The sequence below is a fragment of the Meleagris gallopavo genome, chromosome 1 (assembly GCF_905368555.1).
Source record: "Meleagris gallopavo chromosome 1, MGAL_WU_HG_1.1, whole genome shotgun sequence".
NCBI classification, from domain to species: Eukaryota; Metazoa; Chordata; class Aves; order Galliformes; family Phasianidae; genus Meleagris; species Meleagris gallopavo.
Window position 1 is genome coordinate 18,456,012 of NC_139404.1, and position 72,089 is coordinate 18,528,100.

General features: G+C 39.3%; 2 protein-coding genes across 6 annotated transcripts; one reads left to right on the forward strand and one right to left on the reverse strand.

Moving 5' to 3' along the window:
* Window positions 1-240: 240 nt before the first annotated feature.
* ALG12 (ALG12 alpha-1,6-mannosyltransferase) lies at window positions 241-20,434 on the reverse strand. Of its 5 annotated transcripts, XM_085217908.1 has the most exons (12): window positions 20,279-20,420; window positions 19,561-19,656; window positions 12,222-12,266; window positions 10,985-11,177; window positions 10,705-10,837; window positions 10,047-10,220; window positions 8,486-8,680; window positions 7,122-7,225; window positions 6,430-6,653; window positions 5,507-5,676; window positions 5,263-5,338; window positions 241-1,355 (listed from the first exon to the last, which is right to left on the reverse strand). In XM_085217908.1, the coding sequence occupies exons 4-12, from the start codon at window positions 11,147-11,149 to the stop codon at window positions 1,124-1,126; spliced, it is 1,473 nt and encodes a 490-aa protein (XP_085074034.1). In that variant the 5' UTR covers window positions 11,150-11,177; window positions 12,222-12,266; window positions 19,561-19,656; window positions 20,279-20,420; the 3' UTR covers window positions 241-1,123. The 5 variants fall into 5 exon arrangements, with proteins under 5 accessions (XP_085074034.1, XP_010727311.1, XP_019467604.1 ...); XM_010729009.3 differs by lacking the exon at window positions 12,222-12,266; XM_019612059.3 differs by lacking the exons at window positions 12,222-12,266; window positions 20,279-20,420 and adding an exon at window positions 20,148-20,276.
* A 256-nt stretch (window positions 20,435-20,690) lies between these two features.
* CRELD2 (CRELD disulfide isomerase 2) lies at window positions 20,691-31,670 on the forward strand. The gene is made up of 10 exons (XM_010729019.4): window positions 20,691-21,046; window positions 21,451-21,533; window positions 22,399-22,509; window positions 25,151-25,242; window positions 26,035-26,211; window positions 27,208-27,306; window positions 28,469-28,546; window positions 28,851-28,946; window positions 29,819-29,959; window positions 31,099-31,670. Exons 1-10 carry the CDS (start codon window positions 20,744-20,746, stop codon window positions 31,155-31,157), a joined length of 1,239 nt encoding a protein of 412 aa, XP_010727321.3. The 5' UTR covers window positions 20,691-20,743; the 3' UTR covers window positions 31,158-31,670.
* The last annotated feature ends 40,419 nt before the right edge of the window (window positions 31,671-72,089 follow it).

A 72,089-nucleotide genomic window follows, 5' to 3' on the forward strand; every position in this document is an offset into this window, starting at 1 on the left:
AAATTGAAGCACATGCAGGTAAACAGTTTCTGAATGAAACACTTTAAGAATAAAAAAAAAAAAAAAGCTCCATTTTTTTTACTTGAGTTTTCAGTCAACGAGGAACAGCTTTCTGCCCATGCTTATTTCACCAGTTCTGAATTTTTACACTGAAAATTTTCCTTTTTGTTTATCCCTAAGTTTCTTCCATTCAGCAGTCCAGGCAGACATCCTTAACAAAAGCATCTAATAAAGAAGAAATTACAGAGCATACTATTTTATTCTAATTTATACAATTCTAACACATGGTTCTTTATTCTTTTCCAAGGGGACTACTTAACACAGAAATAAAACAGCACCTATCTTCAAGTGTATTCAAGTAAATATTTTTGTAGGTAAACTTTTGCACTGCAAATTAAGATACAATTGCAGAAGAAAAGGGAAAATAGTTTTAAAATACTATTTTCTGCGAAATCCAAGTCGCAGTGCTCGTTCATGATCTACTGAAATAAAGATAACCATTCTTTAATACTGTTTAATACTGTTACAAAACAGTGTTGCCAAGAGGTCCAAATGCTTTTTAAGTGAACCTTTCACTTTAATTAGTTTAATAGCCCACAGGGCACAATTATGTATTGTGATGAAGCTACAATGAATATGGCTTTCCTATGCTGATAACATCATTCAAGTTTCACACAGGCAATCTGACAACTAAGCGGGTTACAGTCCTGCAGATATATCGAGTAATACATCTTTGCACACACAGATTACATATAAAGTTATTGCCAAAGTAAGATCTCGTTCCATTATGTATCTTATATAGGACAATTGGGACATACCTGTGCTGCATTATGAAATAGCTACCCAAATCAAGTAGACATTTCGCGTAATAGCACTAAACTTGTAAGCAGCCTCTCTCAAACACATCTAATAATATCTAACTCAGATTTGACTTTATATTGACTAGAAGTGCGTTATAGTATTCATATAATAAACAGGATGAAGCTAAATACTGATCAATACAAAGATTTTCTGTACCTTTTCACAGAAGCTGAACTGCAGTGCTGGAATGATAATCTGCTGTTGTCATAGATCATTCAGTCATCAGCAAAATTACATCAAAAGACTTACATAAAATTCACAGTCAAGATGATAGAGGAAGTTTTTCCAACAGTACTAATTTTGGTTTTAAGTTTAAAGTAAAAGGAGGTAGTGCAGTAAGGTTCAACCCAATTTTACTGATGCCAGGTATATTTGCCAGAGGCCTGTGAGTTGTCTTGTAATGTGATATCTGAAGAGGGTTTGTTTCCATCAGTATGTGTGTGTAAGAAAACATCAGCTGGTCCCCCGGTTTAACATCTTCTCTTTTGTCATACCTGTAGAGAATACAGAAGCTTTAGCTACATTCCTCTTTATGTATACAAGGCAGATACCTTCCAAGATGAAACAAAACAAACAAATACAAAACATTCTCAGTTATATGCCTGTTTTAAAATTATTTGGAGAATAAAACATTATTTTTTGAAGAGGCTAGAGAGCTAGTCATTCCATGCAAATCTTTCTGCTATTACTATCATCTAATTTAGGACTTGTAGAAAATTTCTTATCTAGTCCTCACAGTTCTGTGGAAAAAGCAGCAAAGCCAATGACTATAGAAAATGATTGTCAGTCTAAGCGTTATCTACAAAAATTTATGTTTGGATAACAGTCTTGCCTTTTCCTTTTGAAATTAAGAAAATCTGTTATGAAGCATTTCATCAGAAATCTTTCTTTTCTGGTAGTGAAATGTTGAAGTATGAGCCCCAGAAAAAGCAGGAAAAACACTGCTCTGAACACCACAGGAAAGAAAGAACAGCCTGGAAATTGAAGTGTTAACCTGGCACTTGTTCAATTTCCTGATAACGTCATTCAAGTTTCACACAGGCAATCTGACAACTAAAGCGGGTTACAGTCCTGCAGATATATCGAGTAACACATCTTTGCACACACAGATTACATGTAAAATTATTGCCAAAGTAAGAACTCCTGCATGTTTGGGCAGCTGACTTTAGATCAGCTTTTATAAACCTGTTAAAGAACACTAAATACACGTTATTATCTCTATATAATACATATATAAAAGGCAACTAAGTTTCAGAAGTACTTGACATGTCCACTTACAGTTATTTGCTAAGAAGGCTTACGTTCAATCTAGCTGCAGAGGGAATTTAAGAGATGAGAAACCAAATGGCTGAAGTATTTGACAGGGATATTGAAGATTTAGGTGTACGTTCTCTGTCTGATCTGAGCCCAGAACTGAGCACTTGAGTTCAGTTCATCCCTCACATGTCACAGAGATGCATAAACCTAATTTTCTAGACTCTGAGGTATCTCTCTTAGTGTCTCATAAAGACACTGTCTTCACTGAAGAGAAGAAGGTGAACTTTGTAGCCCAAGGGTTAGGACGCTCATATTGGATGTGACAGCCTAATTTAGTCCCTCAATCCAACAACTTCAGAAGGGGAAGGACAAGTTGAGTTCAGCCCTCAATATTCCATAGAACACTGTTTTCTGTATTTCTGAAAGGGGGAGACCTGGCTTCAATTCTTTGTTCTATATTCCAGAAAAATATCCCACACTTACTAATGATGGAAAACAGTACAGAAGATAGAGGTTAAAAGCAAAGTTACTTACCTTTAGTTTGTTTAGGACAGAACAATCGTAAGTATCTAACCATAACAAGAGTGTTAAAAAAAATAATCTGTAAACCAACTGAAGAGTGATGCAGCTCTTCACTTTTTCTTGCACCTCTTCTGCAAGCTATCCTCCACCAGCTTTTGTAACTTAGGCACCTGATTCCTCCCACACATTTCACAATTAACTTACTCAAGTGTGTGGCTGTTAATTACTTAAGTGGACACTGGTACTGAAGTTGTGCAATCCCAAGCCTGTAACTACTCTTGCATGTACCTATGAACATCCTTTACCATGTGTAGCTTTGCAGACCTGGCTTCTCATCTCCCTGAATTCTCTGTGGAAAACTGGAAGCAGTAATCTCATGTATTTCTAACAAAGTCACTAACATTTAAGATATGTGAAGCAATGGATACTCTAAGCAAACTAAAGGATTTGTGTGTATGGTTAACCAAATACAGAACCAGATCTTGCATAACAAGTACTTTCTAAAACAAAACAACAAAAAAAAGCACACTTTAATTTCATCTGCTATTTCCAGAAAGATCACTTAGGATGCCACATAGGATGATAGATGTGTTAAAGCTGGCAGAAAGAATGATATACTCTGTAATAGGCTTTACCAACTACTATTTTTGCATTTTCTTCATCAGCAAATAAAAGGCCTTTCATCTGGCTGCAAGCATTTCTGAATTTTATTATTTTTAAATACTTGAAGCTTACACAGCATATTTATTCCTGGTTCAAAGAGACTACACTAATTGAAGACAAGACTGTAACACCTGTCTTGTGTAAGAATCTGCACCAAGCTTCTTTCAGTCAACCTTTGAAGAAAAATAATGGATCACCTGCATTTTTCTTGAGGCACATAGATTTAATCTAAGCACACCACTGAAAGCAGTTAACTTCTAAGAGACTTTTATTTGTAGACTTCAGTTGTAGACTGAAGAATCATCAGTCCTTACAGCTGCTCCATCCATAAATCTATGAAGATGGTAGGTTGGTTTTCACCCATCTGAAACTGTCACATTCTTAAATAAAGAGAAAACGGACAGCTGATGTCTGACAGCACAATAGTGCAAAGTTTAGTGGCAGCATGGTAGCCCTTTGTATGTGAAACTTTATGATGAATCAGCCCTCCCTTAAGACATTTTATGATGAGGAAAGATAAAAGTGATAGAGACAAGCTACCCTACAGCTCCAACACTACGAACCATCCATCAGTGACAGGGATATTTTTCATTGACTTTCCAATCCCACTGCACTACCTCAAAAAAACCTCAATCAAATAACAAGAAATATCCAAACAAACTCTAACCCATCTAAAAAAGCCCAACAAACTTAAGCACTGTATTTGGAAAGTCTTGTTTATAGAATTTTTATAGAAAAAAAATTTAAGAGTAGTTTAAATAAGTATTTATATACCTTCAAAAAACAAAGACTGGAGCATTTCAGCTATCATGCACGTTCTATCACTCGTACTCTAATAGAATAATGTCTCCCCCTAACTATTCATGTATTAAAACCCTCTCTAGATAGAAGATGCAAGAAAATAATTCTGAACAAACACTGGATTGCTAAATATGACAGGAATTCTGCCTTTAACTGTCAATACCATTATGATACTACAGAAGAGCACAGAAATAAATAAATAAATAAATAAATAAATAAATAAATAAATAAATAAGGCAATACAGTGATTCCTGTAACTTGCCCTAGAAGCATACCATTCCCTTCTTTCTCTCTATTCCAAAATTCTTCCTCAAACAATGCCAATAAATTCATTATGTTTCTTCACCTTATCCTGAACAGCTCAAGTTAGGAAAAACAATTCTACATTCAGACTTAAACTAAAACCAAAACCTGTTTGGGATAAAGTAAGGTTTTTCATTAAGATTACATTTCAAATTAGAAATCCTGACTTCAGTTGACAAGGTAGGCCTTGAATCATAAAGACGCCCTTTTTTTGCATCATCCTGAAAAGCAAGAAACGGCATCCCATGAATGTGCTCTACTATTTGTTTAGATATTATGATCCTTAATACACTGTGTATCTCTTCTGCTCATGGTAACAAAGCTTTCAACTGTTATCTACCACAGAGAATAAATATGACTAACAGTCTATGTGACAGCAGCTTTAATAACATCTATCTGAAGGATGTTTCGCATAAAAATAGACTTTGAATATTAATATATAGATAAGCTTCACTTTGCAACACAGTATTTAAAAACACATAAAATGAGATTCCCCCCTAATTATATTACTATTAATTTATTAATAATTGTATTATTTTATGTTCTACCAAGAACAGAAAAATGTCCATCTACAACTATGTCTTATAAAAACTAGTGAAATAGCAAGTGTAGCTCTTTTAAGGATACCACTGCCTTAGCAAAATAACTTCTGCGCTGTCCTTTTTTCTCTTATGTATTTAAAGATTATATGGCATTTAAGCAAAACAGAACTTACCAAAACAGTGTTCTGTTTCTAAATTGGCAGCACTGCACATACCCAAATTCCCTGAAGATTCATATATGCATGTAAAAAAATTAAATCAGGTGCTTATTTAAAGATTATATAAATATATTCCTTTTAAAATCTGAACATACCTCCAATCTGAATTGATTTCTAGAAACCGAGAGACTCCTGTTTGTGCTGCAGCTACATCAATATGAACAGAGACCTCTACAGAAACAAAGAAAGTTCCAAAATTACTATAAGGTCACCGATAGTAACTGAAAATATTCACATAAACAATGCGAAGAGGCAATATTCAATACATGTAAAAATGTACTAATACCAAAAAATTACAACTGAGTTGGACAAACATACCTCAAAACTAGCTTGACATACCTGCTGTTGAAGGTACCAACTCATGCAACTTCTGAATTGCTACTCCTCCAGGATAATTGAAATGTGAAACATACAGAGAAGTTCCAGAATAAGCAGCATTAACTAGAAGATGCATTACAACAAAAAAAGATCCAAGTTTGTACAGCCAAGATTTCCGGTAGTTATTCAGTCTATTGAGAGGGGAAAAAAAAAAAAGCAAGACTAAACTGTTATATTTGTTTCATAATAGTCATTGATTACTGTGATCTTTCACAAAAAAAAAAATCCCAGTTAGATAATAAAGGACAGTGCAAACTTTATTACAATCATGTAAGGACTGCATTCATTATTACTAGGAGACTAAACTATAGCAACAAAGATTTGAATTTGAATATCCTTATTAAGAAAATTGACTAAGATCTATCATTGCAGCTAAGTATTTCTGCGTTCATAACTCTTAGCAATGGATATGCTCTCCTTCAGATAAGTTCAGAATTCAACGTATATTTATTTACTCAAGATACTCAAGTGTAGTCATTTAATACAAACTCCAAATTGCACGAGTATATATGGTAATATACGGTTCCACCTGTGTATTAAACAATTTCCTGAGGAGACTTATGTTAACAACACAGTAGAAACTACTTCTCTTGTGGATAAACTGAACTGCAATAGCATGATGCTACTGCAATTCAGAACTCTAGATCAGAACTCCATTTTTGCCTCTGCCACAGACTTATCAAATTATTGCTTCATATCCTATCACTTTTGTCTCCATTTCTCTCACTAGTAGAACAGGCATAATGATATATTCTTTCTAGAGCTTCTCTAGATCTTAATATAATCACAATTCCAAGAGAGAAAAAAAGTGTATAAGAACAGTAATAAGTTCTCCTTCCTCTTACATTAAAAAAAAAAAAAAAAAAAAGCAATTTCAAACTTACATTCGTGAGCACACTTTAGCAGCTACTATGTTGAAGACGGGGAAAGTGTATATGATAAAGCGCAACTCTTTGTGTGGAAGAAATGAATACAAGAAAATAAAGCCCAGTGCTGGCAAAAGTAATATCCGAGTTCTCTTTTCTGCTGCACCTAAAGGTACAAATATAATGCTGCATCCCAAAGCACGAGGCAGAGCTGAATAGAAATACCAAAAGAAGGGGGATGTCTTCAAGGTGAAAAGGAGAGTTAAGGATGGTTTTACTGCTAATGAGTAATTATTCTTTACAGTAGCAGACAAAATTTGCAAATATGCAGTAGTATTTTGTATATTACATTATTCCAAGGATTTGGTTTTCTGCCTTACTCTTTCGAAAAACAAGAGCAGTTGCTTAACTGCTTTCAAATCATCCAATAAAGGTATATCAAATGATGTTAATGATGAGGAAAATCACAGGGAACGAACCTGGATTTATACTGGGGCACCACGAAGAAGAAAAAAAGAAAAAAGAAAAATCTGCAGAGGAAAGTTAAAATCTTAAGGAAAGATCTAAGATACAGACATCGCCTTATAACTTCACATACATTCTGCCTTTCATCAAGTATTTCAGTAACACGAAAACTGAGTCTCAGGAATAGGTCTTCACTTCAGCTGACAATGTTACAGCTCTTTTTCCCTGGATGTTTGAAAGGATACTCCCCAGTTGGAACTTTTGTTTAAAATTGTGTTATACCAGAGTACTTTCCCTTCAGGCCACACAAGTTGCCTCCAAAACAGAGAGTCCACAGCCACTGTTAGCCCTGAAAGAATTAAATACACATCTAGATGAATTAAAAACTAAGGTAAACCAAACAAGCACATCCACTCTGCACATTTACTGATGACAGCAACACCAACTTGAATACGCACTGTGAGTCTGACCTAAAGCCACAGAAAAGGCTGAATCTATCTATCTATAATGCAAGGGAAATGCAGAAGGGGAGGCACTTTATATTATGAAGTGACATAATATATGTCACATAATATGCCTCTTTGTTGAAGCATGCCACCTAGGAATCTAACTTGAGACTTGCTTAACTCCAACCCCAGGTGTGAAAGACAATGGCTTAAAATACAGTGGTTTAATTAAACTTTGTTTTAAAAAGAATAGTAGAGCACCAAACATAATGAATGGTAAGAAATACGTTTTTAACTTCAAGCAGCACTAGATTTTTATTGTGTAGCTGGTAAGATGTTTGTTACTATTTACTAGGTAAATAGTGCTCTGTTTTTTATGAAGTTTGCCAGTGAGGGAATGAGAGTGATCAGTGAAATTCCTGTTGGACCTCTGGACTCTTTCAGAATGAGGTGCTTCCAAATGCACATGCAATGATCCTTCACTGTTTCTGCTGTCCACACTGCAGAAAATTAACCACGCTACCAGAGCTCATCACTGGTCACCTGATGATAGCATTTTTATCAGTCAGGTTGGCAGAAAAGCGTAGAGTGTTTAAATGCATGTGCATGAGCTGCCCATGAATAAGTAGAAACAAAATTTTTCAGCCTCTCTAATGTGGAAAATCATAGCTGTCCAAATTAATGTAATAAAGAGACACAAAGGAGAATTTTCTTAAACCTCAAGCATCTACAAAGCAGAACTGTGACCCTCCACAATCCTCTTGTTCAGTATTCCTGTCTGTCACTTTCATTTTATCCTCAGTTTCAGCTTGTCATCATGGCAATAGATAATACAGTTGATAATGTACCTGGAACTACAGCCTGGTATTAATTATACTGAATTAACTTGTACATCTAAGATTTTTCAAGACCAGGACATCATACAGGACATCTAAAGGCAGAGGTCATAGTATCTTCCTGGAGTTCTGTGCATACTTACTTCCTTGCACACAAAAATTCAAAGAAATGAACATGCTTGTGGTATTACTGGTAAACAGAATGAGACAAAACCAAACCCTAAGGGCCAGGACACCAGAAAAAAAGAAAAAAAAAAAAAAGCAAATCTCTGATATTTCTGCTGAATTTAATATGTGGCTTCCCCCCCAACCCCAGCAAATACTTACCCAACCAAAAAAATCCAGCAGGAACAGCATGGGAAAGTATCTTTAAAATGGAGATCCTTTTGGTTAAAAATGTCACAAGAAGCATGAGACCTAAGAATATGGCGAGCTCTGATCTGAAGACTATAATTGCCAAAGATGAGAACCAAATGAATGGCCTCTGCTTTTGCTGTATCCAAAATGTCAACGCCAACAGCACTGTAAAGATAAAATACACTGTCTCATCTATTTGTTTTCTACAGGGAACACTTTTATTAAGAAAAGGACCCTGTTACTCTAACTTCCCAACCGATCCCATCTCAGTCTTCCTAGGAGTTTTAATCCAGAAATCCTTCTTCTATCACAGAAACAGAGTTTGGAAAATCATACAGCATACTATCACTGATGCTTAAGTAATCAGGAAAAGCATACCACAAAAAGAACATGTGGCAGAGCTTCTGAACAGTGCATTTGATAGATTGACCCCCACCCCCTTCAAATTTAAATACTAACTGCCTTTCAAACTAGGACTCATAATTATTGTTTCCCACCATCTCCTGAAAAGCTTTTTTTTCCTTAGATGAGTATATCTTGTATTACTGATGACAGCACCCCATTTCAAATATGAAATATAGACTACGGACTATAGGTGAGGGAGAAGGATCTACAAAATCCATCTATAACGTTAGCTAGAGATAAACTATATCTCCACAAAGTTATCTCTACTATTACAGAGTTCAAATCACAACATAACACTGACTACATTGTAAAGTGGTCTGGATCCTAAGTAAAATGCAAAAGAACAATACCAACTGATTACATGTGAAATACTAAGAGTAGAAACACTTAAAACAATTTGTATTTTTAACACCCACAGAAATGATCTGGAGAGTTTACTACTACACAGTGTTTGATGACTCACTTCTCTCTGTTTTGTTTTTCAGTTCCGATCTATGCAGGTTCTTACATCAACCTTGTTTTTTAATAACCAAACAAATTCCACTGAAGCATTAAGTGACTATGCTAATATTTATCACATGTGGTTAATTGTTCCTCTCATCATCTCTGGGGAAAAATCGTGTACGTAGGGTATGATTTTGACACTGATTTTGTTTTTTCCCCCAGTTCTGTACTGCTACATTTATAGATGATTCCAGAAAAGTAAGTGGAGAGCTTGCTGTGATAGTTAGTTCCACAGCCTCATGAGAAAATTGTTTCCTCTGTAGAGAAAGTGGGTTGCTTTTTTTTGTTTTGTTTTTTTAACAAAAAGTATGCCTACTGCCTTTCCAATACCTCCGTGTTTTATGTATTAGATAAGTGTACTCAAATCTCTGACAAACTCCAACTCATTGTGTATTCAGATGTTGCATTAGATTTAACAGTCACTGTAAGCATTTCTGTGAGAAAAAAAAAAACAAAAAAAAAACAAAACACTCAAAACCCCTTAAGTTTTCTCATCTTGTTATCACAGCACAACCAAGCATAAATATTAACTTGGGCTGACTATATTTTTTCTATAATTTAATTATCCACATATTTTAACAGAATTTTTACATTTTGAAATTATCCATATGCAAATACTTACCAAAAGGAAGTGCAAATACATTGGGAAGGGTTCGTGTACAGTAAAACATCAAGTGAAACTGAGTAACAGTTATGAGACAGAAGACTGTTGACGTAGTTGCTCCAAACTGCTTTCTAACTTCTTTTTGCAACTTCCATAGCGTGTAAATCACACTGAGCCCCAGGCTTCCTCGGACTATTAGAAGAATAAAAGCACAAAATAAGAATAGTATCAGACTGATCACCAATGAACGTGTAAACACACAAAGGGAAGAAATTATTAAGAACACTACTGAAGAGCTTATAATGCAAGCCACTTAACAGAAAAGAACCAAACCCTTTCCACATTAGTTTGTTTTAACTCATCTTTAACTTGATACTTTTGCACAGAGGTCAGTGATTCTGTGCCCAAATCAAGCAATATTTTACAAAGTGTAAATGGAAGTATACAATGGAATATATCCTCTGAATACACTTTCTCTAGGTTTTTGCTAAGAAACACTTCCTCTGTGTTCTTAATTACACCCCCCAAAAAAAGAAGTGGAATTGCCATGCTGGCTCCACGTAACTACAGTTTGTAAAATCCCTCATTAGCAAAAAAAAAATAACATTTTAACCACTGACTCAAACACTGAACATTACATTACATTAAACCAAGTCTGAATGTAAAGTTCACGTACCAATCAGCTGGGAGTAGAACTTGGACATTTTTAACAGGGAAAGTATGTATATAGCTGGGCTGGAAAGAGCAGCAATAAAGATCGGTCCAAGAAACGTTCTTGGGACAACTCCAGGAAATTCATGGTGATCATACTGCAAAAAGGAAAATTTAAGGTAGGCAAATCAGAAACAAAAGAAAATCAAGATAAATTATACTCACATTGCATATTTTCTACTCATATAGAAAGTAATAGCAAGCTTTAACAGTATCCAAAGAAAGAACACCTATTTTGAATTTACCTTATCCAAGTCCAGTTGGTGGTATACAACATCATGGATAGCCTGTAGGTTAAAGCTTTCCTCCACTTTTGTAAATGGGCAGACAGTCAAATGAACAAAGGCCACAACAATAATCAACAACAATAATGGGAATGACCGCCCACTTGAGCTCCTCTTCTGAGCCATCTTGTGTTCAAAATTCACATATATTCACCTATCAAGACCAGAAGTTAAAAGAACATACATTAATAACATGATACGAGGTATAGAAACAGAAAAAGAGAGAAATTGGTCAAGGTGATTCTTACAGAAAGAAAAGGTACTACAATACTGAACAAAGAAAAATAAACTGAATAATCTGCAGCTTTGGAGTAAATAGACAAAATCATATTCAGACTACATTTCAGGATTTGTGCCATCTCCTGCAAGTACAGAGACTTTTATTTTCAATCGATAACATTTCAGTTAACACAGACCCTACTTCAGATGCTTCCCTTTGTGCCCCATACTGTCTCTACTGGCAAGAGCACCATCTCAATGATGCCTGTGTTTATGGAAGAAAGCTCTGTAATTTATTCTCACTTTAATCTCACACTGGATTTACACATGATCTTCAGAACTCTCTTTTGTCTGGGACTCTGAAGCTCGTGGGAGAGGAAGCCAGAAGATGATTAATTGTTCAGAACAGAGTACTTTGAACTTCTGAGTTTGCTAGCTTGCCAGTGGCTAGGTATGGTCTTGGCAAGCAAGAAAGGAATTTCCCTTGGCACCCACACCACACATCATTACTGGGTGAGCACTGTCAAAATCCAAACCTTCACACTCTTGCGTAGAAGGAAAGGCCATCTGTCCACAGTGCTTTGTTTCACAACACTGTGCTGACCCATGGTATTATCTGCAAAGTATTTCAGCTGATATCAAGGGCATAAAAAACACAGGTATTTTAATGCTAATCTTTAGTAATTTAAAATCATAAACTAGTTAAAAAAAGTTAACTTCCATTATCATTTCCAGCAGAAAACATGGTGGTCTAGTTCTATTATTTTAATTTAAGCTTCCCACTTTTCTAGGTTAAATTTCATAAACGTCAAGGTATTTTGTTTATTGTTATTCTTGCCCTGTTCTCACGGACATGAAACTTGAAAAATGGCACTTTTTAGGTACAATTAGGTTTTTGGTTGGAAATATTTTCTCCCATGTTTTGGTCTAAATCTGTCCATCAGACGGATGTCAGACAAGATTTATTAGGATCACTCACCAACTGCCTCATAGAGTCACCTTTTCCTCAATTGATTTGTCCCTCCTAACATTAAAGAGAAACAAATATAATATTTATGACTCTTTATTTCCAAACTAACGTCAATTAATCCAGAAAACTATACAATTCCTGGAAATGGCACGCATTTATATCGTGCTATATACACAGACTGCTCTGAAAGTAAAGCTTCTTATTGCCATGAAAACTACAACAGACACAAGGAACACAATAACACAAACTGACAAGCAAATTCTAAGCTACAAAACTATCTTTTTTAACATTAACCGCATTTTTGACAGCAACGAACAAGAGCCTACATGCTACGGTTGTAGAAATCTGCACCAGCAGAGCTGCCACTGCCACCACTGCTGAAACTCACCACCCACTGCTTCAATGTGCTCATATCCACTGCTTGGTCCCCATGAACATTCAGCAAGTCTCAATGCATGTCAATGGGTGCCACTTTTTTACACGTGAAGGAATTCAATGACACACCTTTGCTTCATATGCATTTCCATGTCAGACACCATTTTGTCAGACTGCCCCTCTGCTGCCATCTGTCACCGGCAACAGGATGTAACAGAATCTTGATGCAAAGGTTCAACCTCTACTGCCATACCACCAACATCCACGCCTGATGTTGTAGACCAATATAATAAATAAGAGGCAGTATGTCCAGAGCAGCCCTCATATATACTCACACATCTTTACTGATGACCTGGATGAGGGCATTGAGTGCACCCTCAGTAAGTTACCAGATGACACCAAGTTGGCTGGAAGTGTCTATCTGTCTGGGGGTAGCAGGCTCTACAGATGGATCTGGACAGGTTGGATAGCTCGGCTGCAGCCAATGGGATGAGGTTCAACAAGACCAAATGCCGGGTCCTGCACTTTGGCCACAACAACCCCAGGCAATGCTACAGGCTTGGGGCGGAATGGCTGGAAGACTGTGTAGACCTGGGGGTATTGATTGATGCTCGGCTGAACATGAGCCAGCAGTACGCCCAGGTGGCTAACAAGGCCAATGGCATCTTGGCTTGCATCAGGAACGGTGTTGCCAGCAGGAACAAGGAAGCGATTCTCCCCCTGTACTCAGTTCTGGTGAGGCCACACTTCACGTACTGTGTCCAGTTTTGGGCCCCTCGCTGCAAGAAAGACATTCACAGAATCACAGAATTGTAGGGGTTGGAAGGGACCTCTAGAGATCATCGAGACCAACCCCCCTGCCAAAGCAGGTTCCCTACACCAGGTCGCACAGGTAGGCGTCCAGGTGAGACTTGAATATCTCCAGAGAAGGAGACTCCACAACCTCCCTGGGCAGCCTGTTCCAGTGCTCCGTCACCCTCACGTGAAGAAGTTTTTACGCACATTCGTGCGAAACTTCCTGTGCTGCAGCTGATGTCCGTTTCCCCTCGTCCTGTCTCCACGTACCACTGAAAAGAGACTGGCCTCACCACTATGGCCGCCACACCTCAGATATTTATAGACCTGGATCAGGTCCCCTCTCAGTCGTCTGTTCTCAAGGCTAAACAGACCCAGTTCACTTAGCCTTTCTTCATAGGGGAGATGCCCCAGGCCCCTCACCATCTTTGTGGCCCTCCGCTGGACTCTTTCCAAGAGATCCCTGTCTTTTTTGTACTGGGGAGCCCAGAACTGGACACAGTACTCCAGATGAGGCCTTACCAGGGCAGAGTAGAGGGGGAGGATCACCTCCCTCAACCTGCTGGACACGCTCTTCTTAATGCACCCCAGAATGCCATTGGCCTTTTTGGCCACGAGGGCGCACTGCTGGCACATGGCCAACCTGTCGTCCACCAGGAAGCCTAGGTCCCTCTCTGCAGAGCTCCTCTCCAGCAGCTCATCCCCCAGCCTGTATTGGTGCATGCAATTCTTCCTCCCTAGGTGTAAGACCCTACACTTGCTTTTGTTGAACCTCATCCGGTTTCTTACTGCCCAGCTCTCCAGCCTGTCCAGGTCTCGCTGAATGGCAGCACAGCCTTCAGGCGTGTCAGTCAATCCTCCCAACTTCGTATCATCAGCAAACTTGCTGAGGGTGGCCACTATCCCCTCATCAAGGTCATTGATGAAGATGTTGAACAAGACCGGACCCAGCACAGACCCCTGGGGGACACCACTGGTTACAGGTCTCCAGCCAGACTCTGCACCACCAACGACGACCCTCTGCGCTCTGCCAGTCAGCCAGTTCTCAACCCACCTCACTGTCCACTCGTCTATCCCACACTTCCTCAGCTTTGTTATAAGGATGTCGTGGGAGACAGTATCAAATGCCTTTCTAAAAACAAGGTAGATTACATCTACCGCTCTTCCGCCATCCACCCAGCATGTGACAGCATCATAGAAGGCCACCAAGTTGGTTGGAGCACGATCTCCCCTTGGTGAACCCATGCTGACTACTCCTGATAACCTCCTTTTCTCCCAGTTGTCTGGAGATGGTATCCAGCACAAGCTGTTCCATCACCTTTCCAGGGACGGAGGTGAGGCTGACAGGCCTATAATTACCCGGATCTTCCTTCTTGCCCTTTTTGAAGACCGGAGTGACATTGGCTATCCTCCAGTCTTCAGGGACCTCCCCTGTTGTCCAAGACCTCTCAAAAATGATGGAGAGCGGTTCGGCAATGACCTCCGCCAGCTCCCTCAGCACACGTGGATGCACCCCATCAGGTCCCATGGACTTGTGGACCTTAGTACTGCCTAGGCGCTCACGCACGTCCTCTTTCCTGACTAAAGGGAAGTCTCCCATTCCCCAGACCCTCTCACTAACCTCCAGGGTGTGGGATTCCTGCGGGAGAGCCTTTTCACTGAAGATGGAAGTAAAGAAGGCATTCAGTATCTCTGCCTTCTCAGCATCCCCCATTACCAGAACCCGCCTCCCTCACTTAGAAAGGGGCCCACATTCTCTCTAGTTTTCCTTTTGCTGTTAACATACTTGAAGAAGCCTTTTTTATTATCCTTTATCACTTTAGCCAGATTCAATTCCAGACGGGCTTTAGCCTTCCTCGATGCATCCCTGCAGGCCCTGACTACATTCCTATATTCTTCCCAAGTGGTCAGACCCTTTTTCCACATTTCATGGACCTTCTTCTTTCCTTTGAGCTTGCGCATGAGCTCCTTGCTCATCCACACAGGTCTCCTGCCACCTTTTCCCGATTTCTTGCTCACAGGGACGCACCGATCCTGAGCTTGGAAAAAGAGCTGTTTAAATGCTGACCAGCTCTCAGAGGCCCCCTTACCTTCTAACACCCGAGCCCACGGCATAGCTCCCAGTAGGTCCCGGAAGAGATCAAAGTTAGCTCTCCTAAAGTCCAGGGTAGCAATCCTACTTATTGCTTTGCTTCTTCCACTCAGGATCTTGAACTCTACCATCTCATGATCACTACAACCCAAACTGCCCCCAACCTTTACTTCCTTAACAAGTCCATCCCTGTTGGTGAGAATAAGGTCCAGTAACACCCCTCCCCGCATCGGTTCCTCCACCACCTGCATCAGAAAGTTGTCTTCAATGCACTGCAAGAACCGTCTGGACCGTGCGTGCCTGGCCATGTTGGTCGTCCAGCAAATATCTGGATAATTGAAGTCCCCCATAAGCACCAGTGCCTGGGAACGTGACGCTACATCCAGTTGCTTATGGAAGGCCTCATCAGCCTCCTCATCCCGATCAGGGGGCCTGTAGTACACACCCACAACAGTGTCACCCTTACCAGCCTGCCCCTTGATTCTCACCCATAAGCTCTCCACTGCTACATCACTCTCCCCCAAGTGAAGTTCAATACATTCTAGCTGCTCTCTCACATAAAGAGCAACTCCACCACCCCGCCTAGCCAGCCGATCTTTCCTAAAAAGCACATAGCCCTCCATGACAACATTCCAGTCATGCGAGCTGTCCCACCACGTCTCCGTGATCGCGATGAGATCATGACCTCGCGACCGCACGCAGAACTCCAGCTCTTCCTGTTTATTCCCCATGCTACGCGCATTAGTATACAGGCACTTAAGAGAAGCAGCATCCCCCCAACCCTCTCCAAGCCTTTGAACTCCACTGTCTCCACCCATCAAGTTTTGAAACATTGAGGCCCTGGAGCGGGTTCAAAGAAGGACGACAAAGCTGGTGAGGGGTCTGGAGCACAGGCCTTATGAGGAGCGGCTGAAGGAGCTGGGATTGTTCAGTGTGGAGAAGAGGAGGCTCAAGGGAGACCTTTATTGCTCTCTATAACTAAGTGAAGGGAGGTTGTAGTGACCTGGGGGTCGGCCTCTTCTCTTGTGTAACTGGTGAAAGGACTAGAAGGAATGACTTCAAGCTGTGCCAAGGGAGATTTAGGCTGGATATTAGAAAATACTACTTCTCTGAAAGAGTGGTCAGGCACTGGAATGGGCTGCCCAGGGAGGTGGTGGAGTCACTGACCCTGGAGGTGTTCAAGGAAGGTTTGGACATTGTGTTGAGGGACATGATTTAGTGAGAGCTATTGGTGACTGGTTGGACCAGGTAATCCCGTGGGTCTTTTCCAACCCTGGTGATTCTATGATTCTATCCATATATACATGTACATATATATTCCTACACATAACAGGAAAAATTACTAGAAAATAGTTCTAGAAATTTTCTATTTTGTGTAATTCCTACTATTACAGACTCTAATAAAAGCTCTCATCTGGGGCTCAAAGGAAGAGTTCTGTGGTAGGTCTTTACAATTTTTGCCTTGTTTTACAATGTAAATAGCCTAAGTAAACACATCCACGAAATGGAAAGTGTTTTTAAGCCATGCCTAGTACTACTTCTTTACACAGATGGATAAAAATGAGTTCTGTCACAGCATAATCCTTTTTCCACAGCAGTAGTAAATGAGGTATTGGACTACCACTTCAAGAACTGCTGGCTAGGAATTAACTATCTGAACAGTGCAGTCTATCTTGTATAAACCCTTGCCTCTAGAAAGCTCCCTTGCTGAATTCCTCCATTAAATACAGAGATATCTCACATTTCTGAAAAATCTACCCACAAAAAAATGGACACTGAAGAATCAGGCCATATAGCAGCACAGATGTTTGAACAACTTGTATATGACATGGAGCAACATGTATCCCAGCAGCAAACTGAAATCCTCTCATTCACAAACTTCAGCTATTACAGCAGTCGATCAATCCTTGTAAAAGGACTCAAGTGCCAAACAGCTTTATCAACCTCCAACTTCATAATCTGAGTGACACAAAAGCTACATATCCCATACACTGTTTATCACAAAGCTTTCTTTATTCGTTCTTTTCTAAGATCTTGTAGACTCCAATCTTAGTGTATGCCTGAAGAAAGGAAGCTTTTGCCAGGACACTGAGATTTTGAAGATAAATGTATGCATTATACAACTTGAATTTCCCTGAAGGGAAACAAGCTAGGAGATTAAAAACAAAGCATGAAGACAATACCTAGTCTTCTGAGATCAAGTTTAATAAATTTAGTGATCTTGTCAAGTTTCTAGATAACCCGCTCTGTTGAAAATTGATGTTGGCAAGCCTCAAAATTCAAGTGCCATTTATCACAACAGGTAGGCAGGTAGACACTGAATTTGATGTTTAAAATGAATTTGCTAAATAAATGCAAGAATACATGCGATTTACAGTTTTTATTTTTTAGTGCCAAAAACGGGTTTCAATTAAAAAAACCCACTACTTTTTAATAATAAAGGTTAGAGGAATATATTAACCAAATGCAGTCTTATTCATCACCAACATTCCCGCAACTTTTGAAGAATCTTCAAAGCGACGTGACATAACATACTCCCTCACAGAAATTGAACCACAGAGAGATTTTCAACAGGAGTTCATCCCTTCCTGGAATTCAACAGTGTGAAAATAATGTTTAAAAAACCATCTGAAATAAATAAAAGTCTCAAACACTTCTTTCCTTAATACTTCTTCTGTGAAAGCATCAGAAGTTTTAAGAATTAACTTTTCAGTCTTCCCTGCTTGGCTCAGTTGTGCTTTTTAGACACTTTTCAGGATAAATATATGAAGAGTTTTGCAGCCAATCTGCATGCTGAATCACAGAATCACTAAGGTTAGAAAAGACCATTAAGATTAACTAGTCCAACAATGAACCCATTATCACCATGCCCACTAAACTGTATCCCCAAGTATCACATCTACATGCTTCCTGAACACCTCCAGAGACAGTGACTCCACCACTTCTATAGGCAGCCTGCTCCAATGCTTCACCACTCTAAGATTTTTTTTCCTAATATCCAACCTAAACCTCCCCCAGCACAACTTAGGGCCACTGACTCTCATTCTATCACTACACAAAAGAGGCTGACCCCCACCTTGCTAGGATCTCCTTTCAAGCAGGACAGGAGAGCAATAAGGTCTCTCCTAAGCCTCCTCTTGGCCAGCCTCAACAATCCCAGTTCCCTTTGCTGTTCCCTGCAAGACTTGTTCTCCATTCACAGCTTTGTTGCCCTTCTTTGGCACACTCCAGGGCCTCAGCATCTTTCTCAGTGAGTGACCAAATTGAACACAGCACTCAAGGTGCAGTCTCACCAGCACTGAGTACAAAAGGATGACCACCTCCCTGCTCCTGCTGACTGCACTATTTTTGAAGCAAGCCAGGATGTCACTGGCCTTCTTGGTCACCTGGGCACACTGCTGGCAGATACTTAGCCAGCTGTCAACAACATCCCTAGACCCATTTCTTTGCTGCAGCTTGCCAGCCACTCTGCCCAGGCCTGCAGCAATGCACTGGATTGTGCCCAAATCTCTCCAGAGATGGCATTTCACCCCCTCACACACTGTCTGCAAGCATCCAAGTAGAGCCATCAAGAGCATGCCAACATAGCATCCTCCCTTGTTGGCTACTGTTTTTGGTACGTTTTAATACCTTGTCCAACTCTATTCTAGAGATGACCTCTGAGGTCAGATTTAAGCACTAGAGGTGTTTGGGTTTTTTTTTATCCATCAGCATTTATAAGAATGAATGTGATAGTTGCTATTTTAAGCTGTATCTCCTCATTAGCTTGGGAACTTATGAAAGTAGGAAAAAAAAGCAACAGGAAATAGAAATCTGAACCAGGAAACAAGGTCTGGGACAGTACCAGCTACAAAGGGACTATACAGCTACGTAGAATACGCCTACTGAGGAGTGAAAAAGCACTTTCTCCCCTTCATACAACACACTTAGAGACGAGACACACGGGACGCTCCCGGCCAACCAATCCTCCCCTTAACCACACACCGCCACCCTGGGCTGGTCAACCGGCCCTTAAGGACCAATGGACTCCGCTCCGCGCAGGCACAGCGCCCTCTGGCGGTCGCTTCACGCGGGGCCGCCACCTACCTGGGCAGCGCCGCCAACCGGGCACGGGTCGGGGACCCGAAGCCGCTCCGCTCCTCCGGGTACTCCTCCTTGTTCCCGACGTCAGCTATAGGGTCACTGCCAAATGAATCAAGTACGTGACCGCACCTTACGTGCTGTACCCCACCGGGTATCGTAGGAGATAAGGTAACACTGCACCTCCATAAGTGAGGAATTGAGGAATTACAACAGCTTAACGCCAGGTTATAGGGCCAGCTTTTAGGAGCGCGCTGACCTGTATACTGACGTACGCGCACTTCCCTGATTGCTACAGAGCTATTTCAGGATAAAGAGCCATCGCCGCAGAGGCGAGCAGCTTCACGTCGTGGTGCCGAGCCCGACGGAGCGGGGTGACCCCAACCCGAGGGAACGCACCCGAAAAGCCGCTCCTCCCCATTCCCCCACCCCCCGCCAGGCCACGGCAGCGCTCCATGGAACCAGAAAGCGCCGAGGGGAAACAGAACCCGGGCGTAGCGGCTGCGCTAGCGACAGCGCTCACACATAACAGCCATCCCTGGCGGTGATTTCAGCCGCACAGCGCCAGCTCCTGCCCGGCCGCCGCTCCGCACCGAAGGGCCGATGGCCGCAGGGGCAGGATCTCTCGGGGAAGCCGGGCAGCAGCAGCTCCCCGCGCCCTCTCTGTCCCCGTTGCCTCCCGCTTCATCCCTCAAGGAGCCACCATCGCGCGCCTCTGTCTCACCTCTACCCCAGGCGCCGCGCCCTGTCGCGCTTTGTCCCGTCCCGCCCCGCGCTCACCCCCCGGATCTCCACGTGGCCGCCCCCCAGAGGGCGCCGGCGGGATGGGGCGAGCGGCGGGAGGAGTAGGAAGAATAGCGCCAAGCTCACGTGACCGCCTCCTCGCCGGCCATGTTAGGTGAGGGCAGAGCTCGCCGCCAGCCACCCTGAGCTTCGAGACGACCGTCAATAGAAATGGCGGCCAGCTCTGAGCCAGGCACGACTGCCCACACTCACGATGGCGGCAGAACCCGGGGTTACTGTCACCACAACTCTCCATCCCGCCCCGCCCGGCTCTCTGTGCATGCGGGGGGCTCCGATTGGCCCGGAGCGTGGCGGCCGCTGATTGGACCACGTTCCTCCTCTCCCTCCGCCTCTACCAATGGCCGCTGGCAGCCGGAGCGTGCGTGGGGCTGACGCGGAAATCTGAATGGGGCTCGCGGGCCGGTGTCTCCCTGGTTGCTACGGGGGCCGGGGCGGGGCGAGGCGGTGCTGCGGGGCCGCGCTGCGGCGGGCTGGGAGCGCGGCCGGGCCGCCTCGCGCCTTATCCTTATCCTTTTGCGCTGCGCTCGCCATGGGGCCCAGCCTCGCGCCTCGCTCGCTGTTGCCCGCGCTGTACGCCGTGCTGCTCCTCCTCTTGCTGCTGCTGCCGCCTTCTCCTGCTATGGGCGCCGGCGAGCGGCGGCGTCTGGCGTGCACCACCTGCCGGGGCATCGTGGACAGGTTCAACCAGGTGGGCGGCGGGGATGCAGGGTGCGGGCGGTACCGCCCGCGGAGCCCCTCGTCAGCCCCCGCGGCGATCGGATTGCCGCGCGGCAGCGGCTCTTTACGCGCTCAGGAGCCGCTGTAGGCGCCAGGTCGGGGCCTGGCCGGGCTCGGGCTCCGCTGCCGGAGCTCAGCCGATGCTGTAGTGCCGGTGGGTGTCCGCAGGGTCTGACGGGTGGGTGGGAAGCACCGCCCCCGTATCGCCTGTGCTCCTTCACTTGTTGTTGCTTGTCGTTTTTATGCTTATCGATTTGATCAGCAGCTTCAGAGCTTTGCTGAAGTGTCTGTAACATCATATAAGCAGTTACTGCTGCCCTAAACTTTTGGAAGTTGGAAAGGGGGATTGCTGCTCAGATTCTGTTAATTTGCCAGGGGTTAGCAGATACAGCAAAGAAGAATTTTGGTGGTGGAAACACTGCTTGGGAGGAGAAGACGCTGTCAAAGTACGAGTCCAGGTGAGCGCCTTGGTACTCCTTTGGTTGGGTTTTCTATCCCTGTGTGTGACTGCTAATCTGACACTTAAATATCAGAACTAAAGCCTCATGTGTCCAAATCATGAATCTGTACTGGCTGAAATACAGCAGGTTACAGTGGTGTGTCTGCACTTCACCATAAAGACTGTCATCCCTTATTTGTAAGTGACTGACAGTGCTTACTTTTATCTCTTTTGAAAACAGAAAAGGTAATACTGTTTTTGGTCATGGTATTGGTATTTTTTTATGTTTACCCATCGGAGTCCCAAAACAATCGTTTTAAATAATGGTCAGTAGTTAATTGATTGTCCTAAACAGCATGGACTTCATTTTGGTGTAGAGCCAGTCTTGTTTTACAGTTAAAGCAGTAACTGCTCCCTAGAATTCGCTGTTTGCTATTTCAGTACCAAATGGCAAACTGGAAGTGGCAGGTTTACTGCACTGCTTTGTGTACGTGTTTGATTGCGGGGCGAAGCGATCTAGCATCTTTCTTCCAAATTTCAAACTGAGTTTTTAATCTTAATTGGAAAACTGATGTGCAAGGGTAGATTGTCTAAACTTTGAGCTTGTGTCAGATATTAGCAATATCTGAAAATTACTGTTGAATTTGGTAGAAAAATCTGGTAAACATACAGTCTGCAAACATAATAAATGCAATCTTCATAGTTACAGTACGTGAACTAGGTCTTTATTCTAATATTTACTGTGTCTTCGAGCTAGTTCAGAACACACTTTCAACTGATAAAATATTCTAGGTCGCAGTCTAGCTTCTACATTTTGAGTGGTGCTGAATTAAACTGAAATTAAACAGTAGAATAAACTTACGACTTTCCTTCTCTTCTTGTAGTGAAATTCGTCTTGTAGAGATCACAGAGAATCTCTGTGACAGCAGTAACTTTGAATGTAACAACATGGTAGAAGAGCATGAGGAACATATAGAGAAATGGTGGTTCAAACTGTAAGTATCTTATTTTTGAGTATAGATCTTTGTGCTAATAAATATCTAAGAGGACAAAATACTAATGCTATATTCTGTGCCTAATCAGTAGGACTTTGTTAGTTGTAGCACAGAGATGGAAAGTGTGTAAGTACACTTAATTCTCCTGACAGTTGGGAAATGTAGTTAGCTATGGAGATTCCAAGAGCTATCATGAGGTGACACTGAACTATATGTTCTAAATTAAATTTATTCAGGGCTCCTAATTGCAGCCACTTCTGAATAGAAGTAGGGTTTTGCTGTACAGCAGCAAGAAGAGGAGAAAGCATCCAATTACAATTTGGATGAAAAGAAAACTTAATGGGATTTTTTTTTTTTTACTTAACAATTAATATTCATTCTTCTATTCAGTGATTATAAATTCATGAAGTTAGTGTTGTTTTTATTATCTTGAATTAGCAAGATGCTGGACCAGGATTTTTCCAGTCCCCAAGTTGTTTTTATCCTTCCATTTAGTATAGGAATACATGTATGTCAGGAAGCAATACCGAATGAATTGTGGAGGGGATCACCCTGCGTGGATTAAGGAGCTGGGCATTCATGTTAGAAAGTAACTCATCTACTTCTATTTCCCATTTGCAGGCAAACTGGGTCAGATCAAGTGAAATTCAATAGGGTGAACTGCTGTTACACCACTTTATCTGGATAATAATTTTTGATGGTCCATTTTGTTCTTAATGATTCTTTTATTGCTTCATATTTCTACTGTGCAGGGTTGAGTAGACTTTAAACATGCAGACTGGAGGAAAGCTTTTCAGGGTCTGCACCTTGGAGTAGATACAATCAGATGTAATAGTTTATAAGATGCTTTATATGCCTCAGGAGTAGCTGAAGGCTTATTTCCTGGCAGACTGCAGAATTTCTAGGCATTTTGTAGGGCTTTCATTAATTACAGTTTTTGAAACTTCAGTATCTGCATGATACTGAGATCTTTGAATTTTCATTTAAGGTGGATTGAGAACTGGCTGAGTAGGAGAGCTCAAATGGTTGTGATCAGCAGCACAGAGGCTTGTTGGAGAACTTGTAACTAGTGGTGTTACCCAGGGGTTGGTACTGTGTCTGGTCTCTTTCAACATCTTCATCAGTGACCTGATGGGTGAAGGGATGGAGTGCACCCTCAGCAAGTTTGCTAATGATCCAAAGCTAGGAGGAGTGACTGACACACCAGCAGGATGTGCTGCCATGCAGTGAGACCTGAATGGACTGGAGAGTTGTGTGGAGAGAGACCAGATGAGTTTTAACAAGTGCAAGTGTAGAATCCTCCACATAGGAGGAATAATCATGTGCATCTGTAAGGTTAGGGGCTATCTGCTGGAAAGGAGCTCTGAACAGAAGGACCCAGGTGTCCTGGTGGACAACAGGTTGACCATGAGCCTGCATTGTGCCCTTGTGGCCAAGAAGGCCAATGATATCCTAGGGTGCATTAAAAAGAGTGTAGCCAACAGGTCAGTGGAAGTGATCGTCCCCCTCTACTCTGCCCTGGTGAGGCCACATCTGGAGTACTGTGTCCAGTTCTAGGCTCCGCAGTTCAGGAAAGACAGGGAACTATTGGAGAGAGGAGAACCGTGAAGATGATGAGGGGCCTGGAGAAGAGAAGACTGAGAGGGGATCTTATCAGTGTGTATAAATATCGAAGGCCAGGTATCAGTCGTGAATAGAAGGCCCCATCGGCATGGGGCCAAGTTCTTTTTGGTGATGTTCGGTGGCAGGACAAAGGACAGTGGGCACAGGAAATTGAACATAAGAAAAAACTTCTTTATGTGAGCATGATAGAGCTGCCCAGGGAGGTTGAGGAGTCGTCTTCTGTAGGGATATTCAAGACCAGTCTGGATACTTTCCTTTGCAACCTACTGAGGGATCCCATTTTAGCAGAGGAGTTGGTCTAGGTGGTCTCCAGAGGTCACTTTTAACCTCTACACTGTTGTGAGTCGGAAGTGTAAGTGTAGCAGCTGTTGTGCCTGCTTGTAAAATAATATTTAGGGTTTATATTGTTTATTGAGGGTATATTCTAGTGCTGAAGTAACACATAACTTTTACTTCTTAATACAAAGAAAATCCTTCTGAAATATTCCTTGATTCATGGCAAAAAAATGAGGAATTTTAATGTGCATCTTATCGAGAAGTCAGGTTCACAGTAATTTGAGCAAATGCTTATATCAGTTTGGGGTTCTCTTCTTTCTGAGGTAAATACAATAGTTGTCTTTAAGGCAGCTGTTGTATTTAAGAGAAGTATGTAAATGTGACTGAATTTTATGTAAACTTTTACAGAAAAAATAAGTAAGTAAGTGGAAGAAGATATCAAGACTACACTGAAGTCATTTTGTTGATCACTCTTATCCCACTTTTTTGTAAATAAAAACATTGTGTGGAATTAGCTAACAGTATTGCAGTTTAGAAAGTTATTTTTCTTAACAGTGCCTGAAGTTGGAAGATTTCTAGGAATTGATTCCTGAAGTAAGGTAGTTGTCATTTCAGCAGAGAAGTCTCTATCTTGTGTCATGTGCATTAGATTTTGGTTGACAGTGTGGATGTTCAGTTGTGTGAGTTAACAGTTAAAAGTCTTTGTTCCATTTATTGATAAATTACTGTCTTTCATATACAGAAAGAAGAAATATCCTGATTTGTTTAAGTGGTTTTGCATAGAAACATTAGAAGTTTGTTGCCCACCTGGAACTTACGGACCAGATTGCCTCGGTAATTTTTCTTTTGAAGCATATAGTCACAAATGTTTTCTTTTTCACTTGTTTGTTTCAGTATTTAGTAATATGGACATATGAAGTATGATATTTGGCTGCTGAATAGCAGCTGCTGAGTAGTAAGTCTGTTGCTTAGGTACCATTTCAGAAGGTTTGTAGGGAGCAGTCCTCGACTGAGTTCAAGACAAATCAGCCAAAACAGTACTGGGGTTTAAATGAAAAAAATCATAAATAAGGATAAGTTAAAAAGGGTGTGGCAGAAATAGGTAGGAACATGATTGGATAAAAGTGAGGTCTATTATACAAGAGAAAGAAAGTGTTTTGGCCACTGAAATTTGTATGGTTTATAAATCTGTAAAACTTTCATTGTTGCTGGAGGTCAGCTTTGGCCTCTTATTTGGCAATTGCTAATAAAGTAGTGCTAATTTCTGATGTTAATCTAAGAGATCATTGGTAGGTTCTTCCAACTGCAGTATGAGCATTCTTCGATATCTGAATAAATAAAGACACCAACTTTATCCTGCAAGTTAGAAAAATAGATAACATTCTAAGTCATGAAATGTATAGCTGAATTTCCCTGAAGACTGTTTTGAGTTCCTCTGTATACTCAGATTTCTTAGTATTTTGGTTGCTCTCAAGGGAAAAACATTTGGAAATTGCATACTGTTATAGGTTTGTATTTTTATGTTGTACTGTCTATGCAGAAGGAGGCACTTGGGGAGATTGTGGCTAAGAATAGGAAGTTACTTCCTTTTACATCTGATTTCAAAAATATTTTGATCCTTTTGAGCTTGTCGTGGCGGATCAGAAAGACCTTGTCATGGAAATGGCCGCTGTGATGGTGATGGTACCCGAGGTGGAGATGGCACATGTAGCTGCAACAAGGAATACACGGGAGAATTTTGTTTGGACTGTTCTAATGGTTACTACAGTAGCTTGAGAAATGACACACATTCAGTTTGTACAGGTAACAAAATTTTTGGCATCTGCGAAGATCTTTGTCTTCCATCTTCTCGTTTTTCTTTTTTTTTTTTTTTTTTGCAAGCACGGTAGAAACAATTTAAACAGATAAGTGTAATAACTTAAAGTAGTTGTAGGAAAATAGTCTTTGATTACTCCGCTTCAACCATGGAGGTCTTGTCAGTCATTTTTATGGAATTCTGAAAATTTTGTAAGTCACTTTCATAGACTGATCTCCATTTTTCCCCTGTATGCTATTCCTCCTTCCTCTCCTTTTTTTTTTTTTTTAATTATTATTATTATTTTTAAGAAGCAGAATTCATTTCTATTGTGAGAGAAGAGAGGCAAGAGTCAATTCTGTGCTTTTTCTTTAATCTCTTAAGGTACTGTACAAAAATCTTGAACTGAAGGGGCAGTGTAGTGAACTATTTCAAAGGCTGGTTTCACCTCATGTCTCAAATACACGTAGCTGGAGTAAACAGGCATGGAAATACACATCTGTACTATAGAATATGTTGATTCCAACTAAATATGTCTAAGCTAAATTATAAAACAATCCATCAGGGTGTACAAATAATATGTTTCTTTTTTTTCAGCTATTTTTATGTTTTGAATAAGATTCTGTATTAACTAAATCCTGATAGTGAGATTTAATTTTTTTTTTTCCTAATATTATTTTTTTCATCTATCTAGTAATTCTTCCATTTAATTTGTTTTATATTACGATACAACATGCAGTCAGTCAGCTGGATTTATGGTGTATTTCCTTGTTTTCTGAAGAGTAGTGTTTGGCTTCCTGTACTTTTGGTAGGACAGAGCTGCACTTTTGTAAGTGATATCTCCACAAAATCAAGTTTTAATCTTGTAAATCCAAGGTTCAGACTACTAAAATAGGATTTTTTTCTAGTAAATCCTAAGTAAGTTTTTCTTTGAGAATGCGTAAGCATTAACTCATATTGGAATCTCTCAGCATAGCTCACATTGTGGTTTTCTGTCATCTCAGCCTGTCACACTGCTTGTAAAACTTGTACTGGTTCAAGTAACAAGGACTGCCAAGACTGTAAAGAAGGCTGGATCAAAAATGAAGAAACAGCTTGTGTGGGTGAGTAATGCTTACTACACTTAAAGCAGGTTTTGCAGCAACATTGGATGATAAAAATAGATTGCATTAAGTTTTATAGTATTTTTTTTGAGCATGTTCTATGAAATCAATTGGTTTAGATTCCTACAGTTGTAGTTTCTCACTTCCAAACTTGTTTCGTGGGGGAGCAAAGTGGTATTTCTTCCCCACTGATCACCAGTTTCTAGCTCAGTATTTCTATCTTGGGAGATATATATGGAAAACTTAAGGAAAAACTGCAGGACTACACTAACGTGAGAGTAACATGTTCCACTCAAATTAAGTAAAAGTCATGAGTATATGAAATATGCCATAGCAAACTCATCAAATCAAACTAGCAGAAGACATTTACAGTGGTGTCTGGAAGCAGTACCTTAGAAGTTATGTGAGCATGGCTTCTTTTGAAAACTGTTAATGTGAATTAAGATTTGAATTACTGCTACTGCAACACCTGCCTAGGCAATGGTAGAACACAGTAAAAGGTTTCTAAGGTGTTCTGGTATTGTCTTCTGTACATCTGTTTTTTTTCCACATTGCAGCTGATAAAGTACAAGCTAATTAATGAGTTAGTAGGAATAATGCTGGCAACAACTATGACTGAAATAGCCCTTCTAGTCCAAATTTTATTGATAATGAATACCATTGTGCTCTTTCCTTGAGTTTATAAGACCAGAATATTTTAACTTTCTGAGTGAAACTGTTTCAACTTGGCTGGTTTGGACCTTAACTTTGTTTTTTTTTTCAGTTTGTTTTTTGTGGAAAACTATGGGCTTTAGTTATATGAATTTGTTGTTGTCTTTTTTTTTTTTTTTTTTTTTTTTAAGTAAATACTTCTAAAAGTTCCATAATTTGGTAAGACAGGATAGAGTAATCAAAGTATTTCAGAAGAGTAGTCTGTCTGTTTTGCCTGCATTTATGCTGTTTATGTAAATAGCATAGCACTGGTTTGAAAATGGCAAGGATTTGCCATTTAACTCCATCTCTTGAATTTCTAATACGTCTTTTGTTGTCATCACAGAATAGCTTCTGCAGATCACAGTTTTCATTTGTTAATATAATCTTATGCTGAACAAAAAGGTAACTAAATTCTGTCTATTTAATCATGACTACCATTTCAGGTAACTTGCTGCTTTTTATATTTCAGATTTAGATGAATGTGCCTCTTCTCCTTGCAAAGATGAGCAGTATTGTTTGAACACAGATGGATCTTTCTCATGCAAAGGTTTCTTTTTAATCTGCTTGTGTAATATATTGTCTAGACTCTTAATGGAATGCTAGAGAAGGCATTTAGTACCATGTGGTACGATTCTGGCTGGGCTTTAGAGCTATCATTTGAGTAAGGTGAGGCATTTCTGGCTCTTTCTTGTCTGAGTAATCTGTCTGATTTCAAGGGTGTTATCTTAAGACTGAGATAGTTTTTGTATTTAAGTGTTTTATCTTAAGCATGGGTAAACTGGCTGACTTTAAAGAGGGTGCATTTTAAAACTAAAGTATATACATTTTTATGCTTAAAATATTTTCTTTAGCATGTGATGCTAGCTGTGTAGGTTGCACAGGAGAAGGTTCTGACAAGTGTAAGACCTGCGCATCCGGATACACGAAGGAAGATGAAAAGTGTACAGGTTGGTAAATTTAACAGGATATGACTGAATGCCAGTCAGCTCACTGTTAGTCACATTAAGGAGCAGTCAAAGCACTTTCACTTCAGTCTGATTCAGTTTTCACGCCTATCAGAATAATCCCAGTTGCTGTGATATTATATAATATATAATATCTGTAATATTTTTTTTTTATTTTGTTAAGCTAATATGCATGATAAAGTTTAAAGCTGAAACTCTCCAACAAAAAGATGAAATTCTTTTATAGCTGATTCCGGAAACAAATATACGAGTACTGTCAGTTATGTATCACTTCACTAGAAGTGTGTGTTTGTAGTCATTTATTTAACAGAAAAGAGAGTATGCAGTCCAGTCCGTCTTTTGGATGCATTAATTCCAAATTCCAGTGATAATAATTTGCAGTGATTGTCACACTTGAATTAAGAGCGAAATCAGAGCTTTTCAGTGTGGGAGAGAATGGGGTATACAATCTTAAATAGCTTTTAACTGTGACAATGAAGTGTTTACAAGATCCCTTCCTTCTTGTTGCACCTTGGTGGCATGGACAGAAAGCGACAGTGGGAAATCTGCAGTAGATTAAGATGAATACTGTAGTCTAATTAATTTCTTGATGTAGGACCTACAGAACATAAAATGCTTCTGTCTGAATAAGTTTGAAACAATCTTAAATATGGCAAACTGTAACAGCTTATTTTAGCAGAAGTCAAATCTGTTGCAGCAGCATTCTGCTCTTCAGTGTTTTTAGTAAGCAATTGTTATTATTGGAAGTGGCCTGAGATGGAATTTTGTTTGAGCGTAATTAAGTTATATAATAAAACTATAGCAATTGACTTTTTTTTTTTTTTTAAATTTCTTTTCCTCTATCCTGTTTCTAGATACAGATGAATGTAACCTTTCAGAAAAGGTATGCACAAAGGAGAATGAAGACTGTGTTAATACTCCAGGTAGTTACAAATGTGTATGTTCAGAAGGGTTTGAAGATAAGGATGGAACATGTGTGCAAACTGTAAAAACAGGCAAGTAACTTTTTAATGACAGATTGTTAAATATATATATATATATTTTTTTTTAAATATATAGATGGAGATGTGTTTCTGTCTAAGGATCTTGCCACTTGAAAATTATTCTGTATAACTTACTGTCTTTCTAAAGCTCTAGTCTGTCTCAGGTTGGCCTTGTATTCTGGCATGCATGTTTTCTTGCTCAAAAATGAGTGTTTTTTAAATGTCAAGTTTCTGTGTTGTATTTTGTGTTTAAACCAAGATTATGTTTGTAAGTCACTAGGTTTCATTAATGTGAACTAGCAGATCACTGCTATCTCAAAAGGAACGCTGTCTTCCTCGTTGCTTTTTTCTTCATTATTAATTATGACTTAGAGGTTTATCTGATTATACGAAGAACACACAGGAATTAGAACTGGTGAATATTGAATTGATAAAGTTGTAAAGATCTGTGCAGTACTATGCAGTATTGCTCATTAGGGTCTTTCAGTTAACTGCATTCAGTACTTACTGTTCTTATTAGTCCTTTTTTAAAAACAAACTAAAAAAACACAAATACATGGTCACTGATCTCATGAGTATTTGCACACACGACAGCCGCATAACTATGATTTTAACATGGCCTGACACTGGTATGAATGGAAAAGCAAAATGAACAGTTTACAGTGTGACCTAACATTTTCTTTAAGTGATCCAATTAACAACACGATAAAACGGCTCTGCTTTTTGAGGTCTGCTTTAACATGTGAACTGGGGAGTCTGCAATATAGAACATAGTTCTGAGTAATTCTTGCTTTTTATGTTCAAATATCTGAATGTCTTACGGGAGGTCACGTGGAAAGGAGAAAATTCCTTGTGAATAGCTGAAAACAGAAGTTTGAAATGGAAATAGCTGTGCTGCTTTTATCTTTCACTACCACTGTGAAATCAGTATATTTGAATCTTTTGTTTGCATCTGGTACAAATTTCATGAGCTTGGACTTGCTGGTGCAAGTAGCCTTTCTATATGACTTTATACCTTGTTTGGTCTTGTAAAATACGTTGATTTGGGGTTTCCCTTTTAAAAATTTCTCATTTAAAAAGCTATGATGTAGTTAATAATACATTAATAATACGTATTCATTTTTGCATTCTAATGATACTTAATTTCACAGGAAAGGAAGTGGAGACTGAAACAACTGAGCCTTCACATACGGAACATGAGGACTTATGATCTGCATTCAGAACCAAAAGACATTCCTATTCTCAAGTTCTAAATTATTGGACTAAGCCTGTGCTAGCTGACATACTGTGGGAATGGTATTAAACATGCAGGCTAACATTAAGTTTTTTTTTTTAATGGTGATAAACTGCTCTTTAAGCTGCATTTCTTTATTCTTTAATGCCACTTTTTATATAGTTCTTTAAGAACAACTGTCTAGATGGGTAAGTATAAAATTTGAATTAACGTAAATTGGTCCCAACAATAGTAAACAAATTGAAGATTTCTCCTTCTACTGCCTATTGGTAATTATCATCTTCTTTTGGAAAGACTTAGTTGCACTTCATAATTCAAGAAAAAATCTAAACTGAATCTTCTTTTTTTGACATGAGAAATATTTCTGTAACTGAAATACAGCATTTAGAAATTGTGAAAGGGGAGATCTGTCTAAGGTGGGGAAAAACACTGTTCCCTTAAAATAGAATGCCTACTACTGCATTCAATAAAAAGTTTATTTTGTTGGAATGTGCCTTAAAATTTTTAAAATGTCACTACCTTGCTGTGTGGTCATGTCTGCTTTTCATTTGGAGAGTGGGAAAGGTTAAAAAAATACAGAACCTAATAAGCACTGTATTTCTGTTGAGCACTGGACACCTTTTTAAGTTTTGCTGGAATGTAGATTTTTGGGGGGAAATGTAATTCTTAGAGGAAAGTAATGTCAAACAGCTTTCCAAAGGCAGGTGGACCTGTCTTTCTTCCAGATACTTGCAGTAAGTGTATAAAGTCATAAAGGGATGAGAAGTAAGCTTGGCTAACACTTGCACTCAGTATTTCAGAGCTGTTATATGAGTGATCTCTGGAAGTGATGAAATCTTAATTTCCACTACCATTTACTGCTGCAAATAATAGTTTTTTCAGAGCAAGCATATTACAATCAATTTATCTTGTTGTCTCTTTTGCCATTTTGGAAATAAAGCTAATAAGAATAGCATAAAATGCATTCCCACATTGTCATTAGGCTTAGAGGCAAGTATTAGAGCTAAAATTATTATACTGTTCTGCAGGACCATCGAAGCTGTAAATAAAGCAAGGACCAGCCTGCTGCAGCATTTAAAGTTCAAATGGAAGTGGGTAAAGTCTGGAGGTGGTAGATACTGGGAGCATGAAGAGATAGTGTAGAATACTGATGAAAAGAACATAATATAGACTTGACAGGGAAGAAGTTATAGTCCAGAAACCATCAACAGTACCCTCAGTTAAGTGGAAGTACAAACATCCTGCCATACAGTGAAACCTAGACAGGCTGGAGGTTTGGGTGGGGGGGAACTTGATGAGGTTTAACAAGAGCAAGTGTAGAGTCTTGCACCTGGGGATAAATAACTGCTAGCATCAGTACAGGTTAGGTGATGACCTGCTGGAGAGGAGCTCTGAGGAGAAGGACCTGAGGATCCTGATGGAAAACAGGTTGGTCGTGAGCCAGCAGTGTGCCCTTGTGGCCATGTTTACTGAGCTACATATTTGATAGACATCTTACAATAAATATGCTGCTGCCTCGTACCATTCTCACTGCTGAGTTTCTTGAGTCAGTCCTTGTTTTGTTCTGTATCCTTGCTTTATTGCTTCAGACTATAATTACACTGCATTTTAAAAATCAGAACTAAAAATTGTTCTGACTGAATATTGTCTTTTTTGGCCCTATGATGTGAATATAATGAGAAGTGGGCTCTTAATTTTTTATTTTTTTTTTTCCCATCCTCCAAATGAGCACTGAAGATGGGAGGTAAGGCAGAATTTAAACTGACTTTAGCAGGAACTGGCAATGAAGGTCAGGTTCTTTGTGTTAAACAAGCTAGTCTTACCAGCTAGGCAGTCTAGATTCCTACTCTGTATTTTTAGGAAAACCTGTTAAAATGGAACAGGAACAGCTCGCTTTTTTCCTTGCATTGCAAGGAGATAGAGTTAGGTAGTACGAAGCTTTAGTCTTATGGTTGCCTGGAACTTAAGTTCTCGTGTCAAACTATGTGAACGTGTTGATTAATATTCCAAAAGTGATCCAGGAAAGAAGATGTGCCTTAATGAAGTTCTGTTATAAACACTACAGGCTAAAATTATTGTTGAGCTCCTAAATTAAAGAATCACAGAATGTCTTGGATTGGAAGAGACCTTAAAAATCATCTTGTTCCAACCTTCCTGCCTTGGGCAGGGTTGGCACCCACCTGATCAGACTGCCCAGGGCCCCATCGAGCCTGGAGCCTTGCCTCCAGGGATGGGGTATGCAGTTTCCCTGGGCAACCTGTTAAAGTGCCTTATGGGCAACCTGTTAAAGGTTTATTTCCTCCTAAGATCTAATCTAATTCTCCCCTCTTAGTTTAAAACTATTTCCACTTGTCCTGCCAGTATCAGATGGTATAAAAAGTCGGTCTTCCTCCTGATTATAAGCCCCTTTTAAGTATTAGAAGGCTGCAGTGAGGTGTCATCAGAACCTAAGCTTCCAGATTCTTGCTTATTATATATGTCATGCTGTGGTATCAGACTAAAAACTATCCTTTTTGCTAGTTTGTCTTGTTACTTCTCTGAGGTTTCTAGACCTAAAACTAAGCACTTTTTGCAATGGGAAGTGTGCTACTCAGTGTCCAAGCACTGTACAGAAAGGTTCTCTGTTAGGTTATAATTGAACCCTACAGAAGATTAATCTTGAACTCAGATGGAGGTTCTTTTCAGGAACAAGAAAACCTATTCTATTTCTTCTATTTCAGTTAAAGCTCTTAAATGGGGTCAGAGAAGTCCTCTATACAGCAAGTATACCATAGTGCTTATGCAGTTTCTAAACTTAGACATCTAAGCATGTGCTGAAATATTTTCATCTGAGCATTTGGAAATAATCTCACTACTGATTTTTTTTATTTTTATTTTTTTGTTTTTCTCTGACATGAGTTCTCAGCATATATATATCATGGACACTGAGTTCTCTGCAAAGTATAATACCATCCATTCATAAATACAATAAAAGCAGTCTGTTTTGATGAATAACTTGCCAATTTAGGTAATTCATTCAGGAAGGTAGAGATCTCATGAAAGGATTCCAATCACTAACTTATTTCTCAGTAGAGATGCCAGAGCCCATTGCTTATAGACAAGGTCAAGATACACATCACGGTAAAATATGAGGGCTGCTCTGAAAGTAATGCCTCCGATTTTATTATGTTGGCTGATCGGAGGTGAGTGTTGGTAGTATGGCAGTAGAGGTTGAATGTTGCAAGAGGGCATCAAGCTCCCTTGTGGGTGTGGCAAAAGAGATGTGGACGCCTTTGTTGGTGCAGAGCAAAGGACCTTTATTGTAGGTGTTCAGAGCCTTTTATACCCGTACAACACAACAGTTTTCCCGCACAGCCAAGACTGGTTACAGGTAAGGGCTAGGTGCCTTGTGGGTGTTCACGTCCAGCTCAAGTTATTGTTGAGCTTTACCACTCATTAGCAATACACTGACCCTCTTTATCCCATAGTTGAACCTTTGCACCAACATTCTGTTATGTTTTGTTGCTGTGCGACAGATGGCAGCAGAGGACTGTTTGACAGTGGTATCTAACGTGGAAGTGCATGTGAAGCAAAGGTGTGTCATTGAATTCCTCCATGCAGAACCTGCAGTGTACCACAAAAATACTGCACATATTACTCAAATTTTGGTCTTCAAAGTATTTCATGTCCGCATACAAGGTTTTTTTTTGTGTCAAGCTGCCTGTCACTCTTAAGAGAAGCATTTAACGGCTGTGAAGTAATGTCATGATTATGAAGGTAACGAGTGCACAGAGCAGTGTACCCAACTCTAGTACCTTTTTTTTTTTTTATAACCTGCTAGTCTTAATGCTTGAAAGATCTTCTTAGTCTTCCCTTTTTGTCTATCAGTCTAGCTATAATAACAGTAATGAAACATTCTCTTATTTATAAATATTTATTTATATTTCTTAGTATAGTCTCCAAAATTGATGTTTTAGCTTGATTGGTGAGATCTAGAAATTCAGAGAGAGAACTATTAGTATGTTGAGAAATCCAAGTATTGTGTAAACCTTAACACTGTTCACAGAACCATGGAATGGGCGCATTAAAAACAACATGGCCAGCAGGTCAAGGAAGGTGATCCTGCTCCTCTGCTCTGCACTGGTGAGGCCACATCTGAACTACTGTGTCCAATTCCAGGCTCCTCAGTTCAAGAAAGACAAGAACTTTAAGGAGTCCAGTGGAAGACCACAAAGATGATGAGGGACCTGGATTATCTCCCTTCTGAGGAAAGGCTGAGAAACCTGGGACTGTTCAGCATGGAGAAGGCTGAGAGGGCTCTTACAATGCTAATAAATATTAGAAGGGCAGGCATTTGGTGAATGGGGCCAGGCTTTTTTTAGTGGAGACCAGCCACTTTGATGCCCAGGACAAGGGGCAACAGGTGCAAACTGGAATTTAGGAAGTCCTACATGAGGAAAAAAATCTTTGAGGGTAACAGAAGCTACCCAGAGAGGTTCTGGAGTCTCCTCTGGAAATATTCAAAGCCTGTCTGGATGCTTTCTTGTGTAGGGAACCTGCTTTAGCAGGGAGATTGGATTCTGTTGTAGTTTCCATGGAGGCATTACTTTTAGAGCAGTCTATATACATGGGATATATATATTGTACAAAGTCAACGCTTGTTTTCCATTTACAGTTGACAAGGATTGATCATACATTATCCTACTGAGTGGGGGAAAGTCAGGCAGTTGTCTTTGCTAACCTTTCAGCTGATATTTGCAAGTTAAAAAGGGACCAAAACTTTTGAAAATCTCCAAAGACATTAAGTACTCAGTGTATACAGCACTATGCAGGTATAATACAATTATCTCTCACAAACATGACGGACCCTTTCCCTTGAAGTTACTTTCAGACCACTTTTAATGCAGACCATTCTAAATTATTTGTACACCTAGTTTTGTTCCATATTAACAAGTGCTAATTGAAAATTATGTGTCAAATAAAAGCTGTGAAACAGCCACCACCAACAGCATGCAGTCCTGGATCCTATTTAGCAGTAACATAAATGACAATACTCTGTAATTATCCTAGCTGGCCTGTTATATCCTTCCTGTTTATTCTTGCCTTCCATCAGCCTGCCATGGATTATTTTCTGCAATTACATCATATGTATTCTGAAAGAAAGCTCCTAGACTTACTAAGAGGAGTCACCTATCCTTTGTACCTTCTTCAGATCAAAATGGAATTCTCCCTATCTCTTTCAGCTACACCATGACTAGCTTTCTTGTTTCAGTTATAATAGTAATGCATAATATGCCTGCAGAGATACTGTTTTTTTGTTGTTTTTTTCTTTCTGATTCTTAGTAGCTAGATGTTAATAGATGCTAGTGTAGTAGCACTGATGTAATATATTTTCTTTATTATTAGAATGTACCTTTGAAGTTGTATTTCCATTATATTAGATCTCTTTTTTTCCTAGTTTTTTTTTTTATTATTATTTGTCTTGACTTTTTACTCTTCTACACCTATCCTAGCTACAGCCAGAATTAGTTCTGTTAGTTGAACAGAATTGAACAACTTTTCCACTGCCAAGAGTGAAAGCCAAATGAGTTTCTGGGATGGCAAAATCACAGAATGGTTGAGGATAGAATATACCTATACAGGATGCTTGTTGAGGATGTCTAGTCCAACAGCCCTGCTCAAAACAAGATCAGTCTACAGCAGGTTCATCGGGACCCTTCTGGCTCACAGTCAACTTGGTATCCTTTGGGACCCTCAGTTTGTTGGAAAAACCATTTTCCAGCCTCAAGTCTGTTCTCAAGTGTTATTCTTCAGGTGCAGGACTTGACATTTCCTTTTGTTGAACATCAGGATGTTCATGTTGACCTGTTTCTTCATTTTGTCAAGCTCCCTCTGAAGGACAGCACAATCAGCTGGTCAATCCACTAATGCTCCTGGTTTTGTTTGTGTGCAAACTTGCGAGGTCATTAATGAAGGTATTAAATAATATGGGCCTCAGTCCCTGGGAAATGCCTCCTTTACCCATAGGTATGTGTTGCATCTTTGATCACAACCCTCTGAGCCAGGCAATTCAGCCAGTTTTCAGACCACATCATTGTCTGTTTATCTAGCTTATATTTGATTTTAACAGCAAAGATGTCAAGGGACAGTGTGACAGGTCTTGCTTAAAGTCAAGGTAAACAACATCCAGTGCTCTACTCATATCCATCAAACTTGTTTTGTTGTAGAATATTGTCAGCTTTCTCAAGCATAATGTAAATTTGTGCTGACCCAAGCTTGGACAACTTAATGCTGCTGATATGTCTGGAAAAGGCTTCCTGGAGAATTTTCTCCAACATTTTCTTAAAGACTGAGGTGAGGCTGACTGCCCTGTCATTCCTCAGACAATCCTTCTCAAAGATAGTATAACATTTGCTTTTGACAAGTAGTAGTTAGGAACCATTTCCAATTATGACTTTTCAAAGATGATCAAGAACGGCTTTGCAATAACATTAGCTAGCCTCGTGTGCATCCCACCATACCCAATGGACCTGTTTGTTTAAATATTTCCTAATCTGATCCTCTTTCAGGTAATCTTCCTTATTCCAGATATTAACATGGGTTTGGGAATCCTGAAAACAAATATTGCCTGTAAAGACCAAAGCAAAGAAGTCATTGATTACTTCAGCCTTTTCTGTGTCCTGTCTCCCAGTACCCAATTGTTCAGCAGCGGGCCATTTTCTGTCACCTTTTACTTTCTGTTTATATATTTGCTGCAGATAGGCCTGTAATAGCCCTTGTTCTTCAAATTCCTTACCTGATTCTACTTCCAAGTAGGCTTTGGCTTTCTTGACCCCATCTCTTCATGTTTAGACAGTACCTCTGTATTCCTCCAGGGTCAACTGCCCTATTTCCACATCTCATGCACTCCTATGTATGTATCATTTTTGCTCAAAGAAGGGGAAAAAAAAAAGGGGGGGGGGAGGAAGGAGGGAACCTTAAACTAAATAGTTTCACAATAACTTTTAGGTATTTTCGAAGACTCCAGTTTGGGTCCTGTTATTCTTGCCTGTTACGTATGGCTGTAAGAGAGAAGTTATTACAAGTTCCATTTTTTTGTTGTTGTTGTTTCTGTTCAACATTTCTAAGTTAAAAAAAAAAATATATATATTTTGAAAGTTTGTGGTAAGATACAAGGAGGAACCCAAACCAAAAAAATAGGATAGCCTGCATGTATTTTTTCTAGAGTAAGAAAGACTGCTCAAAAGAGGATATGTGAATACGCAATTTGATCTACTAACAGAAGAGACCTTATGGGTCATTTTATTTTTGCCCAAATGGGATTGTTGTTTGTGACATCTAAAAACATATCAAATACAAAATTGATGAGGCAGTATCTTTTCAATCATTCCCTAGAGCTTTATGTATTAAAACATATTGTCAGGTACTTACTTTATAATAGTTATTTTTAATGACTGGCAAAATAAAAACCATCCTGCATGCAGCTGTGATTATAGCCTCATTTGTTTAAGATAACATGCAAACATAGCAAGATCTTTGCCTTGCAAACGGTGGAGGAGGAAGTGTTTCAAAGAACTGAGACTGATCTATAATATCTAACATAAATATTAAGGTTTTTTTAGCTTACTTTCCTTCTTTATTTCTTAGTTTTAGGTTCTGGGCTGGGTAATAACACATTTTCATGTTTTCAAGCACTGAAGCGAAGAAGACTAGAAACTATCATTTAGAAAAGAATAACTGAAATTTTAACATAAAACGTTTCCTAAAGGAAATGGCCAACCATAAACCTTGACAGTAATGAAGCATATAGTTTCAGTCCACTTCAGCTTGTGCTTGGAAAATTCATCCAAATTCTTTCTGTACAAGTGTGTTTCCCAGGGTCTTTATGATAGAAAACTTAGCTCTGGCTGCCCAGCTTTGGTAAATAGATCTCACATCAGTAGGGAAAGAGAGAAGTCATCAAGAGTACAAAGCCACTCCCAGACTAGTGTGGCTTAGTATCCACATCAGTGGCAATATTTCAGAACTCTTTAATGCTTCAGCTCAGGAGTATTAAGCCTCAATTTCATTTATGCATCTATTTTTGTGACTATAAATCTAAGTGGTTATGTATTTAAAGAGGTACTGTCATAGGTATATACAGATGTGCCATATAAATTAATAATCACATTTCTGTTGCAGTACTTCATAGCTTTCTTTTGTTATCTTTATACATTATGATATATATAGTTCTCAATTTTTCTTCAGAAATTAACATAAATTCTTCCTACCCGATGTCAAAGTTGCAACAAGAAATTAAATTGCTGTGTGAGCTGGGAAAGTTGGAAAAACTTCCTGTTAGCTCACAAGAGAGACAGATGAGTCATTAGGACACAAGCTGTTCTGTCTTTTAGGACATAATTCTCTTATCAATTCATTACACATTGTTCATGCAAAACAAACAGTGTCCCCAGAATAAGTCTTATTTTATGTTAAAGCTCTTCACGCAGATGGTGTTTGACAGGCTGTTTGACAAGACAGCCATCCTAATGGCATGACAGCTCTGGAATTCCCGTTGCTTGGGAAAGAGAACTCTGTAACAATCACAGTTCGATGTTGCTCCAGGCATTCTCTTTGTAGATGATAAATGTTGCTACACAGCTGTTTGCCCCATGTGGAGATGCACAGCTGTGCTACACCAGGAAAGGAGCCTATCTCTACGGTGCTATTTCAGTAGCTTGTGCTGCACAAGCAACTTCCATATAAAGCCAGCAGAGGGTACTCTTAAGCTTCCAAGAAGATGTTACTTTGCTTCATGAGGCCTTTATGTCAAACTGAGTTATCATACTGAGTGGGAGGGATAGAAATGTCCCTTCTTTAATGGCAATATATGGGCCTGATTACAAATAAGTAAATCTGATGAATAGTTCATATACTTAATACATTTTCTGCACCGTGTTCTTTCCAAAACCACCATCAACTGAGATCTTCTCAACCATGTTAAAATAACATGAACTTATAAATGGGAAACTGCAGCTTGGAAGGGACCTCAGGATGTCTCCTGTCCAACCAGCCATGAGTTATGACCAGCTGTCTCATCTTCTCTTAAAAAATCTCTAAGGATGGAGGTTGCACAAACTTTTTGGCAACTGTCTCCATGACCAAAATGTTTTTCTATATGCTTAGTCTCAGCCAGTATTATTCCAGTTCATGTTTGTCGTCTCTTGCACTGATGCCATACACTGTAGTGAATCCTTGACTCCTGGCTTTGTTCCTGTAAATACAGCCCAGGAGATTGGCAGCCTTTTCTACTGCCAAGATACTGCTGGCTTATGGTCATCTTGCTGCCCACCAGCACTGTCGCGCCCTTTTCCACTGAAGAGCTTCTTCCCAGCCTGCAGTTCCCAGCTTAATTGCAAGGAGTTCCTCCTTACTAAGTGCAGGAATGTACAATGGAAATTTATACATAAATTTACTTTAAACAAAACTGCAAAATTTGATTATGATGTTTTATTTTTTCTTTAAAATATAACACTTGAAGAAAAATTGTCTTTATCTTACATAGCTTACATGTTTCTAGCATGATTTTATAGTCCAAAAGACGTAGGATAAGTGCCCTGTGTGCTATACTGGACAAAATGATACAGACTGGACAATAAGTACAATCTTCATTTTTAAAGGCTCATGATCTTTCTCTGTAAAACATGTAACCATGTCATTACTCACTTATACAAACTGAGTTCATTCAAACGAGAGAACAATTTGCTCTCACTGCTTTTCAGTCTTTTCTTCTGTCAATCAGTTATGTCACCAGTTGTTCAGTTGTCTCTAGCTGAATGTTTTCTGCAGATTAGAGGCAAAGCAATGTGGTATCCAGAAGCATCTGGAAATGCATTAAGACTTTTTGCTGCCATTTCTGGAGCTCCTGGAATCGTCAGAGCACTAAAAGTATTGGGACAACTTTTTTGATCAAGTTGCAACCTGGTGCCACCTGAAACAGATGTGCTTTAATGGAAGCTGGTTACTTATTAACAACAGAATAGCATTATTTTGTCGACCCTTGACTTGACATTACAGCCAGTTAAATTCTTCCTCTTTCTTCTAAAAAATCTTATGGAAATATACTGGGACAGTAAAAGAACGGGTGAATGTTGTTGTTTAGAATACCACCCCTTGTATTTAATTTTTTTATGAGTGGATCATTAGGGGAAAGAAAGAGATAGCAAGAGGGAATTAGGTACTGGAATGTGTATAGACCAGACAGTTAACATTCTTGTTCCTGAAGGAAGGTGAGATCAATCTTTTGCCTTAAAGTTGGTTTAGTTTTCCAGCCATCACCGCTTTAAATAAGCAATGTTAAAACTTTAACTCTTATTTGTCACTGCTGTGATGACCAATAGCATGATAAAAATACTAAAGATAACAATTACCAACATCATTTCAGGTTGGCATGAGGGATATGCATTGCTTCAAACATAAATTCCTTGTGTATGTATTTTATATATGAATACACGCATATGCTTTCTTATCTCACCTGGTTTAGGCACTCTTCAGAAAAAAGTAAATTCATACAAACATATGCATCTATTTTTATACAGGAATGTGTATGGCACAAGTAGAAAGTATTAAATGCCAAACTGAAATACAACTCTTGCCATAACACCTGTAGTATTTAAGCATAAGTTTAACCAATTTGATGAATCATGGATGTGTGCTTGAGGCTCTACGAGTAATAAAGCATCATTTTAAGGCTGTGGATAACCTGTAGTGTGACTAATGCAATTAGAATTTAATAAATAAGAGGATCGGCACTGGCACATAGAATTTAAGTAGCACATTGCAATATTGGACAGAGAGAGATCTACATGATGGTTGAAATGCTTCAGTTTGTAGCAAAGATTGACAACATGGCCAAAGGTGGAAAAGAGATCACTTGAGTTGTACTCATTATAAAGGGTTGGAGCTACTGAGCCCTTCCAAGACGCTTGGAGTCTCCCCTGACTTTTTGACTGCAGAGTTTGGAGGTTTCACACAGAGGTGAAAACAATTGGTTCGTCATTCTTTTCACAGCCATATTTCCTCACTCTGAGCTTCTTCCAGTGCACTTATCTTCTTGTTAGTGAAAAGAGTATTCTGGCACACTGCACTTGAAAAGGTGCTGACCCCTGGTCTACATCTCACACTTCCATGGCAAACATCCATGGCTGTTGAATTTAGCAATATCAGAGCATGTGTTCCAAATCCTGTGAACTTATGGCTGTTAACAGCGATTTAAAAAACTGCCACTTTTCACAGTATTCAATAAACAAGAAAATGTAGTACTTCTGAACAGTTATCTATACAAAAATAGTAAAATATTTACCAGGAAAGCCATCACCAGTTGCAGTACAAATCCCCGTTGGCTTGTATTCTTTATTGTAATAATGTTTGAGCTTCCCATAATATGAAGTAAGTACGCAGTGTGTTCATGAATAAGAATTGCAGTACTGGAAAGAAGCAACAACATGAGTTAATGTTCTCTGAATAGCAGGCAAATAGAATTCCATGGGAAATTTGTTTATTTCAGAACTTTAAAATGGTTCCAAGAAATGTTCATGCTATGACAAAATTTCTTTCCCATTATTTTCTGGGATAGAAGATGGATTTTATCATGGGATCATGACATTTTGAGTTTGTCAGTAAAGGAATAGAAACACTGCTTTTTATCCAAAGTTCATTTGTTTACCAAAAAAAAAAAAAAAAGAAAAAGGAAAAAAAAAATTAGTTATGCAAACTAAGCTTGGCAGTTGTTCTTAAATTCTCTGGAAAGTCTTAAAAACCTTACAATTCCTAGTAGCAGGTTGAAGGAGGAGGTGATTGGGATTCATAAAAATAAGCAGTTTTGTAAAGTGTTGAACCTTGCAATCTTCTAATGCTATTGTCCTCTAAATATACAGTAAATGTAAGATTTTTACCAAAGCATCTAAACTTCAGGTAGATTACACGCCAACATTATTATTTTTAAACCAGTAGGAGGACAAAAAGAAAAGATAGATGTGATAACATGTAGAGCACAACATAGAATCTTAAGAAAACTAGAAAAACTCTACATTTACAAGGAAGACAAAGTCAGTGAAGTAGAATGAGAAGACCCCTGCCACAGAGGCTGTTTCTGTGGCACGCTAACATTTTGCTCTGGTTCTTATGCAGGAGGAGCTCTGAAACATATCCCCAAAGCTTTTTGGTTTGTGCCTGTTTAACAGTCAGCAAGGACACACGACTAATGAATTAAAGTGCAGTGGTAGCACACCAAGGCATAAATCAGCTGCATCCTGCAAGAAAACAAAGATGGCTGTGAGTTTTTCCAGGCACTCCCTTGAGGTTCTTGGAACTGCAGGATGTTCAGATAGTATGCCCGTAGACAAAGCATCATGAAATCGTAGAATGGCTTGGATTGGAAAGGATCTTAAAGCCCATCTAATTCCAACCCCCAGGCATGGGCAGGTTGCCATCCACCAGATCAGACTTCCCCAGGGCCGCATCCAACCTGGCCTTAACTACCTCCAGGGATGGGGTTTCTAAGTAGAAAAATCCGTGGACTAGGATAATCTTGCAGGGTGCTGTCAGGAAGATTTCTATGTTCAGTACTGCTGTAAATTACACCTGTGATTCTGGGATCCTTTACTTCATTACTATGTCTTTATTCTTGGGGCTGTCTTATACTTGATAGGCTCAGTAGCCTGGAAGACTTGGGGAGTGTTATCCTCACATAAGGAAGGAAGGTATTTCTGTTACCATACGTGGAATATACAGTGCCTTTCATTGAATTTGGAGGCCAGACTCAGAAATGGAAAGCTTTAACCTTGACCACGTATGATGGCAAAACTCAGATGGCATAATGGCCACCCATAGCAAGTGTTGTTCAGCATCCTCATAGTTTTCTGACTTACTGTGGAGAAACTGACAGGCCAGTGGAAACCTGGGCCTGAGACAAACACAGGGGCATCTGGTGCAAACCAACCACCTCTAGTCAAGGCAGGGATCAGTAAGTGCGCCTTGTAGTGGTTCTGTGGAATTCATGTCACCATCAAAGTGGGAGAAACACTCAAATGCTTCAAGATGATGAAATAACTATAGGCTTTGAACTGTGTCTCATTGCAATTTAAACAAAACTGAGGATTAACGTAGATTTTTGTGCAGACAAGCTGTTGCAATTTTTGGCAAAAAATCTAATGTAGAAACACAGAGAAGTTGCTTTGGATTACATGAGGTTTGGTTGTGTGTTCAGAACCAGAACTGTCTCGTTTAGGGAATCTGCACTTTGCTGTGTTCTTACAGCAGTAATGAAATAGATTTACAGCAAAAATGACAAAATGTGACATGACAGTTGCATACTGTCCCCAGTTCTTTTCTTTTCAAAATGGAGATTTCTGATCTGCCCACCTCAACACTCCATCCCCCCTTTTTTTTCCTTTAAAAGGACCAACTCTAGTGAAAAATCATGTTAGAAGATGGTATTAGCAGCAGGGCAAACTGTTCTTTCTTCTTATCAAAACCAACTTTCCCTTAAGAGGAAATGTGTCAAGAAATGCTAGACTTTGTGAAACTTCTTTAGCCTCTCATACTTTCATAAGCAAGTAATGGATGTCTTGGTGACAAATAATGAATGATTTTGTTGAATACTTGTTTCTGCTAGCAGGAGTCTCAACATATCAGAATAAGGTTCATAGATACAAATATTCAAGTTTAAAGTGAAAAATGACTGAGAGTTTGCTGTAGTGGAAGTTACTGAAACTGGACAAAAGCAGTTATTTTCCAGCTGCAAATGTATGTTGAGTTATTTTACTTGGATGACCCTCTCCAGCTTCAAAGTTAGGCACAGACAGTTAGCTGATTAGTAAAGTCAAACATCCACACAGGCAGGAGAAAGCTCAAGAATGCTTTCCAACTCCAAACTGACTTTCAAAATGACTGCTGATAGTGATTAAGCAATGCTGGAACTCATTTTTCTGACTAACTCTTCAGTTTTCCCTACCCCTCCTGTCCCCACCTGCTGCATTCCTCCCCACTCCATCCTTGCTTTTATCTCAGCCTCTCTCCTTCCTCTCAGACCACAGCTGTTGTCTTCTTGCTGCTTACATTTTTTCCATTCCTGGTTTCATCTTACCTCACTTCTGTTGACATCTAAAGAGATATATCAGCTGCTTTCCTCCAGTAAAACCCTTGATGATTCCCAGAGATTCAATACTGCAGCAGGGATGGGACTAATCAGCACATAACTAGCCTGAATTGCGCAGCTACCCCTGTCATGTTAAGATAGAACTGCGAGTAAGGTCTGACCATCCTTTGATCAGAAGGAGTTTTGCCCAGAGCTTATAACATGTCTGAGACCACAGAACATTGAAAATGAATGTGAAAAAAACTATAGTGTTTTTGCCAGTGTTTTGAAGAGAATACCCAGTCACTGGGGATTTCTCTGTACTGGAGTAGCTTTCAGGAGTGAAAAAATAAACAAAAAAAGAAAGGAGAGAAGAAAAGTAGATTTTATCTGAATATAGTTAGAGTGTTACAAAATGATTGTGACTGCTTTATTTAGTCTGATTCCCTCACAAAAATCTCAAGCTCCAAAGAAATGCAAGAAACAAAGGACATTAGCTATGAAATAAAGTATGGCTTTGCTTGCTTGCATGTAAGAAAAATCATAATATCTTTATATACCAAAATTTCACAGGGGAGTTCTTGCAAACAGCAAGGACAATGTTAACGATGCCAGGAATTTGGAAAATGCTGAGAAATGCATCTCAAGGCCTGCAGGTGCCAAATGCTTGAGAAGCATTCTTCTTCAAAGAGCAGGGCTGGGGGAGCTGGAGATCCCTTGGTATGGAGGCAGACCGCAGTCGGTGCCTCACAGAGGTATGACAAGCTGTTTATTATGACTGCAGACTCTCTATTAGGGCTCAGTGGCAATGAGGAGGGTTGGCAACATGTTTATATGGCTTAACCAAAGTCTGATAGTCTGTTGCGTAAAATTGCAAATAAAAATATTTATGAAATTCTTCTCCAAGTAAAACATAGATAATCATTTTGAACACAAAGACTATTACCCATCAGTGAATAAAATGTTGCTGTCTTGATGATGAATTGATTATTTTAGATGTGATGGTGGCTTAATATGAAACCCAAGTGTTATATATCCTGATGAAACTGAGAAAACAGAATAAGTAGTGCTTAGCAGACAAAATCAGTCCCTCCCTTTTTAGAAACGTATTGTCTTTTGCCTCGCAGGGAAGCTTAATTTGGCCCAAATTAGCAGAAATATCACTGTAATGGGTATACAGTAATGGAAATCAAGTCCAGCTGTGCAGTATTGCACATTTTGAATGCACGCTATTACACACTAAAGGTACAAATGAGGCTAAGATACAAAAGCACTAGACTCTAGAATCAGCATTATTTTTCCAGGTAGATCTGCATTGCAGTCTCATCAAGCAAAAGAACAGAAAAATATGTCTTTTTTATTGGCAGAGAGAACACCCACAGTCAACAGTCATATATTTTATAAACTGTATTTTTTCAAATTGCTAAGAAGTTATGCCTGCAGAAGTGTCATGGGACAGAACAACGATAATAAATCCTAAATCCCATCAGTTGGATATTAGCTTAGGTTACCATTAAATAGAATGCTGTTTTTCTGAGGGTGAGGCTTACCATGCAAGGAATACATTTTCAATGTAAGATTCTACTATTATGCTGTTGAAGTATGTTTATCAATTCAGTAAATTATATTTCCTAATTATCCATTATCATTCATGAAATAATTTGCTATTCAGTTGTGTAATTCAGTTGATAATATTGGTCATCATGACCAATAGTGGTAGATTTTAGGATTGCTGAAAGAATTCTTTGCTCCTCTATCTAACCTCTGAATTTTTTTCTGCCAGCTATTCATGGCATATATAGTTTATATAGTCTATAAACTTTTCTATAATACTTAATTTATTCTATAGTTTATCCTATTATTCTTATAGTTTATTCTATAAACTAATTGTATAATACTTAGAGCATGCTGTGCCATAGTTTGCCCACATGGAGCTATCTGTACTGCGAGGACTGCTTAAAAGAGTCAACATATGCTGAGCATAAGGTGCTCAGGAATCCTCAGTGTAGATGTGTTGGCTGTAAGTCCATGCTCATGCTCAGCACTGAGCTATGCATTTTGGCTATGGGCTCCCTTAGGTGCAGGAGCACAGGGACCCCAAGTAAGCTTTGTCTGTGGGTAGCAGCTGAGTTTGAGAAATTTTCATCCAGATGCTCAAGAATAAAACAAATTCAGAATCTGTAGGCAGAGAACTTTGCACACTCAGCTCTGGTCTCCTCTCGCATGCTCTCGTGTTGCACAGTTTATGGTGATCTGCCCAGCGGCCAGCCAATGATTCTCTTGGCACAGGGCCACCAAAATAGATTTAAAACAAAGTAGCTGCAGGATAAATTTGTTCCTAAATTAGAAACATAGCTTTCGGTAGCAAATACTAGTCTGCTGAATTTGAAGTAACCTACATGGTATTATAAACCCATGTAGAATTGGCCTTTAGTTGAAGCTTATCAGATCAGAAAAGCATATTCCTATTTCCTAGGAATTGGGTTCAATGATGCTTATGGGTCCCTTCCAATTCAGCTTATTCTATGATTCTATGTGCTCCCTCCCCACTGTTGGGAGTTTGACCTGCTCATTAACTCATGACAAGCTTGACTTTTCATTGTGAGGCCTCTGATAATAAATATGTCAGTCAAAGTCCATAAACAGCTAGTACACACAACTTGCATGATCACCTTCAATCAGAAGTAGATCTATATTACAGAATTGTTATATTGATTATGGTTAAGAATACTTAAAGTAATGAAAACTACCTGTGAAATACTAGACGCTCATTGCTTATACCCAATCAGAACAGGAAATTACTTTCTTCTTAGGATATATTCTTCCCTTGAACTTACAACTAAGCTATGATCTAAACATCAGGCAGTGCTTCTGTGTTGTGCAGTTGATGGAGCACTGGCACAGGTTGCCCAGAGGCTGTGGAGTCTCCTTGGAGATCCTTGGAAGCTGCCTGGACGTGGTCTTGGGCACCCTGCTCTGGGTGTCCCTGCTGGGACAAGGGGTTGGGCCATGCAGTCCCTGCCAAACTCAGCCATTCTGTGGTTCTCTGATATAAGGTGCCCTCTCAGTGAGACAAGAACTTGGTGAAACCTAGAAACAGAATAAGAGATACTAAATTCTCTCAGACTTCAGAGTTATTAAGCTATGCTGGGAAAGAGCTGTCCATATTCATATAACTCGGTACTTGACAAGTGTTCATTAAACATAAAAATTAAAAATAATAATTAAAAAAAGACAATTTCTTACAGAATATAGCAGTTCATCAAGCATAGCACACATAACTGAAGCCACCTGCTTCCACTTCCTCCCTAGGAAAAAAAAATAAAATTACCACAGCATATAAAGCACAAAGCAGCGAATGTAACAGATCTTGTTTAATAATGAAATGATATATCCCCTTTTTTTCCACTTTAGATTCAAGCATTTGTATTTGGTGTCTTTTGTACGGTTTCTGGTTACTAGACCATACCTCACCTACCAGAAACTGGGCCTCCGACTATCTGTGCTGTTGAAGTTGTATAGATATGGGGTACTTTCCAGACTTTATATTAATAGAGTTGCATTTTGTTTGGAATCTAATGATGAAAAACGTCACACTTTCTCACTGCAGTGCACAAAATACACTTTTTTCTCACTCCTGCTGAGAAATGGTGAAAGCTACCATAACAATGGCTTCCATTTCTCACGGTCTCCAGCTTAGGTACAAACGTAACACTGATGCTAAATGTTGCCTTACCCTCTGGGTGCCCTTCCAGTTCATGTTGACTTCATCTGTATATTTGCTGAGTAATCAGTAACTCAGGTCTGCAGATGTTGAATCGTTCTGTGTGGCCTCTTCTGTTGCTAACACTGAGGAAATGTTTTAGAACTCTACTCTCCTCGCATCCTTCAAAACACTACAAAGAACATTTTTTGTTATGAAATAGGCAGTTCTCACTAACACAATGGCCTCTATCAAGACATCCCAAATACTTGTTTGCAGAAGTGCCAGGTGCTGTTGTTTCACATCATATACATCTCTTGCTTTATCTACTTTTTAATAGTGTACTCCTAACTGCAAATACTTGTTGCACTAATATTTGAAGCCTCTGTCTCTCTAAATATCAAGACCTCATTGCTTAGACTCATTGTATTTTATTTTTGTTATTTTATTTTAATGAAATAAGTAAAAGAGAAAGAGAAAACTGTTGTTGTACTTGGCCATTATCCTCAGCTGGGAAAACTGCAGAATTGTGTCAGTTTACAAGATGAGGCATTCTGAGACTCCTGAGAAACTACCTCTGAGATGGTGCTGTGCTATATGTGTTGTAGAAAGTCACTTGTGCAATAGCTAATAACTGATCAATAAAAAAGCATTGTTAGCAATTATAACATTAAGTATATTACGCATTTGCATTTCTTTCCCTTAGCAGCACCTATGAGGCTAGCTCTGCTTCTATTTTTATTTTTATTTTTTCTATTCTTTTTATTATTGCTTTTATTATGTTGACCCACGACAACAGAAGCGGATGTTGACAGCATGGCAGTAGAGGCTGAACCAATATTTTGTTACATTTTGTTGCTGCTACAGATGGCAGCAGAGGAACAGTCCGACAGAATGGCAACTGACACAGAAGTGTGTGTGTAGCAAAGATGTGTCACTGAATTCCTCCATTCAGAAAAAATGGCACCCACTGACATTCACTAAGAGTTGCTGAACATTTAGAGACTGAAGGAACTGGGACTGTTCAGTCTTGGGAAAAGGAGGCAGGGGGGAGACCTTATTGCTCTCTTCCAATATCTGAAAGGTGCTTACAGCGACAGCGAGGTTGGTCTCTTCTCGCTGGTGACAGGTGACAGGATGAGGGGAAATGGCCTTAAGTTGCGCCAGAGTAAGTTTAGGTTGGATATCAGGAAACACTTCCTTACAGAAAGGGTTGTTAAGCACTGGAATAGCACTGGAATAGGCTCCCTGTAGGGGTGGTTGAGTCATCATCCCTGGATGTGTTTAAAAACTGTTTGGATGTGGTGCTCAGGGACATGATTTAGCGGAGGGTTGTTAGAGTTAGGGTAGTATGGTTGGGTCGTGGTTGGACTCGATGATCTTTAAGGTCTTTTCCAACCTGAGCAATTCTATGATTCCATGATTTATGGAGATCAGAGAGTGGATGTGATCACAGTGAGGCAGTAGGTGGGGAAACACTGTGAAGCAGTGGGTCACGTCTGCAGATTTCTACAAGGGTGACATTCAGGCTCTTATTCAACACTTGAAAAAATTCATAGTTAATGTTGAAAAAATGTAGCTGAGGATTTTCTCTATCAAATAGTGTTATTGAATTCTTTGTAAATGTTGTAGTTTCCATGGAAACAAGCAGGAGGTATTACTTTCAGAGCAGCATTCATTTGGCATTCCTGTGATTAACATTTATATTGCCAATACTCACTCTGCAGGTTAAATAAGTATTAGTGTTGCATATTCTAGTTTTGGTATCTGAATGAAAGCCACAATTATCCAGCCTGCCTCACTGCTGCAGCACTGTCCAGGAGCGAAGATGCTTCTTGTGCTAGACAATGGAATCACTGCATGACTTGATTCCATAGATCTGGTTTCCCTTCACTTCTCCAGTAACATAAAGGTGGCACCTCAGTGCAGGCAGTCAGCATAGCTATGAAAATCAAATTTGGCGTCTCTTCAGAGTTCTGTTCAGGTTTCTCAGGTTTCTGAGCAAAATAGTTCAGGAACAATAGTGGCTTGAACTAAGAGCACATGGCATCTGTAAAACTTCTGTCCTTAATGGCTTGGCAGTGGATCATCTGGGAATTAAGGATGAAAGAACAGATGTTATGCATTCAGACACCTGGATAAAGATATGAAACCCCCAAAATACATATATTATTTTGACAAAGCAAAACAGTGAAACTTGTATTTGTCTGTGATATCCCATCCTATTCAGATAAGGGGCTGTTTGTTTTTAAGTGGAAATATGGCTTGACATAACTTGACAAAACCATAAAGGCTCTTGTGGCCACATTACATCTCGGTCAGATGTATTTGATGTTTTTACTTTGATCTCCTGAGTAATCAGTGTGTTTTCAGCTTAGATCTTGAATCTACATCTCTTGTAAATAAGAACAATTCCCAGACCTTTTGATCTGCAAAATGACTCATCCTTCTACAACTCTACTCCAGGACATTGCAGAGAGTGATTTCTGTTCCTAGGGCTTTCTTTGGTGTGCTCCTTCGAGACATATAAATCTTAAAACTTTAAAGGGACAAAACAAGGTCCCTACTGGATCTCATGGAGTTTTCCTTTGACATTCCTCCCACAACTTTTCCCGGGACCTTAAATGGTTGGGTAAAGTTCTCTGTGACATCTGAATGTCTTGACAGCACTGCTTGAGGCTTGTTAGATAAGGAAACTGGGGCTGTAAAGTAAGAAAGGAAATAGTGGATGGTGTAAAAACTGATGCACTGTGAAGGAAGAAAAGAAACTGGAGAAAGGGTCTGGAAAAGTGCAAGATAAGATTGGAAAGAGGGGGAGACTGGAGATGGCAGAGCCAGTAAGGAGCTTGTAGATATTCAAACACCATCTGGACATGGTCTTTTGTACCCTGCTCTGCGTGTACTTGCTTGAGCAGCAGTTGGTCCAGATGGACACAGAAGTCCCTATCAGCCTCAGACATCCTGTGATTCTGTGATGAGAGATAGAGTTTTGAGGAAAAAGAACTGAGATGTCCAGGACAAGAGCACTGCACTGGCTGAGGAGTTTGAAGGAAAAATTAAAAATCTGAACACCTTCAACCAAGATCTCAAGGTAGAGATGGGTGAGATGGGATCCAGGCTGCATGAGCGGTCCAGGGCATGAAGAATGGGTCCAGCACAGGGAGGAAAATAACAACGGACTTGAAATGTGTGGAAGAGATTGAGGCCAATCTGAAGGGAGAGGGAATCTTGGAGAATGGGTGAGAAGTAATGATATATATAAAAATACTCTTCACCATATGACCACACTCCTGACCTTTCCTGTTCATCTACGCTTATTACTTTTTATGGAACAAACTGGCAATTGAGATAATAGAAATCTCTCTCTGTCTTCTATGAATTTAAGTGATTAGGGTTTGGGTTGTTTTTTGTCGAATTTAAAACAAGTAAACAAACAAATAAACCAGTATAAAAACAATTAACCTTAATAATATTTTAGGATTCAATTCAGTCCAGAAACAGATTGTTTTTCTTTGAAAGCTTACAACTGTTTTGGAAAAACACACTTTTCCCCACCTGTCTCTATCCCATCCAACCTGAGAGCACTAAATGAAATATGCATCTTGCTAAAAATAGGGTGAGATCATGAAAAGAAAGACAATGCCAACACTTTTAGAGAATTCTTAATAAAAGTAATCCTTTATACTCTTGCACTATGATGTTTCAAATCACCCCTAATTGTACTCTTTTAAAACGCACTTTCCCATGACTGAATAGAAACATTTCTTCTTAATATCCTAAGACATTACCTATGATTTCTATTTCTGTCTGCCTCCTCTATTGTTCCTCTTTTGTCTGATTTACTCAGAATGTGGGTAGTAGCTGTGAGCTATATTTTTGGTGTGCAATGCAATAGATATGAGCAATGGATCCTATTATAGAGACAGAGAAGAATTCTGCAGAACACATCTCATTTGTTGGTATTGTAAGTGTATATCTCATAAAAGTGAAATGGGGCAGCTGCCTAGGTTTTACATAACAAGGCATGAAGGCCATTTAAGCATAAGGAAACACAAACACAAAACACTGGCACATTTTTCGACTTGATGGAGATGTCCAACTTCTGTACCTTTTATTTTGGTGCAAAGTCACTGCATAGACACAAATCATTTTCTCGACTTCTCAGTTTCCCAGTTTAATTTCCCACTGCTTCTTTTCTTTACTCAGCTATGAGGACAGTAAGTGTCTGTGCACCCATTCCTCATTCCTTTAAATTGATGTGGTTTTGACCTGAAAACTACTTACTGAGAGCAGTTGGAAAACCTGCAGTGACGTATTGTCCTTGAGCATTTCAGCAGCTGCGTATCGGGAACTGATGGTGTCCAGGAAAGGTGCAGATTCCAGGCCAATGAGTTTCCCTGGCATTGCACCATGCACAAACACATGCTCAAAATACCTACTGTGGGCCACACCAGTGCCCTTTTCCTTGATAAATGTACCACTGGCTCAGCAGATCATTTTTAGCTTTTGGCTGGAAAACTGTTCAGCTTTACTGAGAGAAGCTGGGAGTTTCCCTGGTATTTCCCGTTGGAAGAAAACTATATCCTGTTATTGGAGTGCTTTTCCTTTCATGTCGCAAGAAATGTTAGGGAATATGATGCTTATCTTTACTAAACTCTTTCTGGCTCCTGCTTGTCTATGAGCAGCAAGTGCCTAAACTGAAAAGGAGAAGCTATCTAGCACTGTGTTATAGTAAAACACAAAGCAAACAGGAATGGGATTGATCATATATGTATGCCTAAGTATACATCTATGTATAAAGATATAAAACATGGTGAATTTTGTCCTAAAAAGCCTGGACTTCTGGCCTAAAATGCATATATTCCTAGCTGAATATTTCTTGTGTATACGTATTTTAATCTATTTCTGTACAATGTATACTTGTGTGTTGCATATCTGCTGATTTCTTGAGCTGCATATACCTGTGAGGATCTTCCCCTTGGTCCTCTGGAAATGCTGGTGCGGTTTCCATGATGTCATACAGCCACTAGAGGGGACTACAACTCTGTGCTGGAGAAGCTCGGTTTAGGAGCTTTTAAGCATGGACTTTCTGTTCCCAATACTCATTTGTTTAGTGCTTTGTTGCCAGATCTGGCCTGTGTCTGGAGAAGTCTAACACAGCAGTGAGCAGGTTGTGCCTGTGCTTTCCCTTTCACCCAGTTAGAAGCTGTAGGAAGGAGGAGGGACAGTGTTGCTGGCAGCCTCACTGTGTGTGAGAGGCTGACTGAGGGAAAGCTGTCATGGACATGCTGACATCTGACCAAACATTCAGCAGGGCAGTAGTAGTCCCAAGACTCCCACCAGCCCTTATGCTCATGTGTATCTTATTCTAGATATTCACAATTGCTCGAGTGATGTGCTTGGAATGAGACAACTGGTTTTACCAGGAATCCAGATAGGAATTTACGTAAGAAAATGAAACTTAGTCAGAGAACAGTTTGATCTATACATATCTCCAACCCCCAATTCAATAAAACCAAAATTCATAGATTCATATACATGACTAACTGCACAAGAAGCCCATTTGGTGATATTTCTTTAGATCATAAAAAAAGTTATTATTTAGGTTTTTAATGAAAAAAAATCTTAAAATATGTGTATGTTATCTACGTATTTTTAAATATAGCAATCCCTTGTACAATGATAAGCAACTTTTGATATTTATTCAAACAATTGTTGATAAAGTGTGAATAGGTATTCCAATAGATTTGAGATACACCTGGTTGAAGCTACCCAAAGCTCTAAAATACCTTGAAAATTTCTTTAGTGGTCCAGTTTGTAGAGTTAGTACGGTCACTTAGGAATGTCTCATGACCAGTTAATTTGAATAAAATTCTTTCTTGCTTTTAAAATTGTAATCATTTTGTGTGTGTATGTTTCAAGTGTAAACAATACAGAGAAACATGCTGATTAGCTTGGAATAAGCTTCCAGCTCTGTGAACCATCATGTGTCTTCACTAGAATGTCTTTATATACCTCCCGGAGCTTGTGGCAGTTGACTCTCCAAGTCTCAGTTAGCAAAGAGTTAGGCTCCTAAAGCATCCTCCATGCTCCCCAGGGCATACTGGAGATTTGTTTATTCATAAAAATTAACTTGAAGTCTTCTTTATCTCAGCTTCTGTTGAGTTTGGTCCACAGTGTCAGACCCCAGTGTAGCTTTCAAAGGATCTGATATGACCATGGGAACATGGAGTGTAATGCAGTACTGAGTCAGAAGTTGGCATGGAGCTGGCCTGGAGAAATCATCAGGCTGATTTAGTGGTTTCTCAGAAACCAGATGATTTAAGAAAATGAGCTGGAAATCCCTTTACACAAAAGAAAAAAAAAAAATCATAGAAAAAAAACAAAACATCATAGAGTCATTACAGATAGCACCAAGTCCAGGAAAGGGAAAATGAGGACAGCCTGGAAACAGTTCTCTTAAAAGCAATAGGAGAGGGAATCCCTTGAGCTCCAATTTCTAAGGATTTGTCAGGAGAAAGGAAGCAAATGCTATAGTTCAACAGTAAGAAACAGACAGGGCTTTTGTGGCTTCCTGTGTTAACCCTGCGTTTCTGAGAGGTGGTTTGACAACTTAAATACTGGTTGTGATTTAGGTCAATCACCCAGGTAGCAGGAGAGTGAAAACTCCAGTATGTAGACCATGCCTGGGGCTCTTGAAGCGAGCTGGAAATGCACTACTCTTTTTGGTTTTAGAGAGTCCCAGATAGTGCCCTTTTCTGTAACAGTGAAAGGCATCAAGTATGGTGGTTGCTTTAAGCTTGTGGCAACCTACACAACATGAAGGCTTCTGAGTAACCAGGATATGGTAAAAATAGTTTCAGCCACAGGCCTTGAACAGGTGATTAAGTGCTTTATGGCCTGTGCTATACACACCCCATTCGACTCATATCAACACGAAGCAACATGTACCACTTCTCATTTTTCACTTATTTATATTTCTAAGCTTTTATTGATGTGTTTTGTCTGCTGTTTGGTTACAGATTTGTGCTGGGCTGTGAATATTGTTTTGGATGGTTTCTTGCTTGTTGGACCTGACTGATCTTACTGATATAAAATAAAAATAAAAAATAAAATAACCACATAAATCTACAAAAGAACCAAAGTGACTGCAGGGCAGGTTGGTTTCAATATCCTCTTTTTCACTGTTGGACTTCAGTCTGCCACAAAAGGCAAGCTGTCAGTTTTTGTATCTGCACAGACACACATCTGCACACATACACATAGAACAGATTCTTTCATGGTCAGATTCTACCAATTAATGGAGATTGATGCTGAGTGCCTGCTGCTCTCTCGTTCATAGGACTTGTTTGGATTTGACTGTACTTGCTTTTGGTTGCCACCTGTAAGGTGCTTTGTGACCTTGAGCCTCACACAAAACTCCTCCCCCGTCTGTCAGTGAAGTAGCAAGCTGCTAAAGAATACCTGGATGAAGTGGATTTCAGAGACATTGGAAAGGACATCTTTTGTTCAAGCCTTCTTCATAGGTATACTCCAGTCAGTGTGCCTTTTGGTTTAGGCAAAGGTATGAAAGACTTCACAGCCTTAGTGAGGCCGTGGCAAAAGGAAAAGTGTAGGAACCTAGGAATTTATTTACAACAGGGCTTTTCACAGGTTGAAAGTCAAAAGTATAAAGAATATCAGAGTATATAAATTCTCCTGCATGCACTTTTTATAGTGCAATAGTTCAATAAAGATAAACGAATTTTGTCTTTATTGTGAGCATGTTGTGAGCAATATTGCAGTATTGCAGTCAGATCAGATCACTGTTGAAAGACAAGCGATCGCTTGGTTCCCATGCCTCTCTAAATTACCTGTGATGAGTTTTGCAGATACAGATAGACAAATCCCATATTAGTAATTTACTAGGTACACTTCAAAGGCCGATTACTATAGCTGGTAATTGTGAAGGGCTGGGCTAGGGGGGTATGGGCTGAACCAAATACAGAGTCAGGTGAGAACATAAATGTCAGACACAAAATCACGCTAGCAGAATGTGCTTATAGAATAGAATGAATTGCTTTTGCATATCTGGCTGTTTATTTTTTAGTTCCCTAAAACATCAAGTATAGCTATATCAGCCAAATCTGATAAAACTGTCATGCTGTAAAACATGTATTTTAGATCTGAGCAGCAGTCTTCCTTCTGCTCCATAATTACAATGCCAGCTGCCACTGGTCAGCTTGATCCTGCACATTCGTGAAGTGATCACTAAGTAGGAGGAAGGCCATGATGCTGAAGAGCAGCTGGGATGAGTCCAGAGCCAAGATAGCGTTACTGTCCATTTTTCAGAGCACAATGGCTGATCTGAATAAAGCCATCTGGGGACTTGGACGTGTATTGGGCCTCCTATTAATGCTGAAGGCACAAATGGGGTGTGTATGTTTAATGGCTGTGAATCTAATGGCTGTGATCTTGGACTCTGCCTTAACATTTGGGAAAAGGAGATCACTGATAGTTAAAAACAGATACATGGTTGCTCCAAAAGTAATGCCTCTTATTTATTTCCATGGAAACTACAACTGATACAAAGAGCACAATAACGTGATTTGATAAGGCAAATTCTAAGCCACAAAATAATCTTTTTCAACACAGTCGCCACCATTAACTATTTTTGGCAGCAATGAACAAATCCTTCGTGCTGCACCAGTAAATATCAGTACAAGCAGAGGTGATCCACTGTCACTGTCACTACAGCTGAAACTCACTACCCATTCCCTCAGTGTGCTCATATCCAGTGTTTGGTCTGTTCAGCAAGCATCGATGAGTGCAATTTTCTCGACACACAGGTATTCAATGACACACTTTTGCTTCACATGCACTGCCATACCAGACACCATTTTATCAGACTGTCCCTCCGCTGCCATCTGTCACATGACAACAAAGTGTAACAGAATATTGGTGGGATGATTCAGCCTCTACTGCCATACCACTAACATCCACCTCTGATATCATGAGCCAATATTATAAAATAAGAGGCATTGCTTTTAGAGCAACCCTTCTATGTGTAGTGAGTACAAAATGATAAGAAAATGTGGAAAAAACACACATTCAAAACTGGTAGAAATGAAGAATTACAGAAATTGTTCAAAAATTTAGTTACTTAAAAAGCTTAATTTTGTATCATCTTACATTAGACTTACACAGATTCTGCGATTTAAAAGTAGATGTCTAAGTGTCATTTTATAGATTGTGGGCCACAACATCTGGTCTCTAACTGCTGTTCCAAAAGCATTCCAAGTCCTTTGCAAAATCAACATCAAATGCTTGGCCTTTGAGGATACCTCAGTGATTTAGAATACCGAAGTATGTAAAGTAGCACAAGACACGAGTATTTGCTGATTACTTCAATCACTTTCACAATAAAACCTAGTTGTCTTAATCTGGTGTTAAATCCCACTTGTAAAATTCACTGACATCAATTCCAACTCAGAATGTCAACTTTGCAAAAGTAACTAGATGATCAGTATCATACAGATCTAGTAATGATGAAGGTTTCGGACAGAATTAACAAGCTTAAACTAAGATGAGAGACAGCAGATCTAAATATTACTTGAAAATATGAAGCAGTCAGACCTGTCTTCCTTGAATGGCTCGGAGAGAAAAAAGCATCACAACTCTTCAAATGTGGAAAGTTAAAAATATTGCTTTATGAATAATGACAAATGGAACAGCATTCTGTATTCTCACATATAATATGCTGATGTCAGTCACTGAATCCAGTTCAGAACTGGAGATGTTACTGTGGATTTTTCTGGAACCTCTTTTATTTATGTAATACAACATTTCATGTTTCTGTGCTGCAAGGTCTTCTCGAGCCTTGAGTTTGTTATGAAAAGTGGCAATTTGTGATTGCTAATGAAATGAAGTTCAAGATTCCTCCAGTAAATTAGACCATCTGCTGTTAAGATCTCATGGATAATGACCTCTTTGCAAGATGGAATAAAACCTTGACCATCTCTTGCAGGAGATGTCCACTTCTACACTGGCACATTGGTAAAGCATGTTAGCATAGATCCAGTACATTCAGAAGGTATGATTTACCATCCCCTTAAAAGACATAAAGTAATTTTATAGAGACTCTCTTCTCCTGTCACAACCGCATTCATATTAGTGATTTCATCAGCACTTAATGGACATGAAAATGGTACAGGTTTTTTAATTCTAATAAGTGGAAGCTGCTGTGTATATTCAGACTTCCTAATACCTGGTGTCCTGGTGCAAACAAGGAGTTCCTTTCTTCTTGTTTGTGGATACAGGGCAAACTTTTGGCCAGAAATTTTAAGCCCTACCTTTGAAAATCTACTGGGTACTTTGATCTGATTTGCCTTAATGGGAAGCTGTATTCAAGATATTCAGTATGGAAATCTCTAGGAGACTGTATGGAAGAAGGAAACCACAACATCACAGACAGCCTGAGGTTGAAAGGGACCTCAGGAGATCATCTAACTCACCTCCCTTGCTCTAAAGAGAGTTCCTTAAATAAAAGTGCTCAGGATCATGTTCAAGTGGATTTTGAATATGTCCAGGAGGTACCACAGTCTCTCTAGGTGACATGTTCCAGCATTTGAAAATTCTCACAGCAAATAAGTTTTTCATTATATTCAGATGGAAATTCCAGTTTGTTGCCTTGGCTTTTGTACTATTGAGCACCACCCAAAAGCACTTGGCTCCATTTTCTTTAGTTCTTCCTTTTTAGTATTTCTACACAGTGATAAGATCATCACTGAGCCTTTTCTTCTCCGGACAAAAAAATCCCAGCTTTCTCTGCCTCTTCACACTTGTCAGGACAGATTCTAATCCTTTAATTATCTCAGTTGCTCTTTGCAAGGTTATTTCTAATATGCTCGTGTTTTTGTTGTACTGGGAAGTTAAATTCTCAGTAAATACTGTGCTCCTTCTCACCTCTGTATCACCACTAACTGTCATAGTGTCTGTTTTGGGCAGTGTTCATGAAATATGCTTCCTAGTATCAATTAAACCATAACTTTTTCCTTCTACTGCATCATTTGAACATTGGCAACTCAAAGCCTTTGACATGAGAACAGTTTACTATCACTCATTCCTTCTGCTGTCTTGGGTTTCATCTGGATAGTGTGAGGTAACTAATTACAGTGTTGGTACAGTGATTGGTTTCTGGGGATGGGCCTCACTTATATACAAGTTACATGGAATTAAACTTTTTAACTTAACAGCTGTGTTCACATGTGCAAAGTAGAAGTAGCTGTGAAGGATATGTGTTTCCTTTTGTGGCTTTTCCAAGAGACATTCTGATTCATTGTCATGGATATATTACACCTATATTTTTTAAAAATGGAGAAATAAAATATTTTTTGACCTTGACAGAACTTAGGGGTAAATTGAGCAATTTATGGAAGCTTCTTCAAAAATAATTCACCTTGGCACAGAAAGTAGAAAGAAAAGATCTGGCCTACAGCAACATGAAAGGGTTTTAACTCCTATATAATTTTATAGATATGTAGACATAGCAATAAGAAAACAGTTGTTCCTAACAAATCACAAGTGCATGACATAATTTCTAATAATGCATCAAGGATAGGTGCACGATCCAATTATCCAAATGTCTTCATTTGAACTTCACAACATTCCATATTTTCTCTCATAATATCCTTTCTAAAGAGAGAATACTTCTGTCCTCATTTTGCAGAGGGAAAACTGGGAAGGAGTTCAAAGCATTGCTTTACAAAGGTCACTTGACCATCTGAATTTGTTCGTGGATTTGTTACAGCACACAACTGGCTGTGGCTCAGACCTGTGTGCTATGCTCCTTAGCCACCCCTGAAGAGGGGCAGAAAATGTCCAGGAGATAATACATTTGTATAACACTGTTAAGACATAGCTATGTAGCAGGTATCAATGCCAGCTAATGAGGAGTAATGCAAGTTGGTCCAGGTAACTGCATGGACTGTTCAACCTGAGTGGAGTTGTTTGGAATGTGCTTGGATACTTCCAGGTGACACTGCTGTGTTTGACATCCTTGCATATGCATAAGTAGTCAAGGATCTGTGGCTCGTGCCTTAGACACTGGACTCGTAAGTAGCAGAGCTTTGATGTGTTGTCTGGACCTGTCTTCAATCTAGGTCAACATAGGTGCAAATTAGGCCTGCCTAATAGGCCTTGTGTTCACTGCGTGGCAAAGTAGCCATTTCCAAACTACAACTAATGAAGAAAGTGATACATACTGCACAACATTTTCTATTAAGATTAGAAATTTTAATAAAAAGGAAGGAGATTCAAGGTTGTTTTGTTTTTTTTTTTTTTTTTTCTTCCCCCAGATGACAGCACTCTTTGGCACCCTACAGACAAACCTGAGGTGATGGCCATCTACTCAACAAGCAACATGTAAGACTGATGGGAGCACAGCAAGAATTAAAGAGTTTTATTCTGTGGGCTACTATCTGCTCCTGGGCAAGGAGAAAACCTTGATTCTGTTTTCTGCTTGTATGCATTTGGTCCAATGACCTTTTATGAGCTAAATTCAGTATAACACGGCAAAGGTTTTAAATTATATAATGTAGTCATGGTGTAATCACGTAGAGCAGAGCAGTATTAATCAATAGTCACCATGACTGATAAATTGTATCTCACAATCAGTGAAGGAAATTGCTGCTGAAATATAACCACTAGTCCCTTTTCACAGGGAAACATCAATACACCACGGTCCCTTTCCATCAGGCAGCTATCCAGCCACTCCTCTACAGTGAATATGAGCCAGCAGTGTGCCCACGTGGCCAAGAAGGCCAATGGCATCCTGGTTTGTATAAAGAATGGTGTGGTGAGCAGGACTAGGGAAGCAATCCTGCCCCTGTACTCAGCACTGATGAGGCCTCACCTCAAGTACTGTGTTCAGTTTTGGGCACCTCAGTACAGAAAGGACATTGTGGTGCTGGAGCAGGTCCAAAGAAGGGCAAGAGGGCTTGTGAAGGGCTTGGAGAATATGCCCTATAAGGAGAGACTGAAGGAACTGGGGTTACTCAGCCTGGGGAAAAGGAGGCAGAGGGGAGACCATATTGCTCTCTTCCAATATCTGAAAGGTTCTTACAGCGAGAGCGGGGTTGGTCTCTTCTCATTGGTGACAGGTGACAGGACGAGGGGAAATGGCCTCAAGTTGCGCCAGGGTAAGTTTAGGTTGGACATCAGGAAACACTTCTTTACAAAAGGGTTGTTAAGCACTGGAATAAGCTCCCCAGGGTGGTGGTTGAGTCATTATCCCTGGATGTGTTTAAAAACCGTTTGGATGTGGTGCTCAGGGACATGATTTAGCAGAGGGTTGTTAGGGTAGTATGGTTGGGTGATGATCTTTAAGGTCTTTTCCAACCTGAGCATTTCTATGATTCTATGAAAGGACAAGACTGGTAATTTGAAAGTGTATTAATGAGGGCAATAGATTGGCAAATTGTTTGTCATGAAAGCAGGTGTTGAGTGTTTGGGAAAACAGGTTTATTTTGGCTAGAGATCATACAGGACAAATAGGAGATGAAAGCCAAGAAGGAGCTGTGTCACAAAGGGTGTTTGCACTGAGAGTAAGATGCCAGGATAAGGAGCAGTGTAATGAGAAATTGGTATCATCTTTCCTTGTTTCTTTGCAGAAAAATATTCTTTCCTTTGGTCAGTATATATGTAATTTTAAATATGACCTTTGCTGCCTCTCATCCTGGGGCATATAACAGCAGGACTTCTGCTCTCATCTCCTGAAGTTGGGTCATGAGAAAAGGGAAGGATCTGGCCATGATGTTTCTTCCCCAGCTTTGAAATCTTCTAGTGGCTTCTTGGTCCTCATTACCAAGGCTGCTTCCACAGCTTTTGTTTGACTCTGGGGCCCCATGACAAGTACAGCCCTTGAATTTCCAGTGTGAGAGAAGATTTGTACTGGGCCAAGGACTTGTAGATGAAGGAGCACCACTTCAGTAAATAAGTCTGATACCTTGTAGAGATGCATGAACTCAAAGGAGGTTTCATTTTCAGATAGGATTTTCCATGGACCTGTCTACATCCTAACATATATAAATGTTCTCTAAATAGTTATTAATCTTCAAAGGATATGAAGAGCAACTAAGGCAATGTTTAAGATGAGTCTTTTCATAAAAATTCATTCATAGAGCTAATCACATTTTACTCCAGCTGAGGAGGAGAATGGTGCACTGTAAACTCATTGAGTTTTCCATTCTTTCTTGTTCAGGTTTATTTCTCTTCTTCCCTGTGATAGGAGAGGTATTCTTGAGCTTTAAAAATTATTTATTTTAAGTTAGATTTCAAACCTGTAGAAATCCAGACTATGTCTTACAGCTCCAAGCTAGCAGAGAACAGAATGTTTGAGATACAAAACCAAACAAACCAGTCAATCAGTCAATCAAATAGCACAGGTCCTTCTCTTCTGATAGTAAAATAACCCATAAAACATTATGCTAGATATTTTAAAGAAGCAGTCTGCCCTTACTTCAGGGAACAGTGCAGAGTGCACTGATGTTTCTGTTTGTACAGAAAAATATTGCTTGCTAGAATAGGAGACTTTAATGAAGAATTTTGGCAGTGCTTTGAGTTATAATCAGCCACCAGTTATTATCTACTATCATAGTGACATGACAAGCTTTCTTAGTGTTCTAAACATTTTCAGAGGCCTTTAGAAAGATGTTTAAGTTGAATGAGAGATACTATTGCAAATGGGGGCAGGATTTTGAAATCTAGGGACTAAGGGAGGGGATATGTATGATGACTAAATTGCTCCTATCTCCAATCTGCAACTAATTGGGTAAATAAAACTTAAACCATTTTCCTCCTGGATGGTGACCACTGAAGCTGTTCTTTCGGTATCCACCAAAGCCTGGTCCAGCAAAATGCTAATGGGTCTTTCTGCCAATTATTCAAAACTCTGCTAAATAACAAATGTTAGTCTGAAATGTAATGAAGCATTGGGACTTGTCATTGTACAATTTATGTAAAGTGTAAAGGAGATTGTTGTTAAAGAAGGTAATACAAACAAGACATTCCCTTACCACCACATTCAAAACTAGTTACTAAACTTCACTTAAAATGTGACATCAGTCATCCTGAATTGATGACTAACAGAATGGGCTTGATTGGCATTCATTGTCCCAGGTAGCATACTTTGATTGTTTCTTCATACATACTTTCTTAAGTAGGTAATTGTAAAAAATAATTACAGTTTACAATTTGCAAATGCCTCAGTGCAAAGAAGCATTAAATTTCTTTCTAGAATGTTACTTTGGTTTTCAAAGCTTACAAGGAGGTTGGGCTTCAATAGTACATTTATTTCTCTTTATAGAAAAAAATTGTCTAAGCACAGAAGTAATTATGTAGAACTAAAAAAAAATACTGTGATAATAGCAAAGCAAGTAGTTGTACAGTAGATCTGGTAAGGAACAGAAAGTAGATGAAGCAGTAAGATAAACATCAGTTACCAGCATTTCATTTCTGATTTTTGGGTTTTAGTCTACCACCACTGAAGTACAGGCACATTTTGCAATGATATTTGTTCAAGAGATCCCAAAGGGGTCTTAGATTGAAAGCTGTGTATGCAAAACAAAATGAAGTACTAATCACAGATGTTGATTTGATACAGACAGTATATTTCTGTGAGCACTGCTCTTATACCAAGGGAATTCAGTTTCTATCTTGGGTCCAGAGCTACTGTCACTGCACAGCTTGGGCACTCCTGGCTTGGCTACACGGCAGCTCTGCCTCTGAGTGCCTCAATAAACTGCCAGGGTGCTCTGCTGCACTCAGCTCTTGCTGCTGCAGGCCAGCACATCTCCTCTTAGTTCTTGGTTACATGCCACAGAATGGACAAGAAGGAGAGATCTGTTGTCCTGCCAATGCTATTTGATGGTTTTATAGACACTTCAGTGTCAGCATATGGAGAACAACAGTGAAGGACATCTTCATGTCTCACTGAATGTATGTTGGTATACTCCTATATAATTATGCAGTGGTCACTCATTAGCTGTTCTTCCTTGCTTTACAATCTGACTAATCAGAGATTTTTAGAAATAGATCATCTTCATTACCACCACGCATCAGAGAAGAATAGCTGCCTTCCTTATTTCACCTTTAAATGAATCATGGAGATATTCATGGACACTTAAAAAGCTGTATTTCTAAATATCAGGCAGCTATTTAAAACCAGTGATCAGCTGTCATTGTGTCCTGATGGAGGTTGGATAGCTCTGAAATGTTGACAAACGCACTATTTGAAAATAAAAGCAAGTTATAACACACCAGACTGCAAGCATCTGTACTGTGAAGGCTGGAGTGGAACTGCATACTGACAGTTCTCAGGCATTTTTATTCAAATGTTTCATTTAGGATGATTTAAGACCTCTATGAGAAATGTCAACATAATAAATAAATACAGACAGGCTACAGGCATGCAGTTATGGTAGTATGACAAATGCCCACATAGCATGCTTTATGAGTTCCCAGTTTGTCATAGTCTCAGTGTGACAGGCTGTGTATGCGAAGGGGTATCAAAGCAGCACACTGACTCCTGATGGTGTGCAGATGTTACACCCCTAAATACAAGCAAGCACCTGTGTTCTCACAAGCAAATGAGTACATTCCCGTGATTCTGTGATTCTGTTTGTGAGAACAACGCACTGCAGAGAGAATAAACAACATGGGAAACTACCTGAAGTCAGAGAGGAGGTAAAGCAGAAGACACAGACATTGCATGATGGCTTCTGCCCTGTCTTCTGCCCCAGAAACCCCCCTTTGATACAGCCTTCTTTGTCCAGCTCCCTTCCTGTGAGGTCACATTTAGCTCTACAGCAGCTAAATGAGCTTTGGAGGCTCTCATCTCTCCCTCCTTCACAGCATAGCTCAAATTCCTGAATGATGTTCAGCTGGTGATCTGAAGACCGTACCAGATCTCTTTGACAGCAGATCCCACAGAGCATTAAGCTGATTGCCAATCCCACTGATCCTGCTGTTATAACACTTGAAGGTCTTCATTTCACCTTAGCAGCATTCCTTCATCCCTGCAGTGTCACAGAGATGTCTGAGGAAAAGCATAGGAACAAGATACATATTCAGCGATAAATTTCAGATATGTTCTACCAGTCAGCCAAAGGCATATAGATGTGAACATATTGTTTCTATAATAATCTTTTATGGATTATTGCTCCACACATTTGTCTAAATAATTTTGATCCTATGACAGCATTTAGGAACCATTGTAACCTGAGTTAAAGCAAAAAACAATAACAAAAATACCCACAAAACAAAACGAGCAACAAAGTTGGTTTAATTTTGTGCTGGCTGGAGGCATAGCTTCTTGTGTGTGTTTTAGACTGAGTTTACTAACAATGTGCTCTACAATCATGGATCACCATCATTACAGCCTTTCTACCTGAGAGCATAACCAGCATTCTTTGTTCCTAGTGGTGTAGTTTTGTGTACGTCTCTGTTAATAAATGTTTTCTGATAGAGGACACTGTTCTAACATTTGCATCTAACAGTATTACAGCAGCTTTCAAGGTTCCTAAACCAAGGCTGTGGTCAGTATTGCACATGTACATACACTGTAAACATAAATACATATACAGAATTTTGGTACAGAGGCCCTTTGGGAAGGAGTCTTCTCAAGGACGGGTAAACTCAAGAGGTTCTGAAGCTAAGAGGACTTTATATTTCTGCATAAATATTTCTTTGTATTCACATGTTGAAGTATGACTGAAATCTTTGGAAAGGCGAAAAAAAAAAAAAAAGCAGAATGAAGTATTAAGTTTGCAGGTGAAGAAACAAAACCCTGACGAGTGCATGAATTTCTTGGAATTGCCCAGGAAATTTCTGTACCTCTGTTGATCTGTGTCTCTTGATAAGATGAACGCTTGTTGTAGCACTTTCAGCCTGAGCAGCTCCTGAATAGATGTGTCAGAACACCTGAGGACATAGGAGAATGGGCAGTCACCACATGGAGCAAGGGTCTGCTGTCCTTGTCTGGCCCAGCGGGGCTCACCTGTCAGCACACAACACGAGGGAGAGAACTTTCAGGTCTATGCAGAGTTAGAGACAATGGCTAAAACCTGAAAAATCAAGGGAGGGTGAGCAGATGAGTGTATCAGTGGAAGATACTTTAAGAGGGTCACGGCACCTTCCTTTTTTTCATAGAATTGTAGAACCACTAAGGTTGGAAAAGGCCTCTAAGATCTAGTCCCACCAACAACCCATCACCACCATGCCCGCTATACCCATGTCCTTAAGTGCCACATCTACACTTTCCTTGAACCTTTCCAAGGTCCATGATGCCACCTCTTCCCTGGACAGCCTGTTCTGATGGCTTTTCCCATTTTAAGCCAAATTTCTGGTCCCATAACTCTGAACAGTTGCCAGATTTCCTTTCTTTGAGAAGTCTGTAAGTACACTATACCACAAAAGTGATTAAAAGAGGCCTGTGCCTTTATGCTTAAGGAAAAACCTCCTGGATGCTGGAGACTTAAATGCCAAGAACAGATTTGAATCTGACATGTCCTGTGGGTGTCCCTGTTGGATATAGTCTTTTAAGTTAACCAAACCCACAATCATCTCACCTTTTTTTTTTTTTTTTTTTCCCAAACTAAAGTAATTCAACACAGACTGGAATCGGATAAGCTACAGCTATAGGATGCCATGCAGCAGTAGTATTAAGAGAACACCAGGCAATTCACAGTTGTAAAGGACAGGCCATCAAGATTTGTATTACTTTAAGTTTTCTGCCTTACCATTATAATATTCCATTTAATTAGTAGCAATGTACACAATTTATGCCCTTTTGAAATAAAACATGAAAGCAGAAAAATAAGAGCTTTAATGAAGCTTATTAACCCATTTGATACAACAGATGAGTTGAAAACTCCAACATTTAACATTGTTTGTTCTAATCTTTGATTTTTTGTTATTGGTCAAGCTGAAATTGGAGTGTGTCTGTATGACATGTTCCTCTAGAATTTTACCCTCTTTATTTTGGTTTCTTATTGTGTGTTCTCACTGGTCTAAAACCTAAAATCAGGCTGAAACTTGCTGGGACAGGAGAACATCTTCGTTTTGATATGCAGCACGGTGACACCTATGAGACACACATTACAAAGTATAATTGTAATAACAGTTGAAATGCCAGAAAGGAGTCAACCATATTTATTTTCCACATGTTTTCCTCTTCTCCCTGATTTTGCCTTTTGAACTGTTTGAGACAACCCCTGACATGATACTTAAATAATATTCTCACTTGATAAGGGAAACAATTTCTTGATTTGTGAGAAAGTTGTGCCATAATTTGTGGGAAAATTTTTAGGAAAGTCCTCATCATAGTACTTCTTAGCACTGTCTGAGAATAGAAGCTGTTTGATTTATCTGCAGTAACCAACGCTGTGTGACTGTAACCATTTCAGTCAATACAGCTGTACAAGAAAAAAGGCAACATTTGTCGTTCTCAGTTCTACTGTGAAAATAGAAAGATTTTCAATCAACTTGTAAATTGATTTATATAAACTGGGACTTGCTCCCATTTTTAAGAAGTCATCAATCTGTCCCAGTGACTAAAATTAATACATATCCAATTGAATGCTTTTATTTCTTAAAGAAGCACAAGAAATTATGTTGATTTTAACTGAAGTTAAGTTGGTATTATCTCTTCACATAGCTTGCCTTTGGACATAGAGTTAATCTAGATGACTTTTATGGGAACTGTTTCATCTTTTGTATTTCTACTGAGACAGTAGAAATTAGCAGTTGCATCGGGATATGAAACTCAACAAATATAAAACAGTGGGCCTTCTTCACTTCCATAACTGTAAACATGTTTCCTGAAATAGTAACACAAAGCTAGCTTGTTGCTCCCACATCAACAGGTTGGAGACCCAGGCTTCTTACCAATGTGACAATCTTCCTGTAACTCCTCATCTTTTCATCAGAGATTTCTTCAAGAAACCTGCATAGGAAGGCAAAGAGAAGAAAGCATTAGCACCTCGCTATAAGCAAACTTGCAAGTATCTGCGTCCCTGATTCATGCATGGCAGACCAGTATTTTATTAGATGGTGATTGTCCATGTTACCTTGTGTGCTGTAGCAGTACAGCTGAGTACAGATCCCAATGTTTAGTTACAGCAGGATTTTTTGATGGGTATTTGTGGAAGAAAAGTTGCCATGGGAAATGAGAAAAAAAAAAGAGATCTACCCTGAAATGTCACCTCCCATTTGACACATTTTAGATCATAATTTCCAGAATATCAACTTCTGGAAACCAAGTGATTGAAAGAGGACAGGGCTAACGTAGTAGCAGGAAGGAATGTAAAACTGGAGAAGGTTCCATAGCCAGTCAGCAGTCCCTTATGACCACGTTCTTCTGAAAATGATTTTGTGCCCTCCCTTAAGAAGGGTAGACATATTTTAGATGACGGGAACAATAGGAAGACCAAATAAAATCCATGATGGATTTTCTTCTGTTGACTTCGGCAGGGTTCTGTGAGAATGCCATGACTCTTGAGATAAAAGGGTCTTCTATTTATATTTAATTTGCATTTGAAGTCACTATTATATGCACAGAAAATACAGAAAATAGCAGCAAGAAGGATTAGCAACAGAGATCATTTATGCATTATCACCATAAAGGGCCTTGCACACTGGTGAAACTTTGATCTTCCTTGTTGTAAACAAAATAAATGACAGATGTTCAGAATATTTCAGCCTTAATACTTCAGAGATGATATCAGGCTGAGCTCAGGCTTGGATTCAGCTACTGTGTTTGTATTACATCCAGCTGGGCTTTCCCATCTCATTCCTTGTCTAAAGCTGAAGCACCAGAGTGCAGGTTGCGACAATTATCCTATTACCTGGCTACAGGAGCAGCAACTTTTGAGAGAAGGAAGAAAGGAGTGGAAATCTTCCCATGATAAACAGCCTAATTCAACTCAGGACATTTGAACACTTATTTCAGAGTCCTAAAATTAAATATTTACACTTTAAAGAAGGTATATGGAAAAGTGTAATGGACTGTAATGTATGAGAGTACAGATCTAGACTTTTCTATGGTATTACTGAAATTAAAAATTCTGCATATTCAGTAACCATTACTGTGATTATTTCAAGTGAATGGTTTAGATTTATTCCTCTCATTGCTACTGATTCCCAAAGATGCATGTATCCTTGGCAGGAGAGTGGTGTGGTAGAGTTAAATTGTGTGCAGCTAGAAAGTAGATCCTATACTTGTAATGGGATGAGGAATTTTCATATATTTTGTACAAGAGTCGATCAGATAGAAATAAAAAATCGGCTGGAATAAAATGTCATTCCCCCCCCCCCCCCCCCCCCCCAAGAATCTGTTAGACTTAACACTTTTTCCTAAACACTAAAATTTCATGCATTTTAAAATTTGATTCATAAATTATCATTTGTTATAAATGAATATGTCTTCCTAGCTATCATTGTTCTGCCACCTGAAGCCAATTCTGGGCAGAGCTCCTCCTTTGTGCATGGAGTCAATCCAGTGCCAGGTTGTGCTGGTGTGGTTGGCACGGCAAACTGTGCATCCCATGGGCACTGCTCAATTGCCATGTTTTCTGACTTAACATTGAGAAGACAAAATTGTCATAGTGAGTTGTATTACACAAAGCCATTGAAAGGCTTACCCAGCCCCTGTTGAGGATGATGTGCAACTACATGTTGAGACTGATACTTAACTGAATGAGATTTTAGCTCTAGCTGAACGCTAAAAAGATGTTTTCCTTAGGTAGCCCTACAGTGGAGGCAATATTATGGCTTCATACTTATTGGCTATCACTCAAGGACAGGTTGGATGGGGCCCTGGTTAGATATGGAGGTTGGTGGTCCTTCCTACAGCAGGGGGCTTGGACCTTGATGATCCTTGAGGTCCCTTTTAACTCAAGCCATTCTATGATTCTATGATCTGAGATGTGACATATCTTGAAAAGTGGTGAATTATGTCAAGTAGATTAGGGAAAAAAAAAAATCCTTCTCATAATTAGAGAGGAAAAAAAAAAGAAAAATCCATCTCACAAATGAAACAAATGCTGAGAAGAAAAATTTTGTCAGGTTTAATAATTTATTATCTATTATTTTACATATAGCCTATTAGCACAATAATAATGCACATATTTAAAAATGATAGAAAAAAATCCTTAAAAAAAATCCTTAAAAAAATATTGGTGAATAAATTGCATAGATGCAGTGGTACCAAATCAGGTAGATTCCTTTTTGATAGTTTGTCTCTCTGGATTTAATCACTATCTGTTTTTGTTTTTGCAGGTATTCTTGTATTTCAGATCCAGCTTGGCAAATGACAGACCTGAATATATCTGCAAACATGGAGGAGTGTTTTTCACAGGTTGATTTATTTAACAAGTTTTAGATAACATGTTTCAGGTCAATTTAATCCTCAAACTTGATTTACTGTCTTTCATTCTTTTCAACATTTAAATAAACCTTTGTCTTATTTATCCCTATTACACACAATTTCCCCTGATGAAAATAAATTTTTCTATGTGCAACCTGCTAGGCACAAAATCATAGCTTTTCTGAAATTAATTTTCATTCAAAATTTAAATGAAAAATGTTAATTCTCTTGGTTGGTGATCTTGTCTTGCAAGGAACTGAGACCATTTAACTTCTGACAGTGAATACAGCCTCTGTGCTGTCTGCAAAGCAGTTTAATGCTCTACAGATATTAATGTTTACTATTAAAAACATAAATTCTATCACTTCTTCCAGTGTGAAGCCACAATGGAGTTGTTTTTTTTTTTAAGTTTTGGCTTGGTATGCCTAAATAAAACTACATGGTTTTCTTTTAAACAAAAGCTTAATGTGATCTTTTGATCTTTACACTTCAAAAAGTTTGTGCCTGGAAGAGACTTCCAGTGACGAGTTATATATCCCTGAAAACAGATATTTAAAATGTAAAAACTGTCAGTACATTAATTATGGCAGCATAAATGTGGTGCTGCTTCTATACTTAATCACAACTGAAAGATAAAAACAAGAAAAAGAAGGTGTGTTCATATGAAGTCAGTCTTGACAATGTTCAGTGTCAGATGGTCAATATTCA

Excerpts from the sequence above, each read along its gene's own strand:
- ALG12 (XM_010729013.3), bottom strand. The coding sequence starts at position 11,149 with ATGGCTCAGAAGAGGAGCTCAAGTGGGCGGTCATTCCCATTATTGTTG. Across the intron at positions 7,226-8,485 it reads TGCTGGATTTTTTTGGTTGG|GGCTAACAGTGGCTGTGGAC; the intron begins GTAAGTATTTGC and ends TAATTCTTTCAG. Across the intron at positions 6,654-7,121 it reads ACAAAAGTTCCAACTGGGGA|ACATCCCCCTTCTTTTGGTA; the intron begins GTATCCTTTCAA and ends TTCACCTTGAAG.
- CRELD2 (XM_010729019.4), top strand. The coding sequence starts at position 20,744 with ATGGGGCTCGCGGGCCGGTGTCTCCCTGGTTGCTACGGGGGCCGGGGC. Across the intron at positions 22,510-25,150 it reads GAGAAATGGTGGTTCAAACT|AAAGAAGAAATATCCTGATT; the intron begins GTAAGTATCTTA and ends TTTCATATACAG. Across the intron at positions 29,960-31,098 it reads TGTGCAAACTGTAAAAACAG|GAAAGGAAGTGGAGACTGAA; the intron begins GCAAGTAACTTT and ends TTAATTTCACAG.